The sequence below is a fragment of the Cherax quadricarinatus genome, chromosome 53 (assembly GCF_038502225.1).
Source record: "Cherax quadricarinatus isolate ZL_2023a chromosome 53, ASM3850222v1, whole genome shotgun sequence".
NCBI classification, from domain to species: domain Eukaryota; kingdom Metazoa; phylum Arthropoda; class Malacostraca; order Decapoda; family Parastacidae; genus Cherax; species Cherax quadricarinatus.
This window is the reverse complement of record NC_091344.1, coordinates 25646100-25715486: the sequence shown is the minus strand read 5'-3', so window position 1 is coordinate 25715486 and position 69387 is coordinate 25646100. Positions and strand designations below refer to the sequence as shown.

Here is a 69387-nt window from a genome sequence, read left to right as displayed (position 1 = left end):
CATCTTTTAAACTATTTTTTTTTACCAATAGGAATATTTTATTACATAATATGGCACAGAAGATTTAAGAGATACATTGTTGATATAAAGGTGGCATATATATATATATATGCCACCTTTATATCAACATTGGGTCCTACACAGATGACAGCAAGGAAATGAGTGAGCTACTCAAGTCCCAATATGACTCAGTTTTTAGCAAGCCGCTAACCAGACTGAGAGTCGAAGATCAAAATGAATTTTTTATGAGAGAGCCACAAAATTTGATTAACACAAGCCTATCCGATGTTATCCTGACGCCAAATGACTTCGAACAGGCGATAAATGACATGCCCATGCACTCTGCCCCAGGGCCAGACTCATGGAACTCTGTGTTCATCAAGAACTGCAAGAAGCCCCTATCACGAGCCTTTTCCATCCTATGGAGAGGGAGCATGGACACGGGGGTCGTCCCACAGTTACTAAAAACAACAGACATAGCCCCACTCCACAAAGGGGGCAGTAAAGCAACAGCAAAGAACTACAGACCAATAGCACTAACATCCCATATCATAAAAATCTTTGAAAGGGTCCTAAGAAGCAAGATCACCACGCATCTAGAAACACATCAGTTACACAACTCAGGGCAACATGGGTTTAGAACAGGTCGCTCCTGTCTGTCTCAACTATTGGACCACTACGACAAGGTCCTAAATGCACTAGAAGACAAAAAGAATGCAGATGTAATATATACAGACTTTGCAAAAGCCTTCGACAAGTGTGACCATGGCGTAATAGCGCACAAAATGCGTGCTAAAGGAATAACAGGAAAAGTCGGTCGATGGATCTATAATTTCCTCACTAACAGAACACAGAGAGTAGTCGTCAACAAAGTAAAGTCCGAGGCAGCTACGGTGAAAAGCTCTGTTCCACAAGGCACAGTACTCGCTCCCATCTTGTTCCTCATCCTTATATCCGACATAGACAAGGATGTCAGCCACAGCACCGTGTCTTCCTTTGCAGATGACACCCGAATCTGCATGACAGTGTCTTCCATTGCAGACACTGCAAAGCTCCAGGCAGACATCAACCAAATCTTTCAGTGGGCTGCAGAAAACAATATGAAGTTCAACGATGAGAAATTTCAATTACTCAGATATGGTAAACATGAGGAAATTAAATCTTCATCAGAGTACAAAACAAATTCTGGCCACAAAATAGAGCGAAACACCAACGTCAAAGACCTGGGAGTGATCATGTCGGAGGATCTCACCTTCAAGGACCATAACATTTTATCAATTGCATCTGCTAGAAAAAAGACAGGATGGATAATGAGAACCTTCAAAACTAGGGAGGCCAAGCCCATGATGACACTCTTCAGGTCACTTGTTCTATCTAGGCTGGAATATTGCTGCACACTAACAGCACCTTTCAAGGCAGGTGAAATTGCCGACCTAGAAAATGTACAGAGAACTTTCACGGCGCGCATAACGGAGATAAAACACCTCAATTATTGGGAGCGCTTGAGGTTCCTAAACCTGTATTCCCTGGAACGCAGGAGGGAGAGATACATGATTATATACACCTGGAAAATCCTAGAGGGACTAGTACCGAACTTGCACACGAAAATCACTCATTACGAAAGCAAAAGACTTGGCAGACGATGCACCATCCCCCCAATGAAAAGCAGGGGTGTCACTAGCACGTTAAGAGACCATACAATAAGTGTCAGGGGCCCGAGACTGTTCAACTGCCTCCCAGCACACATAAGGGGGATTACCAACAGACCCCTGGCAGTCTTCAAGCTGGCACTGGACAAGCACCTAAAGTCAGTTCCGGATCAGCCGGGCTGTGGCTCGTATGTTGGTTTGCGTGCAGCCAGCAGCAACAGCCTGGTTGATCAGGCTCTGATCCACCAGGAGGCCTGGTCTCAGACCGGGCCGCGGGGGCGTTGACCCCCGGAACTCTCTCCAGGTAAACTCCAGGTAATATATATATATATATTGTATATATATATATATTGTATATATATATATATATTGTATATATATATATATATATATATATATATATATATACATGTTGTTACGTGTGTATCACCGATTATAAGGCGAAAATCTCATCCAGCTCCTCAGAGCTGGGGCGTGTGCCCAAAATGCAGCATGCATTACCCCTTTGAACAGCCGCGCTGAGCCGCTGGAACAGAAAACTAGCTGCCCTGGAATCCCTAGTTACCCTGATGAGTCTTTTTCCCAGCTCCTTAAGGAAATTAGATGCACTCTTTCCCCATGAGCCAAGGGTCTCTGAGCCTATGGGAACAAACATATAATGATGGGCAAGTTCTCCATATTTTCTAGACTTTTGGGACTCCCTAAAGCTGGCAGCTGCCCCTCCTTCCTCCCTGGTGTATTGGAGATAGGTATCAGCCAAGGTAGATGCACATGTATAGTCCCACACCACCTGCTTCCCATCTGTCCAGGCTTGAAGGGTGATACCATCTGGACGCTTCTGGCTGCCATCAGATCTGCATAGTTGGGGTGGCTCCCTTACTGCTGGGCATCCAGCTGTTGTGAGGCTCCTCTTGATAATGTTATTAACCTCCTCATGTCTTGCAATCTTTCCCTCGGATTTACGGCACACAAGACCATGGTACCCGAATCGGTCTGCTGCTTCACTGCCACAAATACACCTGTGTTCGGCGAGAATAGGGGCGGCAAGTCGAAGGGCAACACCGATGCGGATGGTCTGTGGGTCGAGGCGTGTGCCAAGGCTGGAGTTGGGAACAGCCAACAGAAAGTCCCCAGCATGAGGGGCTCTCACTGCCAGCAGGCGGGCTCTATCCTTCCCTGACACACTCTGAAGCATCGTTGAGGCTATATTTTCCACTATTGGACCATCCCAGTGCGATTGTTTGTAGTTGTTGGGGGGAGCAGGTCTGGTTTCTGAGCCCGTTAGATTATCCCAGATCATTGCTCCGTCAATGAATTTTTGGTCCTGGGCTCCAATCTTGTCCCTAAGATGTTCAGGGAGAATCGCTGCTACAAGCTCTCTGGATGCAATACACGAGGACAGAAAAGCAGGTAACGCAATCTGTGATGACTTGCGGACACCAATGCCTCCTAGTCTGACTGGAAGTGTAGCTTGGTTCCACTGCCCGTCTTCTAGAGTAAGGTTAAGTACTTTCGTAAAAATCTGCCTCAGAATACTGTCATATTCGTGCAGTATAGGGTCATCATATGAAGGTGCACATCTTAGGAAATATGTCAACCTGGGCAGACTCAAGCACTTTGTGAGAAGGTACAAGGCATCGTGGGTGTCCAGATTGCCTATTCGTTGTTCCATTCTCCTTAACTCTTCCAATTTCTTCCTGAGAATTGTGTCAATGGCATTGCTTCCCAGAGGTGCTCCTAGCAAGACACTATTTGTGGGGGCAATGACTGCTGCTCCTGGTAGTTTTGATCTCACTGCATTTATCACTTGTTGACTGACTGAGATGATTTCACATTTGGATGGATTCAGGATGAGACCCATTTCCTGTCCCCGTGTCATTACCTGTGTAAGGTCATGTAGGAGGGACTCCTTTGTACCTGCTAGTGTGCCATCATCTAGGAACCAGATGTTTAGCTCGCTGGTCAGTCTGACTGTGATTTCCCTAACTGCAATACAGAAGAGAAATGGTGCAAGAGGATCTCCTTGTTGGACACCCTCCGATGATGTGATTTCATGCTCTCCAAAGAGAAGCATTGATTCCTTGCTATACCCGGCTGAAACAAAAGGGAAGAGACCAGGGAAATGTTCTTGTACTGCTGCTAATACCACGTCTCTTTTCAGGAGATTGAACGCATTCTTGAAATCTAATTTTACCACTGCATTGTCCTCAGGCAGGTTGTTGATATATGCCCTTGTTGCATGAACCGCTGCTTCACTTCCTTGAGAGACCCCAAAGCCAAGCTGGTTTGGTTGAAGCATCATGGCTGCCTGTGCACGAATACTTCGGACAGCAGCTTTGGATACGAGGCGGCGTAACGTGTTGCCTACTGCAATTGGCCGAATTCCTCCATCCTTCTTTTTAAGTGCACAAAGTGTTGCACCAAAAAAGAAAGGTCTAATTTCATCAGGAATCAGACCAGCCAAGGAATTGTTGACGAACCTTGTGATCTCTGAAAGCAGTGTCTCTGCAATTTCCCCAATAACTGGATTAACCATTTCCTTTAAATGCTGTGGCCTTATTCCAGTGTAACCCCCAGCAGAGCCAGATGGGAACGACATTATTGCTTTGTAAATGTCTGAGTCTTCCACAATCAATGGTTCCATAGTGGGGACAGAGGTGTTGGAACTGTTGGTGCCACTGGTTTCCCTGGCAGGGTGCTTTCCTCTAAGTGCTTCAGCCGTGTCAGCATCCCTGGGAGCAACTGTATCTTCACTGGTAATAATTCTGATTGCCCCCACTGTGTTGCCCTCTTCAATTTTCTTGCTCACCTGGACTCTGACTTTTTCACTGTCAGTAGAGTGAGTGGGGGTTCTGCCTCTCTCTTTTTTGTGTTGACGGGGAAGGTGAATGAGGTTATCAACTCTAGGAAAATCTCTTAAGGATTTAATTATCATTGAGGCTAGCCTCTTTCCCCTTCTTTCCGGCACAGCTAAGCAGACATTGCCAAAAAGTAGCAAGTTGTGCCATGCCTTGATGGTTGGTGGAGCATTTAAGATAGTGGAACCATCGTTTACTTTTTTCAGGAGGTCTGTAAGTTTCCCAGCTGCGTGTGGACGGGCTGCTTTGGGAATATGTGTGAGTGTCCTCGTACCTGTTGCTTTGATTGCTTCCAAGAGATTGTCTGATGAGATAAAATCTGTTGGAGTGGGTTCAGGTGCCTGAGGTGGCTCTGGGTCATCACTTTCCACAGGAGGACATCCTGAACCAGGGCAACTACCGTGTTTGCGGAGGAAACCATTAGAGTTGAGACAACGAAGCTGTAAGCATGACCGACACTTGCCTCTCCTAGTATTGCCAGCCGTGCCATTTCCCTGGCTGCTTGCTTCCTCCTTTCGTCAATCTCGCTTCCGTAATCTTCCTGACTTGTCCACTTTTCGTGGTGCTCTCCTTCCTGCTCTTGTTAGTCTGTTTTCCAAGAATCACCACCTTCCACGCCGTTACCAACTTGCCCTTTCTTCTCTTAAATCTAACACTAACATTGTCATACTATCTTCTGACAAAGGTAATTCGGTAGTTATCCTTGATCGCGAGGATTACCTCCGTAAAGCTGATGTCTTGCTCTCTGACTCACGCACCTACACTCCTCTCGTTTCCAACCCTCTTGATCGCATCAAGAGAACTTTCAACAAAAAACTAAGGACTCTCTCCGACCTCTGTCCTCCTGACTTTGACCTTGTTCAACGGTTTCGTGTCATCTGTCCCTCTCTTCCCTATTTCTATGGCCTTCCCAATACTCATAAACCTGATATTCCTCTTCGTCCTATCATATCCTCTAGAGGTTCTGTCTCTTATTCTCTTGCTTCTTGGCTGGCCAAAACCCTCACTCCCTTTCTTGGTACTTTTTCTCCTGCCCACCTCCGTCACTCTCAAGACTTCATTGAACGGGTTCGCTCTCTCCCAACCTGTAAGATGCTTAGTCTTGACGTTGAGTCCCTCTTCACCAATGTCCCTCTTGATGATGTCCTTGATTTCCTTAGAGAGAAGGCCCATGAAGGGTTTCTTCATCTCCCTATCCCCACTGATGTCTTTCTTGATCTGATCCGCCTCTGTGTGGACTCTAACTCCTTTTCCTTTCAAGGGAAATATTATTCCCAAACCTTCGGTGTCGCTATGGGCTCTCCTCTCTCTCCTGTCCTTGCTAATCTTTACATGGAATACTTCGAGACTGTTCTTCTTCCTACCCTCGATGTGCAACCTTCACTCTGGCTCCGCTATGTGGATGACATCTTTGCTCTGTGGCCTCATGACTCCAGTCTCTTCCAACCTTTTCTTGAAGCTCTTAACAATCTTGCCCCTTCCATTAAGTTTAAAGCTGAATGGGAATCTAATTCCTTACTTCCTTTCCTTGATGTCCATGTCCACCGCTCAGATACAGGTTTTTCCTTTTCCGTTTACCGTAAACCTATGCACAGTGGCATGTACATTCACTACTTTTCCTATCATGCTTCCCCTGTCAAGAAAAGTGTTCTTATCTCCCTCTTTCTCCGTGCCCTCCGCATCTGTGATCCTCAGTTCCTTCCAGCAGAAATTTCCACTCTTTATAATTCGTTCTCCCGTCTTGGCTACCCTTCCCATTTCATAGACTCTGCCCTCTCACGTGCTAAACGCAATTTCTTCTCTCCCAAACTCTCTACTCATGGGAACTCTTCTATCCTCTGCCTTCCCTACATTTCCGGTCTTTCTAATCTCAACAATTCTCTCCGTCCCTTAGACATCAAGCTTACCTTCCGCCAGACTAACACTCTTCGCACTAATCTCGTTCATACCTCTCCTCCCTCTACAGATGTTCCTGGTGTCTACTCTATTTCTTGCTCCTCCTGTCCTCTTCAATACTTTGGAGAAACTGGTCGATCTCTTTCTGACAGACTTAGGGAGCACAAAAATAGTGTTAGGCTTGCCGACACTAACAATGCTCTTTTCTGTCACGTCAGAGATCATAGCCATCCTATTGACTGGTCTTCTGCTAAAACTGTCTTCCCTACTTCCAACTCGAACAGTCGCCGTTTAGTTGAATCCTCTCTTATACACAACTTTCCTTGTATGAACCTTAGCCCTGGCTTCGTCTCTGTAGATGCCTTCCTCTCCCACTACATTGTAAAATGCTCCAAACTTCAGAACACCCGTGACTTAACCTGAATCCTCATTTTTTCTTCTTCTTCTTTTTCTTCTTCCTCTTCCCCTTTCCTCTCTCCTTTTCTCCTCTGGGTTGTCTTTCTCTCTCCTGTCTCGTGTTTCTGTTCCTTCTTTATTTTATTTCACCACTTCCCCTTTCATGCACCTCGGTGCGCTTGCTCTCCCTCTGTGGGTTTCTAGCTCTCTTGCAGTGCTCCCCTTCCTTTGTATTTGACTGGCTCGTCTTCCTTATTTCCCACTTCTACCACTACCACTACTACTACCTCTTCTTCTTCTACTACATCTACTGATGAAATTAGACACATGTGCGGCGTCTGGTTGTCTTTGTTGTGGACGTTTCGCCATCCAGTGGCTGGCTGGATGGCGAAACGTCTACGGTGGGGATGCCCGGGTGTTGTAAGAACATAAGAACATAAGAACGAAGGAACACTGCAGAAGGCCTACTGGCCCATGCGAGGCAGGTCCAAGTCTCCTACCGGCTTAAGCCAATGCACCCAACCTAGTCAGGTCAGGTCACATTGACTTAAGGGAGGAACACGGCAACCGACCTGGTAGCACAAGCTATCAGGTCTAACTCACACCCACCCACATCCACTCATGTATTTATCCAACCTATTTTTAAAGCTACACAACGTTCTGGCCTCTATAACGGTACTTGGGAGTTTGTTCCACTCATCCACAACTCTATTACCAAACCAGTACTTTCCTATATCCTTCCTGAATCTGAATTTTTCCAACTTAAAACCATTGCTGCGAGTCCTGTCTAGGCTAGATATTTTCAGCACACTATTTACATCCCCTTTATTTATTCCTGTCTTCCATTTATACACCTCAATCATATCCCCCCTAATTCTACGTCTTTCTAGAGAGTGCAGATTCAGGGCCCTTAGTCTATCCTCATAGGGAAGGTTTCTGATACATGGGATCAACTTTGTCATCCTCCTTTGTACATTTTCCAGAGAATTTATATCCATTCTGTAATAAGGTGACCAAAACTGTGCAGCATAATCTAAATGAGGCCTAACCAAGGATGTATAGAGTTGAAGAACAACCTGAGGACTCCTATTATTTATGCTTCTTGATATGAAGCCAAGGATTCTATTAGCTTTATTGCGAACACTTATGCACTGTTGTCTTGGTTTCAGATTACTGCTAACCAGAACTCCTAAATCTTTTTCGCAATCCGTAATATTAAGATCTACATTATTTAGTTTATATGTGGCATGGTTATTGTCCTGTCCAACATTTAGAACTTTGCATTTGTCTATATTAAACTGCATCTGCCACTTCTCCGACCACTGCATCAGTCTATTCAAATCTTCCTGGAGTGCTCGAATGTCCTCGTCAGAATGAATTCGACGGCCTATTTTGGTGTCATCGGCAAACTTGCCGATGTCGCTCTTTATGCCCTCATCTATGTCGTTTATGTAGATTGTGAACAGCAGGGGGCCCAACACTGACCCCTGTGGAACACCGCTCGTGACACTTCCCCACTCTGATTTCTCCCCATTTATGCAAACTCTCTGCTGCCTATTTGTCAACCATGCCTCTATCCAGGAAAAAATTTCTCCTCCTATTCCATGTGCTTTAATTTTCCTCAATAGTCTCTGATGTGGGACCCTGTCAAAAGCCTTACTGAAGTCCATATACACAATATCATATTCATTACCATGATCTACCTCCTCAAATACCTTAGTGAAAAAAGTTAATAAATTCGTAAGGCAGGAACGCCCCTTTGTAAAACCATGCTGAGATTCGTTGATTAATTTATGCTTTTCAAGGTGGCTACGAACTGCCTCGGCAATTATTGATTCCATAAATTTTCCCACTATGGAGGTTAGGCTTATTGGTCTATAGTTCGAAGCTAAGGACCTGTCACCTGTTTTGAAAATAGGTATCACATTTGCCATTTTCCACTTATCTGGCACCATGCCAGTTTGTAGTGATATGTTGAAAAGATTAGCCAAAGGTGTGCTAAGCTCCTCTTTACATTCCTTTAGAACCCTTGCATACAGTTCATCAGGGCCTGGGGATTTGTTAGGTTTTAATTTATCTATTTGCCTAAGGACCATGTCACTTGTGACCCTAATAGTACACAGTTTATTATCGTCCTGTTCTACATAATTTATCATTACTGGAATATCGCTGGTATCCTCCTGTGTAAAAACTGAGAGGAAGTATGTGTTAAAAATTCTACACATTTCCTTATCACTGTCAGTGAGCTGACCCGAGGAACTTTTGAGTGGGCCTATCTTGTCCCTGATCTTACTTCTGTATACCTGAAAGAATCCTTTTGGGTTAGTCTTCGATTCTCTTGCAACTTTAACCTCATAATCTCTTTTTGCTTTTCTAATTCCCTTTTTTATTTCTCTCTTTAACTGAATATATCGATTTCTCAATTGCCCCTCTCCTCTTTTGATTTGCCTATATATGCCTCTCTTTTGACCAATCAGATATTTTAATCTATTGTTCATCCATTTAGGATCATTTTTGTTTGATCTGATTTCCCTATTTGGAACATAATTTGACTGAGCAGCTAGAACTATGCCCTGGAAAGCATCATATCGGCAACCATCACCACCTACCTGACCCTTAGTCAGGTCATTCCAGTTCAGCCCACCTAAGTAATTTTTCAGTCCTATGAAATCAGCCAAGCGAAAGTCAGGGACGGAGACTTGATTGCCATTATTAGGGGAATTCCATGATATATTAAAACTGAGTGATTTGTGATCACTTTCCCCAAGCTCATCATTAACCTCAAGATTATTAATTAGTGTTTCCCTACTGGCAAGAACCAAGTCAAGGAGGTTATTTCCCCTAGTTGGCTCTGTCACAAACTGTTTTAAAAAACAATCCTGGATCGTATCAAGAAAGTCACCTGACTCTAAATTTCCTGTCAAATTGCTCCAGTCAGTCTGTCTATAGTTGAAATCTCCCATTAGCACAACATTTTCGTATGTAGATGCCTTACGAATTTCGTCCCATAGAAGTTTACTGCACTCCCTATCAAGATTTGGGGCCCTGTAAATCACACCCAAAATTAGTTTTTCTCGGCCCTCGAGAAGCTGTAACCAAACAGATTCAGTGGCTGACGCTTCTAATTTAATATCTTGTCTAACACAACAATTTAAATTGTCTCTGACATACATCGCTACTCCACCACCTTTCCTGTTGACCCTGTCAGTGTGGAATAATTTATAGCCTTGTATGTGACATTCAGAGGGCATCTCTCTATCTTTCAGATTGAGCCAGGTCTCTGTTATAGCAATAATATCTATGTCTCCTGCACTTGCAATTAATCTTAGCTCATCTATCTTATTTCTTACACTCCTGCTATTAGTATAGTAAACCTTAAGGGAGCTAGTCCCTTGCTGCCCTCTGCTGTCCCCCTTTATTTGCTGACCTGATCTATTGTCTTTATTTATAACTTCATGCTGAATGCCTTTTATACATTTACTGTTTCCAACCCAAGTGTTGCAACCTGCTTGTTTCCCACACACACCCATACCTCTATCTTCCATCAGTTTAAAATCATAGGCATTTCACCAATGGCCTTCTCAATCGAGTCTGCAAGTGCTACCACCCCAGCCCCAGAGAGATGTACCCCATCCCTTGCATACATATCATGTTTGCCATAAAAGTTGTTCCAGTTGTCAATGAATGGGATTGCAAGTTCCTTGCAGTATCTGTCTAGCCAGCAATTTACACCAATTGCCCTAGACAACCATTCATTTCCTACTCCCCTTCTAGGCAAGATGCTACATATGATTGGGATCCCTCCCTTAGACTTAATGAAATCTATAGCTGACCTGTACTTATCTAGCAGCTCTTCTCTCCTACCCTTCCCAATATCATTTCCACCAGCACTGAGACAGATAATGGGCTTGCTTCCATTACCTGACATGATATTATCCAGCCTGTTGACAATGTCCCCAACACCAGCTCCAGGGAAGCACACTCTATCTCTCATCTTCTTATTCCTATTACAAAAAGCACGGTCAATGTATCTTACCTGAGAGTCACCAACCACAAGAATGCGCTTACCTCCATTAGCAGGGGCAGTAGTACCCTTACCTTCACTGGCCACTGAAGTACATTCATCCTGAAGAACAGAGAAGCGATTTCCTACCTTCAGATCTTCACTCTTAACTTTCCTTACTCTGATGCGCCTTCCATTACTGTGAACTACTCGCCACTTGTAGCAGGTGCTGGGCTGCACCTCACTGCTGGTAGCCGTTGCTGCCTCCCCAACTACAGCCTCCTCACAGCGAGAGACAGACTGCACCTCGCTGCTAGAAGCCTCATTCCCCACAACTCCAGCCACCTCACACTCTCTCCCAGACCCATTGAGGTGGACCTTCAGCCTCCTAATCTCCTCCTGGAGAAGCAAGACCTCCTCCTTCAACTCTCCAACCTCAATTTTTAAAACACTGCAGAAGCAAGCCATGCTTTGTAACCGTCCACACTAATCCCCAAGGCAGCTCAGGGTCTGTGACCTCACGTGACGACTGACCACTGAGTACTGTGCATGTGTCATTTCATCCTGTCGGTATTATATACAATTCTTGTACTACTACTACTACTACTTCTACCACTACTACTACCTCCACCTCTTCCTGCCTATATATAGCCGTTCTGCTCCTCCTCTGTTAGTGTGACTTTGTCAATGGTCCAAGTCGGACCGAAACGTCGTCGTAAGCTTCTGTCTTTTATGTGCGGGTTATTTGTGTATTGACCGTGGTGGCCTGGTGGAGTTTGAGGGGCCGGGAGGGGAAGGGGAAAACTTCCCTTGGGAATTAGGTGGGGGAGGCGCAGGTTGGGTGGGGTTTTCCCGGGGAGTACAATACACATGGACTTGCACACTATATATTGTTCACACTGTCTTACAATACACATAACTTTATTTGTTTCCCATGTACACTATGAACAATGTGGGTATGGGCACTGCTGAACCAATGTGTTCACTCACCATCTAGTTACACATCCCACCTCTTCCACCCACCCCCGTGACGTGGGGGTGGATGCACTGACTGGTCACTCCCTCGTTAACATTAATTTCACATTGTTTTTCCATAACATAAGCCTTTAAAAAGTCCATGCATCGACACAATTATTTCCACGTTAACTGGAAGCATGGTGCATGGTGCTGGATATAGATGTTTTTATAAGAGCTTTTCGAGGTTTGTATGTACGATAATCTTGGCCTCTGTAATCTGTAAATACCTTTGTAACTTGTCATGATTGTGACCAGACTTACCTGGAGTTCATTACCTTTGTAAATTGTGAGTTCATTACCTTTGTAAATTGTGAGTTCATTACCTTTGTAAATTGTGAGTTCATTACCTTTGTAAATTGTGAGTTCATTGCCTCTGTAACTTGCTCAGCTATCAAAACTTTGGAGTCCAGTCCCTGGACCAATTATGTACCTCTGTAATCTTTTGACTACCGCCCACAGGATGGGTATGGGGTGCATAATAAACATATTAAACTAACTAAAACTAACTACTCATAAACAGTGTAGGCCTTGTACTCCCCCACACCTCCACTGGCCGTCTTCCTCACTACCACCACCACTCACCAACATTCACAAACTGCACAACATTTCCACAATTTACCTTGAAACGGTGCTTTGAAATGTCTTCTCGCTTCACTGGAATCTTCCCAGAGTATTCACAATAAGTCCTGTTGAGTCTTAACCTGGTCAGCCTCGTTGATCCGGACTTATAATTGAAAATCCCGCAGCTGAGAAGAGGTTACATTTGAGAAAAGACCTGCCCAGCATGGGCCAGTAAGCTTGCTCAGTGCTCTTCCATGCTTCGTAGGATAACAATGAAGAAGACACTTGTGTAACATTTGGAAGTTTTTATTGAAGAAATGTTTCGCCAGCCAGTGGCTTCTTCAGTCTAATACAGAGAACTGTGAAAAATGAGGAGAATGAAGTAATCATTTTCGTCATCTTTCACCAGTCTTTTCTGTAATGGACTGAAAAAAGCCACTGGCTGGCGAAACGTTTCTTCATCAAAGATACCCGAAGGTCTCATTCTTCAATTTGTCGGTTTTCTAAACCATTGATATGACAATGATAAAGTTTCCTGGCAAGAGGTTCGGCTATACTGTAGAAGTTGTTGTTAATATTGTTGTATATGCAAGTGAGTGATGATTCCAACATCCTGCCTCTCTATACTTGAGTGGTTGTGCAAATTTCCATGTAAAAGACGTGTTCTTCAACTCGTCCAATCTCCTGGTGTGTTGGTCTTCCATAGTAAGTTTGAAGGTCTCTGGACTTTTCACTCACGCATGTTTGGTTGCAGTCTTTGCAAGGCATTATGTGAATCTGGTGCAATGGTAGATACTTGGAATGCGGTATTGGAAAGAATGTTGCACACGTGTTTGACAATGGAGGTAGCAGAAAGGAGTAGTAAGTTTATTTAGGTACAGCTGCACATAAGTACAAGTTATACATAGTAACATATGTGTAGATTACCTATAATAACCCAAAAAAGTCAAAGTGACTAATTTCCATGGCATCTTCTCTGGGCGGTATCATGTCTGGGCGAGTTGAAGTTATTAATGTGCACTACGTCTGCAGTTCCTGATGAGTATAGCTAACAGAGTTATGCTCTGATCCAACTTGTAGTACTGATCCGACTTGTACTGACCTGACATATATGACAAAGCTCAGTATCGGGTGATTCTTTTCCCTGACTAGTAAACCAACGATAATTTCCTTCACTGTGCTTCTTGATAGTTGGGTGCTCGTGGCTTGGTTAGTAGCGCCCTCAGCTCACACACTGAGAGCCTGGGGATCGATCCCAGCACGGCTGAAACTTACGCATGTTACCTTACACCTGCTGCCCCTGCTCACCTTACAGTAAGTAGGTAACCTGGATGTTAGTCGATTGTTGTTTACCTGGAGAGAGTTCCGGGGGTCAACGCCCCCGCGGCCCGGTCTGTGACCAGGCCTCCTGGTGAATCAGAGCCTGATCAAATAGGCTGTTACTGCTGGCTGCACGCAATCCAGCGTACGAGCCACAGCCCGGCTGGTCAGGTACCGACTTTAGGTACTTGTCCAGTGCCTGCTTGAAGACAGTCAGGGGTCTATTGGTAATCCCCCTTATGTATGCTGGGAGATAGTTGAACAGTTTCGGGCCCCTGACACTTATTGTATTGTCTTTTAACGTTCTAGTGACACCCCTGCTTTTCATTGGGGGGATGTTGCATCGTCTGCCGAGTCTTTTGCTTTCGTTGTGAGTGATTTTCGTGTGCAAGTTCGGTACTAGTCCCTCTAGGATTTTCCAGGTGTATATAATCATGTATCTCTCCCGTCTGCGTTCCAGGGAGTACAGGTTCAGGAACTTCAAGCGCTCCCAGTAATTGAGGTGTTTTATCTCCGTTATGCACATTTTCTAGGTCAGCAATTTCACCTGCCTTGAAAGGTGCTGTTAGTGTGCAGCAATATTCCAGCCTAGATAGAACAAGCGACCTGAAGAGTGTCATCATGGGCTTGGCATCCCTAGTTTTGAAGGTTCTCATTATCCATCCTGTCATTTTTTTAGCAGATGCGATTAATACAATGTTATGGTCCTTGAAGGTGAGATCCTCCGACATGATCACTCCCAAGACTTTGACGTTGGTTTTTCGCTCTATTTTGTGGAAGGAATTTGTTTTGTACTCTGATGAAGTTTTAATTTCCTCATGTTTAGCATATCGTAGTAATTGAAATTTCTCATCGTTGAACTTCATATTGTTTTCTGCAGCCCACTGAAAGATTTGGTTGATGTCCGCCTGGAGCCTTGCAGTGTCTGCAATGGAAGACACTGTCATGCAGATTCGGGTAAGATAAGATAAGATAAGATTTCGTTCGGATTTTTAACCCCGGAGGGTTAGCCACCCAGGATAACCCAAGAAAGTCAGTGCGTCATCGAGGACTGTCATCTGCAAAGGAAGACACGGTGTTGTGGCTGACATCCTTGTCTATGTCAGATATGAGGATGAGGAACAAGATGGGATCGAGTACTGTGCCTTGTGGAACAGAGCTTTTTACCGTAGCCGCCTCAGATTTTACTCTGTTGACTACTACTCTTTCTGTTCTGTTTGTGAGGAAATTATAGATCCATCTACCAACTGGTGGCCTGGTGGCTAAAGCTCCCTCTTCACACACGGAGGGCCCGGGTTCGATTCCCGGCGGGTGGAAACATTTCGACACGTTTCCTTACACCTGTTGTCCTGTTCACCTAGCAGCAAATAGGTACCTGGGTGTTAGTCGACTGGTGTGGGTCGCATCCTGGGGGACAAGATTAAGGACCCCAATGGAAATAAGTTAGACAGTCCTCGATGACGCACTGACTTTCTTGGGTTATCCTGGGTGGCTAACCCTCCGGGGTTAAAAATCCGAACGAAATCTTATCTTATCTTCCTTTAGCACGCATTTTGTGCGCTATTACGCCATGGTCACGCTTGTCGAAGCTTTTTGCAAAGTCTGTATATATTACATCTGCATTCTTTTTGTCTTCTAGTGCATCTAGGACCTTGTCGTAGTGATCCAATAGTTGAGACAGACAGGAGCGACCTGCTCTAAACCCATGTTGCCCTGGGTTGTGTAATTGATGGGTATCTAGATGGGTGGCGATCTTGCTTCTTAGGGCCCTTTCAAAGATTTTTATGATATGGGATGTTAGTGCTATCGGTCTGTAGTTCTTTGCTATTGCTTTATGCCCACTTTGTGGGAGTAAATTGTGAGTTCATTACCTCTGTAACTTGCTCAGCTATCAAAACTTTGGAGTCCAGTCCCTGGACCAATTATGTACCTCTGTAATCTTTTGACTACCGCCCACAGGATGGGTATGGGGTGCATAATAAACATATTAAACTAACTAACTAACTTTGTGGAGTGGGGCTATGTCTGTTATTTTTAGTAACTGTGGGACGACCCCCGTGTCCATGCTCCCTCCATAGAATGGTAAAAGCACGTGATAGGGGCTTCTTGCAGTTCTTGAAGAACACGGAGTTCCATGAGTCTGGCCCTGGGGCAGAGTGCATGGGCATGTCATTTATCGCCTGTTCGAAGTCGTTTGGCGTCAGGATAACGTCAGATAGGCTTGTGTTTACCAAATTCTGTGGCTCTCTCATAAAAAATTCATTTAGATCTTCGACTCTCAGTCTGGTTAGAGGCTTACTAAAAACTGAGTCATATTGGGACTTGAGTAGCTCACTCATTTCCTTGCTGTCATCTGTGTAGGACCCATCTTATTTAAGTAGGGGCCCAATACTGACTTTGATTTGGCATAAGAAAAGAAATAGTTTGGGTTTCTTTCTATTTCATTTATGGCTTTTAGTTCTTCCCGCGATTCCTGACTCCTATAAGATTCCTTTAACTTAAGTTCGATGTTTGCTATTTCTCTGACCAGTGACTCCCTACGCATTTCAGATATATTGGCCTCTTTTAGCCGCTGTTATTCTTTTCCGTCGCCTGTAAAGGGAGCGCCTGTCTCTTTCTATTTTACATCTACTCATCCCTTTTCTTAAAGGAATAAGCCTTGAGCATACATCGAATGCCACCGAATTAACCTGTTCTAGGCATAAGTTTGGGTCCATGTTGCTTAGTTTATCTTCCCAGCTTATATCGTTTAGGACTTGGTTTACTTGGTCCCAGTTTATGTTCATGATATTGAAGTTGAATTTGGTGAAGGCTCTCTCGTGACTAATCTCATTTTGTCGGTCTGTAGGTTGCATCCTGGCAGAAATTCTCTGCATAAGCAGGAGCTTTCTATATAGTATGCCAGTGATGTCAGTTACGTTTTGATATACTTGTATGTTATGTTAATCTCCAGGGTTGATATACTTGTAGAAGTAAAGATTTAAAAAATGTGATTTGAGAGAATCACGAAAGCGCTGCATTTGATTATATTTCATTATTGTTGAATTGAATATTTAGACATCACTTAATTATGCTTATCAATATGATAAATGTCATAAACTACCCAGATTTATGATATTTTACAGTGTTACATTAATAACTAATTTGTACCAAATATGCCCACACAGCAAGGAAATGAGTGAGCTACTCAAGTCCCAGTATGACTCAGTTTTTAGCAAGCCGCTAACCAGACTGAGAGTCGAAGATCAAAATGAATTTTTTATGAGAGAGCCACAGAATTTGGTTAACACAAGCCTATCTGATGTTATCCTGACGCCAAATGACTTCGAACAGGCGATAAATGACATGCCCATGCACTCTGCCCCAGGGCCAGACTCATGGAACTCCGTGTTCATCAAGAACTGCAAGAAGCCCCTATCACGAGCTTTTACCATCCTATGGAGAGGGAGCATGGACACGGTGGTCGTCCCACAGTTACTAAAAACAACAGACATAGCCCCACTCCACAAAGGGGGCAGTAAAGCAATAGCAAAGAACTACAGACCGATAGCACTAACATCCCATATCATAAAAATCTTTGAAAGGGTCCTAAGAAGCAAGATCACCACCCATCTAGGAACCCATCAATTACACAACCCAGGGCAACATGGGTTTAGAACAGGTCGCTCCTGTCTGTCTCAACTATTGGATCACTACGACAAGGTCCTAGATGCACTAGAAGACAAAAAGAATGCAGATGTAATATATACAGACTTTGCAAAAGCCTTTGACAAGTGTGACCATGGCGTAATAGCGCACAAAATGCGTGCTAAAGGAATAACAGGAAAAGTCGGTCGATGGATCTATAATTTCCTCACTAACAGAACAGAAAGAGTAGTAGTCAACAGAGTAAAATCTGAGGCGGCTACGGTAAAAAGCTCTGTTCCACAAGGCACAGTACTCGCTCCCATCTTGTTCCTCATCCTCATATCTGACATAGACAAGGATGTCAGCCACAGCACCGTGTCTTCCTTTGCAGATGACACCCGAATCTGCATGACAGTGTCTTCCATTGCAGACACTGCAAGGCTCCAGGCGGACATCAACCAAATCTTTCAGTGGGCTGCAGAAAACAATATGAAGTTCAACGATGATAAATTTCAATTACTCAGATATGGTAAACACGAGGAAATTAAATCTTCATCAGAGTACAAAACAAATTCTGGCCACAAAATAGAGCGAAACACCAACGTCAAAGTCTTGGGAGTGATAATGTCGGAGGATCTCACCTTCAAGGACCATAACATTGTATCAATCGCATCTGCTAGAAAAATGACAGGATGGGTAATGAGAACCTTCAAAACTAGGGATGTCACCCCCATGATGACACTCTTCAGGTCACTTGTTTTATCTAGACTGGAATATTGCTGCACACTAACAGCACCTTTCAAGACAGGTGAAATTGCTGACCTAGAAAATGTACAGAGAACCTTCACGGCGCGCATAACGGAGATAAAATACCTAAATTACTGGGAGTGCTTGAGGTTCCTGAACCTGTATTCCCTGGAACGCAGGCGGGAGAGATACATGATTATATACACCTGGAAAATCCTAGAGGGACTAATACCGAACTTGCACACGAAAATCACTCACTACGAAAGCAAAAGACTTGGCAGACGATGCAACATCCCCCCAATGAAAAGCAGGGGTGTCACTAGCACGTTAAGAGACCATACAATAAGTGTCAGGGGCCCGAGACTGTTCAACTGCCTCCCAGTATACATAAGGGGGATTACCAACAGACCCCTGGCAGTCTTCAAGCTGGCACTGGACAAGCACCTAAAGTCGGTTCCTGACCAGCCGGGCTGTGGCTCGTACCTTGGTTTGCGTGCAGCCAGCAGTAACAGCCTGGTTGATCAGGCTCTGATCCACCAGGAGGCCTGGTCACAGACCGGGCCGCGGGGGCGTTGACCCCGGAACTCTCTCCAGGTAAACGCAGCATTGTTTACCTGTTATATACTCTATCATGTAGGAAGGGTTTCCTCTAATGCTTCACCACACAGAAGGGGTTTTCCTTTAATGCTCCATCCATCACACAGAGTTTTCCTATCATAATGCATCACACAAGTTTTCCCATGATGCTGTGTCAGGATGATTTTACAGTTATGCTCCATCGAACAGCAGGGATTTCTTGTCATACAGCATCACAAAGTATGATTTTTTCCTGTCAAACTCTATTAAACAGCAATGGTTTTCCTGTTATATTGCATTACACAAAAAACGTAGACATCCTCTCATGCTCCATTATGCAGGTAGAGTGGGATTTCTGAGAAATATGCATATCTATCCTATTGATATTTTATTATATTTTTAAGGCTATGAAATATTTCAGTCTGAACTAGGAGACTCCAGTATAACGAGAAGAATAAAACTATAACATCACTTTAAATTCAGTTGCCATTGCAGTTATAGTTTCCTTCCATCAATATTGAAGTTACTTTCACATGGGGATTACCATTTTGGATAACCTATCACACAAATGGTAACGATGAAGGCATATTAATGATTAGGTAAATACAGGTTGGAGGTGTGAACATAAAATGTGAGATAGGGAAAGTTGCTTAGATGAATGGGGCTTAAAGCATGTCGACTACACTTCGGTCATTAATTAAGGCTGCTCGTAATCTTTTCGAGTTCCTATTTTTATAGATTTGTTTTAGGTATAAATAAAAAGACCATTCTCAAATATAAGTTGATTGCACAATTGCTATCATAATGTATTATCACAAAACCTAACCACCTCAGGCGGTGCAACATCCCCCAGTTAAAAGAAGGGCGCTATGAGTACGCTAAGTGTCATGGACTCAAGACTGTTTAACCGCCTCCCAGCATACATAAAGGGGATTAACAATAGACCCCTGGCTGTCTTCAAGAGGGAGCTGGACAGGCACCTAAAGTCAGTACCTGACCAGCCGGGCTGTAGTTCGTACGTCAGTTTGCATGCCGTCAGCAGTAACAGCCTGGTTGCTCAGGCCGATCCACCACGAAACCTGGTAATGGACCGGGCCGCGGGGGCGTAGATCCCCGAACACCCTCCAGGTAAGCCCTACAGAAAATGGCAAACCACTTTATTGTTAATATCTGAAGTCTTGCGACTGTATCCACATTTTGCACTGGTTACACGAGTGACCTGGTAAATGATCAATGATTTTAATGGTAATAAGATACTCGAATTTTCTTGATGATAATTATTATTATAATATTTCAGTTTTCTTGAGTTGATATCCACATATTGTTTGTACATTAGCTATGTGAAAAAAAAAATATTAAAATATGAAAATACTAATATTTTTAAAGATTTAACTATGCCCAGTGTGTCTGAAAAGACCCACTGTGACCTGTAATCATGTTATTTTGCACTACCGCTCGCAGGATTAGCTGTACATACACAATAAAATAGCAGCTCCGGCGGTACAAATTAAGTATGGATAATAACTTATGACTGACTCAATAGGCATCAGCCACAAGCTGATTGGATTAATTTTAATGACACTATCGTTGCCAGTAGGCCTGTGATTTCAAACTTTCTTCACGATTCTTGGTTCTTGTTCGATGAAGCGACGTTAGGCATTACTATATATCAGTGTACTGGTGGAAGTTTTGTGATTAATTAGTTCGTTTCCTTGTGGCAAAGGTGTCCGTATATGGTACTGGAGTGCAGTGCAGTGAACTACTCAACCCAATACTCCGGTTACAATCACCATCATAACAACAGGGAGCTTCCTCACAGCTTGGACTGAAAGAGAAAAAAAATGAGTTGCTGAAACTGCCAGCTTTATAATTGTTATCGCTTTTTATTTGCCGTTAATATTTTTTTCGTAAGCAACTATAGAGTAGAATAAAAATAAGTAAGCTGTAAAGTTACTGTTGGTTATTTGTCAGATATCAACTTCTACGGGTGAATGTCATAGGACCTGTTTAGTGGTGCCGGCCCAATAGCTGGAAAGCAACAGAACAGGATGGTCTATAAGTGTTTCATGAAGTGATAAATCAGTGTATGGATCATTCAACAAAAGGAGTGATGGAGGCACGACCCTCCATCTACCACTCTTCAAATGTGTTGCTTACCTTAACGTGTATGGCGACAACACCATCACTGTCAGAGGTGAGGATAGTGACGTTGGCCACACCGTTGTTGAGTACTGTGAGGGACTTGCCTGTACACACCCCTCTCACCTTACTGCCTGAGATAATATCACAGTATGTCCCAGCACCCAGACACGTCTGTAGGAGCACATAATTCAGACTCGTTATGGACCAAAGAAGCAATGAGGTAAGTGTCTCGTGATTTACGGACGGAGTAACGAACCTCCACCACTTCTTGCTCTGAGTGATTCAATAGGTTTAGCACTTCACCTTTAAAAAACATGACTCTCACTGGCCTTAACATGAAACACGCACTAAGAGGGTGGAAGCTCGATACTCCGTCTGCTAATAACAGCCAGTCTCTGACTGACCAGTCAGGCCAGTGATACAAGTAGTATTTATTTCTTAAGAGCCAACAATTACACCAAAGCTTCTCGAATTCACGGTTTAACGATTTCTTGTCAATATAGCAACAATAAATAATAATAATAATCGTCAATATTTTAAGATGACTAATCTCTCTAGGGAACTGGGTGATTGACCTCTTTCAGTTTATCTTTTTAATCTATTCTCCATATTTCTAAGAAAAAATCCAAAGTTTTCAACCTTCTACATGACATATAGCCATCGGCAGCATTTGTGAATATTTAAAAGGTTATAAACAGATGCAAAATTACCTATCCCAACCTATAATTTATTTAATATGGAAGACTACGAGACTTGACAAAAATTTTGGCTACCAGACGTACTGTATTTGCTATTCAGTGCTATTCAGTTTCAGTCACATTTCCCTACACAACTAGGCTTATCCAAACTGCAGAATGTACCTAATGGTTATGTGTACCAGTGAATATGAATGAAACTGTGAACGTGATACTTGGAAATAATCATTCTGAAAAAAAATGCATCCAGCAGTTGATTATGAAAATAAGAAAACATGAGCTAGAGGTTTAATTAAATATAGGTGTTCTAGTTCTAGTTGTAATGACCAGAGCTTTGGTAAGATGGGTAAGGAAGAAGGATGGGTAAGGATGGAAATATTGGAAAAGGGTTGGAGGGGGGGGGAGAGGTAGGATATAAAAGGTAAGTGGCCCAACCACTTTGGTGTAATTTAAAAAGTGTATGTGAATTGATAAGATATTCTTTAATGGGTATAATACTAACCCATCAGAGTCACATAGATATAATAGGTATATAAGTACATGACTGAATTGGTAGTAGTTATACAAGTTGCATTTTTTTTCGCGATTGCACAACGGATATTTATACGACAAGAAAGGCAACAATTTTCTGGCCAGTTTATGAGCTCGTGACAATAGCTTCTTAATGGTGGTGTCAACAATAGTCAATAGCATAATTTTACATTAGAAAGTTATTTAAGATGTCTCCCTAATTGGGGGCGATGATTTTCTCAGTATACATAGAAGGGTTCTGGTGGTATCCAATCTTCTTCGTCAGGTAAGTTGCTCAAAATCATGGGTCGAGGGTAATCATCTTTATGAATAAAACGACGAACCCTCTGTGGGAGAGTCATTCTTTGAGTCCTGTGAGGCGGAGTATTGATGGTGTAATCGGTGGTATTTATCACTTGTATAGGATGTTCTCTATCTGGCATGTATAGTTCTTGCATTGTATAAAGTTGTTTCTTTTTTAGGGTGTCAAGGCGTACATTTATGGCAGTGATATCTTGTTGTGTGTGTAAATCTGCCATTTTAACTCTGTCTCTCCTCCTGGTATCGGTAATAAAGCGAAGAGCTCTATTCTGGACCCTTTGTAACCGTAGCATGTTGGTCTTTGTTGTTTGTGGGCACAAAGATAGTGTTTCCCAACAGCTGGGTTAAAGTCTTGCCATTTTCTTTCACATATTATTGGTCTATCTCATCCTTCACGCTCACCTCCCAAGGGTTTTCTCCTGTACATAAAGCTGAGCTAACTATGGTGGTGTCGGCAGACATTCACAAGATAACAGAGTCAAAAGATATGATTTATTTTCACTGGTGGTCCTTGAACGTTTTGTGATACAGTCACTTCTTCCTTAATTCTGTTTCTTGACCAGTGATCCTCCTGCTGTCGCTGCTGGTGCATTAAGAACTCAGCAGCCAAAATCAGAATGGTCATTCAAATTCAAAAACATTTTTTATTGCTTTATATGCTGTACAAAGATAATGTAGTTTACATGTAACAAAACACTGTTAGGCACAAAGGAAAACCACTAGTATGTAAATGCATTTCAGGCAACCTAATCTTTATGCTTAAAAACTACTTAAGAATTAGATAGACTATTAATAAAAATTGTATAGAGCTAACTAAATTATGTGAATCATAGGCTCATCTTAGGCACAATAATTATTTTCCTTACTTTGTTGGTTGAAGCCAGTTCTCGAACAGATCCAAAAATATTTTTAATATAACACTTGTATCACGTTATTAATATCTTTATTATGCACCACATACGCATTCTGTGGGCAGTAGTTAAAAGATTACAGAGGCACATAATAAGTTCAGGGACTGGGCCGCAAAGTTTTGATAGCTGAACAAGTTATAGTGGTAATGAACCACTTGTTTATATCTGGTTGCAATCATGAATTATATATTTATATTTATGTATTCTTAACATTTGTGTGACCAGATGTTAACAAATGTGAAGAATACTTAAATATACATGATAATCTCCTTGACGAGAATTTACTATTCTCTATTCTTTGTTGGCAGCGCATTCAGATCACATACTAAGTGTTCGTGGTTCGATCCCCGGCAAGGGTAGAAATGTTGGGCATGTTTCCTTACACCTGCTGCCCCTGTTCATGTAGCAGTAAGCTGGTACCTGGGTGGTAGCGGGTCGCATCCTGGGAAATAGTAGTATACCTTAGACAGAGCCGGGCTTTCAAATGAGCTGAGGTAGGATAACAGCTCTTAGCTTGTAAAATTGATTTGTGTAAAAAAAAAAAAGCTCACAAATTGTAAATTAATATATTACGTATTACATCAGTAATATATGTAAATAGCCTTCATTTTACTTTAATATATTATCGTGTATTATATTTAAATACGTGTTAATAATGAAAAAATACGTAATTACTGACCTGCCCGAAATGCTCTGCATAATTAGGGGCTTTCTATAAAATATGTCAATATGCCCATTCCGAACCAACTGTAAACCATGGCTTGTAAAAATAATTTATTATTTTTAAATTTATCATGAACCTGTGTGCCAACAAAACATTTTCCTTTTATTTAGCTTTGTCCATGATCTTTTACATATAGCCTGTATTACGTATTCTTCGTATAATAGATTGGTTTTTAAAGCATATATACAACGAACAAGTATTCTCCGTGTACACAGGGTATGTATATAACGAGATGTGTGTGTGTATCTGTATGTACGCTGAGAGAGTAGTACGATATTAATTGATGGAGAACAGGTGACATGCAGCCTTCAAGACCTTCGTGTGGTCGATAGGCTTTAAACCTATTAAACTAACAACTCTCAGAAGAATCTAAAAATTTATAAACCCATTAAATACTATTATTTTAACTGATTTTTTAATTGTTATTTTAATTTAATCAAAAAATAATATTCCTGATAAATTATTTTCTTGCACATAAGACTTTATACAGAGAGGATGAGTGACGTATATTGCATGAATTATTGTCCCTTAAATATGACTGTAATGGAGATTTGAATATTTTTTTATTTATTTGCATTAACTTATTTTTAAACAGAAGCATGCTGTTTTCCCACCAATGGTTTGAGTATACAAATATTGATCACAAACCAATGCATTTTTTTTATTATCAAAATTATATACATTACAATATAATGTGTGCAGTATAATGCTCAACTTAGTTCTCGGCGAGTGTGGTTGTTTGATAGTATTATATGACAAAATATACTTATATATGTTTTCTGATATTGTTCAAGCAATCTCGGAAATTTGTGTCAACTTCGTATACTAAGGTTTTAATTTAATATTTTCTCTTTAATAAATTAAGCAAAATAATTCTTTTATTTCAGCAAATATTTTCCGCCCTTTTAGCACAAACCAGTAAAAAAATAGGAATGCTAATAAGTTAGATGTTGGTGTACTAGGATACACTGACCTGCAGGGTTTCCTTGAGGTCCCAACTGTCGTTGTTTATAGCGATAAAACCTTTATTTCCTCTGCAGAAGGCAATCTGATTGCTCCCATTGTCCCACCAGTCATTCATGTCAGTGCCTGGGTGGAGATGAGGAGGCAATAATGTTAGTGACGGGGAGACAAAATATAATATGTCAGCGTCTTGGGGATAAAGGTTTCGAGTGTATTAGTGCCTGAGAAGAGGATATAAGGAATAAGGGCACCAGGTGTAAGGGGATTTGCCTATGATGAAAACACATAACTGAGTAGGAAACACAGCAAAACAGTAGGAATAAGGAAGGTTATGTAATAATAAAACAAGTGAAATGTCACGTACCGTGAGCAACATTACGAAAATGGACCATGTTGTAGATCTGTCTCCAGCGGTGCTCACAGATCCAGTCGTTGCCGCAGCTGTCATCAGCGTTGATGCTGGGAGAGATGATGTTAGAGTTGTCGTTGTGTGGTGGACCTACCCAGTCGTTTTTATCCTTGCCATTGACCAAGTTTTGTTCCCAGTAGTACGAAGACATGACTCGGGTGAAGCCGTAAGGGTACGCCAGCATGAAGGCGTTTGCCATCTGCATACGCAACCGGGACGTTAAGCCTTACAGCCAGTGAGGAGTAGCTACTTGTTACGAACCATGAAGATAGTGATTTATCTGAAGATAATTACCCCCTGAGATATCCAGCACTCACCTTATACCACCTGGAGTCACGGAAGGTGAGGATCATGTTACCCCCCGCTCCATGACCTCGTTGGTTGTCGTGGTTATCAACAAAGACGAGAGCTTCATGACGATCCACCATGCCCCAGCCTTCACCGAAGTTTCTCAACCATCGCAGCTGATTCTGTCCACGAAAAGCCTCTCCCAAGAACTTACCATACTTGAATTCTGTCACACGACCAATACTAGTGTATTCTTTCTTTGTTATGGCCTCTCCACCTGATGCAGCGAACGCAAAATTATTGAAGAAGCGTTAGAGTAGGTTTTCCACTGAACACTGGCGTTTGATAATAAATTATGAGTTATTCACCATTTGCAGACAAATAGCAGCTATCCCAAAGTCTAGCGCAAGCTATGGAAAACCACCTCCCAAGATGCCACTCACAACAGCTGACTAACACCTAGATACCTATTTACTGATAGGTAAACAGGAACAGCAGGTCTCGAGTAACTACCAATAAATATCGCCGAATTCTCTCGACAATAAGCTAGAATTTTGTATAGTGATAGCTATTCGTGGAAACAATACAGATATGACTTCTACGCCTAAATGGTTCATACATAATAGTGAAGGCTTACCTAGATCGATGACCTCTTGGAAGATAAAGGGGCGGGCTGTCTTAGGGAAGTAAGTCGTGGTGAGATTCTTTAGCCGACCAAATATAATCTGGGGTGGAAGGAAGCCATATATTTAGCATTTCAATATATTTTTACTTTTAAATATTTAGGAACTTTAATTTCTTCTTCTTATTATTATTTTGATTCAGGGATATATATATATATATATATATATATATATATATATATATATATATATATATATATATATATATATATATATATATATATATATATATATAATTATATATAATGATAATATTTTAAGTGCTTATATGATTTCTCACATTAAGGACCAACAAAAATAATAAAACAACAAAGACTTAAAAAAAAAGCAGAGATGTGACTTCACATATGCCCTTGTAACGCTGAGCGCGGAAGATACATTTCAGTGTTCTCAGGCTTTTTATCAGGTCAGATGTCAGGTAAAATTTAAGGAGTGACATGTGAGATAATGGGGAATTTTGCCAATATAACTTTTAATCCAGACAAATTTATGTACACTATTATACCTGGACCTGGAGAGAGTTCCGGGGGTCAACGCCCCCGCGGCCCGGTCTGTGACCAGGCCTCCTGGTGGATCAGAGCCTGATCAACCAGGCTGTTGCTGCTGGTTGCACGCAAACCAACGTACGAGCCACAGCCCGGCTGATCAGGAACTGACTTTAGGTGCTTGTCCAGTGCCAGCTTGAAGACTGCCAGGGGTCTGTTGGTAATCCCCCTTATGATGAATATAATTGGATGAATATAGATGAATATAATTTGCGCAATCCTGGACTTATACTGAAATTGTAATCGGTACTTTTTTTTATAAAGCTTTATTTTGATAGATTTCATTCTGCCACTGCTTTGTTAGAGTATTCTTCAGACTTCTGAAAATCAAAAGGCCGCGAAAACTGAACAAGAAAATCAATGGTTCAATGAAATATATTAGAATTAAACTTTTATAAAAAAAAGCACCGTTTACAATTTGAATATGAGTCCAGGGTTGTACAAATTGGATTCATTTATAATAAATAAAATTTGTGAGGATTAAAAGTTTTGCTGGCAAAATTCCCTGACATGTGACGTGACAATAAACTTAAGAACACTGGAAATGTATCTCTCACTCTCAAGTAAGGTCATAGGTGAGGTCACATCTGTTTTAAGCCTTCTGTTGATTTATTGCTTTTGCAGTTCGTTGATAATGTGAGAAATCACGAGTCTCCACCATTCTTTGCGTTCAAAAAGCCCACATATATTTAGTGTTTCATGAATTACAATACAGTCTGACCTTCAAGTCAACTGGCCACATGTGTTTGGCAGCATCAATCCTGAACCCGGCCACGCCCCACTGGATGAGTGTATTCATGTAACCTAGTATGTTCTCGCGCACATGCTCACTGCTCTGGTTTAGGTCATTAAGCGCTACTAACTTGCAGTTGCGAACCTGATGAGGGAACATTAAGTTTACTTGATTATAATAAAGTTGGTAGAATTACCGACAATATGTAATGGTAATGGCTTGATAAAGCTCCTGGAGAGCGAAATGTTGCCACAATAAATGTCACATTAGTTGCACTTGTGTCCTTTTACTTTACATACTTACTTGATTATAATAATTATTTCCAGTATTTTAACTATAATAATTACTACTGCAGGAATTATTGTATAATTCGTATATTAGCTAATATCTTTAGCACACCTTTTTTTAACTAGGCAAGATTTGATACATTAGCAATGTGTTGCTACCCTTTTTTGTGTGATGTTTACATAGTGGAAACAAAAAGCTAACTTTATAAATTTCTGACATGTAACTTCAGAATAGGCTCACATACTTAGGCAAGCCTGAGTTGAGACATCAGTAGGGCAAGGAGGGTATATTCAAGCATTCTTCCATCGCTAAAGGCACTTCACAGTTTTATTGGGAGTTAGTTACGTGTTATTGGGAGTTATTTACTTGTCACTTCAAGTACGTGACAGTGTTATAGGAAGTTACTGATAATTGAGGTTCTTTAAGGAATTACGATGTGAATTTGTTTATTCATATTCACGCGCTGAGTGTCCGTGGTTCGATTCCCGGTTGCCTTGCGTTGTCAAGCAGGTACCTGAGTGTTAGTCGACAGGGTGGCTAACCCTCCGGGATTAAAAATCCGAACAAAATCTTATCTCAGGGACAGCTCGACTTCGAATTAAAAAAAATATATATTTGTTTTTACTGAACTATAATTCACAATAACCCACACTTAAGAGGAAACCGTAGACTTTTCGGTCCATTCTAAACAATTATCAAGTCTTAACTGTTGTGACTTTAAAATTATCCGGGACGAACCGACGGCATCGTTTTCATTCTTGTTACGTGGTTTAGGTATGAATTGTTTTAACCACGGTATTGTGAGTTTTACTTCCTCCTTACCTGATTGCCATCGCTGTAGGTTTCAATATTACCAGAAGCAGTGGGACAGATATCGTTGTTAAAATCCTTGGCTGAGTAGGGCACGGCTGGATAGGAGAGAGCCTGGGCATCGAAGGGGGAGCCACCGGTGGCTGGTGTGCCCCTGGGCCACCCACCAGTCATGTGGTTGATAACAGCATCCACATAGATCCTGCCAGTCACACCACCTTAGTTAGTGTTAGGTGTAGAGCCTGTCGCAGTTTCACCTGTATACTAGCATCAAGAATATTTCAATATCTAGAATAGTCCAGTGGGCAACGGTAAACAATATGATGTTCAATGAGGACAAATTCCAACTACTCCGTTATGGAAAACTGGAGGAGATAATAACTGGAACAGAGTATACTACAGACTCTGGCCATACAATAGAGCGGAAAAATAATGTAAGGGACCTGGGAGTAGTAATGTCTGAGGATCTCACTTTCAAGGATCACAACAGTGCCACGATCGCACTTGCAAAGAAAATGATAGGATGGATAATGAGAACGCTCAAAACGAGAGATGCCAAGCCAATGATGATCCTTTTCAAATCACTTGTTCTCTCTAGGCTGGAATACTGCTGTACATTAACATCTCCATTCAAAGCAGGTGAAATCGCAGATCTAGAGAGTGTACAGAGATCCTTTACTGCACGTATAAGTTCTGTCAAGCACCTTAACTACTGGGAACGCTCGGAAGCACTTGACTTGTACTCGTTGGAACGCAGGAGGGAGAGATATATCATAATCTACACTTGGAAAATCCTGGAAGGAATGGTCCCAAATCTGCACACAGAAATCACTCCCTACGAAAGTAAAAGACTGGGCAGGCGATGCAAAATGCCCCCAATAAAAAGTAGGGGCGCCATTGGTACACTAAGGAAAAACACCATAAGTGTCCGGGGCCCAAGACTGTTCAACAGCCTCCCATCAAGCATTAGGGGAATTGCCAATAAACCCCTGGCTGCCTTCAAGAGAGAGCTGGACAGATACCTAAAGTCAGTGCCGGATCAGCCGGGCTGTGGCTCGTACGTTGGACTGCGTGCGGCCAGCAGTAACATGTCGGTTCTCTGAACCATTCATCTACAGTAACAGCCTAGTTGATCAGGCCCTGATCCATCGGGAGGCCTGGTCATGGACCGGGCCGCGGGGGCGTTTATCCCCGGAATAACCTCCAGGTAAGGGTATATACACTGATGAAAAATACCATATTTAAAAATTCGACGGAACGGGAGAAATTGAGCGCCTTCACGAGTTACATTTTTTTCCCTTGGTGGCTTTGTCATAGTTGAAGTCGTGCGTTTTAGTGATTTCTTCCCAAAAACACTGATATCGCAGAGTCACTTATTTGCTCAGAACTGCTAAATGCCTCAAATGTAGTTGAAGTTTTAGCAGTAAAGATCGAGAACCAAAATCTGGTCATTGTAGTAGTTTACAAGCCTCCAGATACAACGTCCCAACAATTCCAGGAACAGCTACTGAAAATTGACCAGTCTGGAAACTCTTCCAGCTCCTGCCCCCAACATCTTGCTCCTGGGGGATTTCAATTTAGGGCACCTAAAATGGAGGAATATAGCAAATAATGTTGTTGCAGTGATAACACCAGAAGGCAGCTCAGATGAGAACTCACACACACACACACGAGCTTTTAAATCTCTTCACAAAATTCACCTTAAACCAGCAAATAATAGAGCCTGCTAGATTGGAGAATACACTGGACCTCATCTTCACTAACAATGATGATCTGATACGAAATGTCACCATATCAAAAACAATATACTCAGATCACAACATAAACGATGTTCAGACATGTATGCGCGGAGCCCCAGACCGACAAAATGTGATTAGTCACGAGGGAGCATTCACCGAATTCATCTTCAGTAACATGAAAATAAAGTGGGACCAAGTAAACCAAGTCCTAAATAATATAAGCTGGGAAGATAGCCTAAGCAACACAGACCCCAACTTATGCCTAGAACAGATTAACTCTGTGACACTCGCTGTATGCTCAAGGCATATTCCTTTAAGAAAACGGAGGAGTAGATGTAAAATAGAAAGAGACAGGCGGAGCGCTCCCTTTACAGGCGAAGGAAAAGAATAACAGAGCGGCTAAAAGAGGCCAATATATCTGCAATGCGTAGGGAGACACTGGTCAGAGAAATAGCAAACATCGAACTAAAGCTAAAGGAATCTTATAGGAGTCAGGAATCGCGGGAAGAACTAAAAGCCATAAATGAAATCGAAAGAAACCCAAATCAAATGCCAAATCAAAATCGAGAACAACATCCAGTATTAGGCCCCTATTTAAACAAGATGGGTCCTACACAGATGACAGCAAGGAAATGAGTGAGCTACTCAAGTCCCAATATGACTCAGTTTTTAGCAAGCCGCTAACCAGTCTGAGAGTCGAAGATCTAAATGAATTTTTTACGAGAGCCACAGAATTTGGAAAACACAAGCCTATCTGACGTTATCCTGACGCCAAACGACTTCGAACAGGCGATAAATGATATGCCCATGCACTCTGCCCCAGGGCCAGACTCGTGGAACTCCGTGTTCATCAAGAACTGCAAGAAGCTCCTATCACATGCTTTTAACATCCTGTGGAGAGGGAGCATGGACACTGGGGTCGTCCCACAGTTACTAAAAACAACAGACATAGCCCCACTCCACAAAGGGGGCAGTAAAGCAATAGCAAAGAACTACAGACCGATAGCGCTAACATCCCATATCATAAAAATCTTTGAAAGGGCCCTAAGAAGCAAGATCGCCACCCATCTAGATACCCATCAGTTACACAACCCAGGGCAGCACGGGTTTAGAGCAGGTCGCTCCTGTCTGTCCCAACTACTGGATCACTACGACAAGGTCCTGGATGCACTAGAATGCAGATGTAATATACACAGACTTTACAAAAGCCTTCGACAAGTGTGACCATGGTGTAATAGCGCACAAAATACGTGCTAAAGGAATAACAGGAAAAGTTGGTAGATGGATCTATAATTTCCTGACAAATAGAGCACAAAGAGTAGTAGTCAACAAAGTAGTCTGAGGCGGCTACGGTGAAAAGCTGTTCCGCAAGGCAGCACAATACTTGCTCCAATCTTGTTCCTCATCCTCATATCAGACATAGACAGGGATATAAGCCACAGTGCCGTGTCTTCCTTTACAGATGACACCCGAATCTGCATGACAGTGCCTTCCATTGAAGACACTGCAAGGCTCCAGGCGGACATCAACCAAATCTTTCAATGGGCTGCAGAAAACAATATGAAGTTCAACGATGAGAAATTTCAATTACTCCGATATGGTAAACGTGAGGAAATTAAAACTTCATCAGAGTATAAAACAAATTCCAACCACACAGTAGAGCGAAAAACTAACGTCAAAGACCTAGGAGTGATCATGTCGGAGGGTCTCACCTTCAAGGACCACAACATTGTATCAGTCGCATCTGCTAGAAAAATGACAGGATGGATAATGAGAACCTTCAAAACTAGGGATGCCAAGCCCATGATGACACTTTAGGTCGCTTGTTCTATCTAGGCTGGAATATTGCTGCACACTAACAGCACCTTTCAAGGCAGGTGAATTTGCTGACCTAGAAATGTACAGAGAACCTTCACGGCGCGCATAACAGAGATAAAACACCTCAATTACTGGGAACGCTTGAAGTTATATCTATATATATATATATATATATATATATATATATATATATATATATATATATATATATATATATATATATATATATATATATATATATATACACACTGATCTCTGGCTGAAGGAGACTCGAACCTTGGAACAAGGTACGCAGTGCTTTACCAATCTACCCACACTGGACCAATACCTTGGAGTCCAGCTTGCGCTAGACTTTGATCCAAGGCAGCCAGCTTTCAGGGAGAAGGCTTACAGCTTTTCATCTCGTCCCCTGCATGCATCAGCCTTACTAGAGATATTAACAATGCAAGGAATTCGCAAGAGCAGGCGAAATATACACAAACACTGATCTCTGGCTGAAGGAGACTCGAACCTACGAACCTTGGAACAAGGTACGCAGTGCTTTACCAATCTACCCACACTGGAGATGAAAAGCTGTAAGCCTTCTCCCTGAAAACTGGCTGCCTTGGATCAAAGTCTAGCGCAAGCTGGACTCCAAGGTATTGGTCCAGTGTGGGTAGATTGGTAAAGCACTGCGTACCTTGTTCCAAGGTTCGTAACTGTAAAATATGACATGACTAATACTTCTTTGTAGCAATGTAACAATGCCCAACGGGGTCTGGCAAAGACTCATCGACCTGTGTAATCCTGGTGTCTTGCGCCGCCGCTCACATGATGAGCATGGGGTACTCATACAGCACAACGAAGACAGATGATCTTTGAAATCAGTGGAGGTAGGATAACAGGTGAAAACGAAGACACATCTTACCTGACTCCGACGTTGTTACAGCGGGTAACCATGTTCCTGAAGGTAGCCTCGTCGCCAGAACGGGAAGCGATCTTGTAAGAGACAGGTTGGTAGCGTTCCCACCAGGGACGGTGCTTCTCCTCCAAGTGTGCAACCACGTGCTCGTTAGGCGGAGACACCTGCAAGATACTAACACATGAAGAATGAGACACTTGTGTAACATGAATATTTATTATTACACAAGTGTCTCATTCTTCAACATGTCAGTTTTCTGAACCATTTACATCACATAAAGATAATATTATGTTAAGTAGGTATGTACCTGGACGCCACCATAGCCTCGTGGAGCCAGGAATCTCTCACACTCGTCAGCGATGTCCTCCCACTTCCACTCGAAGAGATGAACTATCACCTAGAAAAAATGTATTATGCAAATGTTTTAAGGAAAGGAAAATATAGTAGTTCATAATTCCATTTAAAATTATATGTATATATATATATATATATATATATATATATATATATATATATATATATATTCTTCTTTCAACACACCGGCCGGATCCCACCAAGGCGGGGTAGCCCAAAAGGAACAACGAAAGTTTCTCCTTTTACATTTAGTAATATATACAGGAGAAGGGGTTACAAGCCCCTTGCTTCCGGCATTTTAGTCGCCTCTTACGACACGCATGGCTTACGGAGGAAGAATTCTGTTCCATTTATATATATATATATATATATATATATATATATATATATATATATATATATATATATATATATATATGCAATAAGATCACAGTAAACAGGTGATTTCAAAATATGCAAAACAACCACTCTGAAAGAATAGAGAAATTCCAAGCGCTTTCGTGACTACTCACATTATCAAGGAACTATGTTCCTTGATAATGTGAGTAGTCACGAAAGCGCTTGGAACTTCTCTATTCTTTCAGAGTGGTGGTTTTGCATATATATATATATATCTATATATATATATATATATATATATATATATATATATATATATATATATATATATATATATATATATATATATATACGCCTGGAGAGGGTTTCAGGGGTCAACCCCCCGCGGCCCGGTCTGTGACCAGACCTCGTGGTGGATCAGGGCCCGATGAACCTGGCTGTTACTGTTGGCCGCACGCAACCCGACGTACGAACCTCAGCCCGGCTGGTGAGGTACTGACTTTAGGTGCCTGTCCAGCGCCTTCTTGAAGACAGCCATGGGTCTATTGGTAATCCTCCTTATGTATACTGGGAGGCAGTTGAACAGTCTTGGACCACTGACACATTGTGTTGTCTCTTATCGTGCTAGTGGCACCCCTGCTTTTTGAAGGGATGTTGCATCGTCTGCTGAGTCTTTTGCTTTCATAGGGAGTGTTATATATAATCACCGCAGTTTGTGTTCGTGTGTTTTTTTTTTTTAGCAGTTTGTTAAAAAACAGGATTGGGTTCTTCAAAGGGCAAGAGCTTACGTGAGTTCAATGAATATATATTTTTTTCTTTCAAAGGTGGCGCATCGATCCAAGGACCTGAAGCTACGCTTGCCTTTCTTGGATCAAACCTGATTACCTATTCTTCAGGCGGTGTATGATTCCTAAGGGGTTAGCGTTCTCCTTTGAAAATTAAAGTTCGTCTGGTGGGAAACTAGGTTACGTGCATAACCCTCGTCTAATAGACAGCTTTTAAAACCCATTAAACCAACCAAACATAAACATAACATTTGTGAAATTATTTGGTTTTGAGGTACCTGCCTGTTGTCCCAGACATTAGTATGCCACTGAGCTTGTGTGATAGATAACACCAGCCACAACACTGGAACAATCATCCTTGCTGCTTGATTATTCTGTAATGAGACATTAATTTAGTATACAAGCCTATAATATTAATAGTAATAATAAATATATAATAATATTCACAGATGAGGGAACACAATTTCATCCCATAGGCTTTCTGGTTATTTTATATTTTGTAAATGCAGTGATTGGAAATAATCTAAATCTGTGTAAAGTAAAAGGACACAAGTGCAACTAATGTGACATTTTTGTTGTGGCAAAATGTCACATTAGTTGCACTTGTGTCCTTTTACTTTACATATTGTCGGTAATTCTACCAACATTATTACAATCTAAATCTTACACTTAAGGCATCTTCACTGAATACGGTCCTGAGACCTTGGTCTGTAAATGATAAAAGAATGGCCATGGTCGCAGGACCGAAACGTATCCAGTAAAGATGACCTAAGTTTATGTACTTGGTTCATTCATCCATATTGCTGGTATCAATATACCCTCTACCTCCAGTATTAAAATAATAATAATAATAACATATCGTGCCCATAGTAGTAACCAGTAATAAATAACAAAAAGGCACAATACCGTGACTGGAACGATACACAAATAACCCGCACATAATAGACAGAAGCTTACGACGACGTTTCGGTCCGACTTGGACCATTGACAAAGTCAATGTTAGTGTGACTTTGTCAATGGTCCAAGTCGGACCGAAACGTCGTCGTAAGCTTCTGTCTTTTATGTGCGGGTTATTTGTGTATAGTAACCAGTAATTATAATGAATATAGTTCACATTAAGGTAGTTGCAACATTTTATTCCTAAACCACAAATCTGAAACGAAAACTTTACGACGTTTTTGGAAGTTTCAAATTGTTGGTTAGTTGTGAATTAATAACTATATTCTGTTGAATAATGTTTACCTGGTCTGTCCTGTCTGTGTTGATGGGAAAGTTCGGAGATGACAAGTTATTATGGTAATGTGTCTATGAGAAGTGTCTATGTCCACATGAAAAACAACCAGACGCTGTGAAGCTTCCCAGCTACACTGATCCCACCCCTCAAGGAAGGTTCCTAGATGCTGATGAGGGGCTCTTGATCTAGGGAATTGGATCTGTGCTCCAGTTCCCCGAATTAAGCCTGAATACCTTCCACATCCCCCCACAGGCGCTGTATAATCCTACGGGTTTAGCGCTTCCCCTTGATTATTATAATAATAATAATAATAATAATACACTGATTCCAGCTAAACTGGTTGCACAAGTTACGAGTAGCGTGAACTTGGAGTTGTGTAGCTTCTCCAGCAGATGGACGGACGCTGCTCAAGTTGACAAGTGTGAGAGGCCACACAACACAGGATGTTACTCACATGATACTCTATCCTGGGTACAACCAGGATAGTGTTGGAAAGGTAAATATTGAGACACAGTTACTTTGTTAGATTTAAAGCCTAGTGAAAAAAAGACGGTATTTGGGTAATTAAGGTGGATTTCACCTGTTCAGTTGCGTCAAAAATGTCTTAATCACTACAATAAATATTAAGACATAGTGTTACATAATGAGAGATATTTACATTTCATTAATTTTCATTACGTTAGTGTATTTTGGGTTTGAATTTTCAGGTAATTCTTTACAAACTTACCCCTTCATAATATATTTGGAGTTTTAGTGAAGCTTGACGATATTCCCACGAAAATCAGGAAAAAAAATCTCTCTCCCTCTTTCTCTCTCTCTCTCTCTCTCTCTCTCTCTCTCTCTCTCTCTCTCTCTCTCTATCTATCTATCTATCTATCTATCTATCTATCTATCTATCTATCTATCTATCTATATATATATATATATATATATATATATATATATATATATATATATATATAAGCTCTCTTCACATGAATATAACTGGGCTATTTATATATACATTACACAAGAACTTCCAAGGATGTAACTGATATGTTAATCAGATAAGATGCATGATATTATTGTTGATATGTTTGTCTCTTATATAAATGCTGATTTATAACACTAATGTAACTTAATTAACATACTCAGCAGTTCAACATAAGAAAGAGTTTAACCACCAAGATGCGAATATATAAAACTTTGTTACCTTCTACAAGGTTAAACTTTATATTCTGCTAAATCCGGCCAAAATAAGAATACGTAATCGCGTGTTTGAGTGACCTTGGAAAGGTAAGACAGTTTCCTTGACTTTGATAACTTGGAGGGAGAGAGAGGAAAAAAACACAGTTGGTAAATATATATCATCGTGAATGACAAAACACCTGAAAATTTCACAACGATATCCGATTATAGCACAAAAACACTGCATGACAAGCACAGTATTTCAGTAAGTCAATAAATCCTGTACAACTTATTGATGTAATTAAACTTTAGGATTTCCATACTTTACAGTAGAGTGCACAATACACTGACCTAAATGACAAGGTTCAGACAAAGCAGCTGCCTTATGAAAAACATAAGATTCTTCCGTAACTTGTTTGTCCAATACTCTACAGGAAAGACTGTGCTATAACTTAAATTGCCAGGCATACCATCTAAAGGGGACAAAAAGATACAAAACATCCAGGCCATGGGAAAACCTGGGTAGCCACAGCCACTCAAGAGGGAGACTGGCAGGAAATGGCAGAAATCGTACACCAAATCCAGTCATTCCTGGAGTGGAACCACAGTCGATGGCCTCCACTCCAAACCAACAGATACAGATACTAATGCCGGAAAAAAAATCCCCCCCCAGTACCAACAATACCACCAGTCCGATAACATTCTTCTTTGCAAATATACAGGGTCTAAAGCCAGCAATAAACAACAAAATACCTTTCATCCGTGGACTGCTTGCAGAGGCAAAGATTCTTCCGTAACTTGTTTGTCCAATACTCTACAGAGGGACACTCCTTAACTCACACTTTGCGTTATAAAAAAATGACTGTAAACTTTTCCACTAATTATGAAAATGGTATACAATATAGGCAAGCAGACGAGTAAGACAAGTGCAACAGATGGGTATCTCTCTCCTACTTAGATCTTCATACAACAGTATATATGAGTGAGCAGGACACCACCTCGGAAGAGGTTGAGCTGACCACCAACTCCAGCAAGTATTTTGCAACCAGCCCAAGTAACCTGCCTCCTGCGTTAAAAAACAAAAATAGTGAAAACTATACCCACTACGAATTCACTGCCACACATGTATGTAATTTATATACATGTGTGCTGCTAACGGATGGTGTGATATACCCCATCGAATGATTATTATGAATAACACAACACACCCATAAGCTTTTCAATAACACAACACACCCACACTTTTTTCTATAACACAACACACTTTTATCAGTAACACAACACACCTCTATCAATATGCACCAACGTGGTTGGGCCACTTACCTTTATTACCCCCCCTCACCCCAACCCACCCTTTTCCCACATTCCATCTTAACCTATTCTTCTTCCTCCCCCAACTTACCGAACCTCTGGTGGAAGCATCGCATCGCAGTTATTTTGAAGTTACTTGCAGACAGCTGGGTTACGTCGTCGGCTCGTCAGACTACAAGGCTGTCCTCATCTCACTTAATATCTCGATAGACTGATAGAAAGAATCAGTTATCATGACCTGGCTGTGGAAAAACTGACCAGCCTTGTGCTTATAATTTGCCATCATGAAACTGAACCACCTTACTTCGGAGTGATGGTGGAAACCATTATACGTGAAATGCAGCAGAAAAAGCTAAACACATAACATGAAGAAGTAACGAAGAACATTGTTCCTCACCCCACAAGAATCTTCACAGACAACCTTTTCGTTGTATGGAATAAGAACTCACATGCTGGGTCGTTTATTAGGCGAAAGCTGCTAAAAAAAAACACTGACACCAGATATAGTGGTCACTTCTATACATCACAAAATCTAGTGGAAGGAAATGTTGCAACCAGAAATACAGTAAACGCTGATGTACCTGGCAGCACAATTTCGCTTCCAATATGCAAGTCCTAGATCCAGCTGGTGAATCTAGACAGCAAACTGCAGAAACTGTCAGTGTTGTCGCAGATCACAATTAAAACAAGAAGTCCATCTCATTAAACCATTGATGTGGGAAAGAGCTGACGTCTTTCACAGTTTAAATGTAGATGAATGGTTCAGAGAACCGACATGTTGTTGAATAAGACACAAGTGCAACTCTTGGGTATCTTTATTGAGGAAACGTTTCGCCACATAGTGGCTTAATCAGTCCATACTCAGGAGAAACTTGAAGAACAGGAGGAGAATGAGGTAATCAGTCCCTCAACCTTGAATCGAATAGAATACGGCATATGAGCGGAGAAGCAGCTTATAAACCGTAGACAGGTGAGGGGCAGCAGTCGTAGGTGGTGTCACATTTGTCCAATGTGGAAGTAGGTCGTGCCCAAGGGTTAGGCAAGTGAAGAATTCCCAAGTATTAAGATCCCAAGAAGTTGCAGTGTCTGACAGGATTGTAGATGAATGGTTCAGAGAACCGACATGTTGTTGAATTAGACACAAGTGCAACTCTTGGGTATCTTTATTGAGGAAACGTTTCGCCACACGTTTTGCCTAACCCTTGGGCACGACCTACTTCCACATTGGACAAATGTGACACCACCTACGACTGCTGCCCCTCACCTGTCTACGGTTTATAAGCTGCTTCTCCGCTCATATGCCGTATTCTATTCAAGATTGATGGACTGACCACATCGATTCAATGTTGAGGGACTGATTACCTCATTCTCCTCCTGTTCTTCAAGTTTCTCCTGAGTATGGACTGATGAAGCCACTGTGTGGCGAAACGTTTCCTCAATAAAGATACCCAAGAGTTGCACTTGTGTCTAATTCAACAACAGTTTAAATGATTATTTTTTTCTACAAGACAAATGTAATTCAGATCACAAAATCAATAGCCGGGATATTGTCAGTCACTATAACCAGCTGCCACTGCTCTTAGTTACTGGGATTATTTTGGAAATTTCATTTTTACTGTCATTGTTACTGTGTGACTATCTTGATGAACCTCTCCACTATGTTGCCCAGTCACTAGGTGAACCTCTCCACTATGTTGCCCAGTCACTAGGTGAACCTCTCCACTATGTTGCCCAGTCACTAGGTGACTGGACATTGTTGATGCCTTGACAGGAATGTGGTACCTCCACCTTTGGTTCCATACTATATCGCCTTTGGAATCTTCTTTTTGAGTTGAGCTCCCGGCACTCTTAATGCAGCTCTTAATAGTCTGCATAATACTACTAATAATAATAGTAATAAAATTAATAATAATAATAATAAAGTATCAAGAATGTTCTTCTATTTCTTGATAAGAGTTACTATCAAAGAATACGTCTTTTTTAAATATACCAAAAATAATTGTATATTGAGGAATCATTTTTGTTAACAGCCAGCATCATTAGGTTTATTACGAGAAATAATCCTAGAAATAATCACATTATTAAACAAACAACTCAAAGATAACTACTTATGTGTTTTCCCGACTTGATCTCCCATCATATATTTCTGTTTATCTTTCAGTTTAATAGAATTTTCGACCAAAAAATACGATTTATAAAAACAATGGAGGAGGAGGAGGAGGAGGAGGAAGTGTTTGTATAACGTATATTCCTGGCACTTGTCATCACTTGACAGGGAACTTCTGCAGCTGCTGTAGCGACAGCCGAGAATTCCCTGTCATCACTTGACAGGGAACTGCCGCAGCTGCTGTAGCAACTTTTGAGTACTGTGTACCCTCCACCTAGCCATCTGTACACTTCCACCTATCCAATACTGCCCCTCCCTACCCCACTCGACCAGCTATAAATATGTTCCCAACATATTACTTCTCACTTCCCATCTAACATGGAGTCAGGTGAGTTCTTTGCCAGCAATACCTGTTCTAAATAATAAGTTTCATAAAGAAAAAAAATATCTTACCTGGAACAATTCACCACAAGAGCTAAAAGCCTTATGGAGATATTTCGTTCAGTCCTGGACCACTGTCGTGTCACACTGAGCCAATGTCTCCTGTGTCTACTCCATTTCCTGTTTCTGTTGTCGTCCAATGCTCTCCTGAAACTGGCCGCTCCCTTACTGGCAGACTTAAAGAGCACAAAAGGAGTATTTGCCTTGCCACTACTAACAAAGGTCTTTTCTGTCATGTTAAAGATTAGAGTCATACTATTAACTAGCCCTCTGATAAAACTGTATAGTACCTTTCCTTTAGCCTTCACAGACGCCGTCTTATTATATCATCCCTAATACACAACTTCCATAACATGAATCTTAATTTTGGCTTTGTTTCTGTAGATGCTTGCTTTTCTCAGTACTTTGTCAACTGCTCCAATTATCAGAAAACTTGTGAATTGGCTTGAACTTTGCCTCCTCCTCTCCTTTCCTCCTGATCTATCTTTTAAATTTCTTTGCCTGTACTGTCTTCTGGCTTCTTTCTTGTTTCCTTGTCTTGCCAGCTTTGTCCTGTAGGCCATCTGCAATTCTTCTCTGCCCCCTTAGGGACATACGTAAGGGTGTTGATATACTTTAATCTCCACCGTCTTAACATTTAATTCTCTCATTGCCCTGTCACTAGTACTGATTGGTGTGCAACACGCAGAAACAAGCGGGTATATACAGAGAAAATCGCTGAGAAAGAATCTTGTCCGTCCTAGTAGCAGTATAGAGTCCTGCTGACTGCGATCTTTCTTTCTTTCTTTCTCTCTCTCTCTCTCTCTCTCTCTCTCTCTCTCTCTCTCTCTCTCTCTCTCTCTCTCTCTCTCTCTCTCTCTCTCTCTCTCTCTATATATATATATATATATATATATATATATTATATACATATATACCAGGGTATATACACTAAGGTTGTCATTGTAGGTGTTAAGGTGTTCTTGATAATACATATGCAGGACTCACGTGCAGTAGGCAAACTTCAAACTTAATACAGTAACTAACAAGAACAAAAATTACTATACACATGCTGAGCATTTCACAACAAGCTGTGGAAAAAGGCACTTATATACAGTTCAGGACATTTATTATAGAAAACTTTTCGCCATGAATGACTGAAGAAACCACTCGTGGCGAGACGTCTCCTCTAATAAATGTTCGGAACTGTACATAAGTACGTATCTTTTTCCATCACCATACTATTTATCAGCTCACAACACACTCGCACACTCTAAACAGAAACTAGATGACGTTTCGGTCCGTCCTGGAGTTGATAATAGTTCAGGATGCACTGAAACCTCATCTAATATTCCTCTCCACTCTGCTAGCTTTAAGGGTAACTAATTGTATACTTGAAATGATCCACAGCGATGCAGAGGATGTTGGGGTTAATGTTTACGTTGGTGTTAATGGTGGCCAGTGCAAGCGCACAGCTGGACCCCCATGTGACCAATGGTCAGGTCAGTCTACCCTCTCTTTACTTCATATTACTTCTAACTTAGTCCATATTACTTCTAGCTTAGTTCATATTACTTCTGAGTTCATATTGCTTTTTCTAACTTAGGGTAAAAAAAGATATGTTGTATGGAAACTTATATTCAGTGTCCACTTTATTAGATACACCCTTCTAGTACTGATTATGGCCACTTTATTAAGTACACTCTTCTAGTACTGGCTATGGCCACTTTATTAGGTACACCCTTCTAGTACTAGATAGAGCCACTTTATTAGATACACCCTTCTAGTACTAGATAAGGCCACCCTTTACCCCCAGAACAGCTTGAATTCTTCGTTGTATGGATTCAACAATATGCTGGAAACATTCCATGTTGGCATGATAGCATCACACAGTTACTGCAGATATGTCGGCTGCACATTCATGCTGTGAATCTCCCGTTCCACTGTATCCTAAAGGTTTACACCACATTCTGACACCATCATCTGATTCGTCAGACTTGGCGGCGTTTTTCCAGTCTCCAGCTATCCAGTTTTGGTGAATCTGTGCCCACTTTAGCTTCGGTTTCCTGTTCTTAGCTGACAGGAGAGGAACCGGCGTGGTTTTCTGGTGGGATATATAACCCATTCACTTGAAGGTTCGACATATTGTGCGTAGATTCTAGCCACAGAAGCCTGCTCCTGAGAACAAAAGGATGACAACATTAATACACCATTTAATTACTCTTTCGTATGACGATAACTTGAGAGCCTTGAACCTGTACTCTCTTGAAAAACGTAAAATGTTTATGAATATTTGCACACATGTCAGTTTCCTTAAATGTATTAATTTCGTACCTTATTGGTGCCAATCCTATATTTCTTATGTGTGATATTACTGCAGGTCATCGTTCACCTGTTCGAGTGGCGATGGGCAGACATCGCAGCTGAGTGTGAAAACTTCTTGGGTCCAAAAGGCTACGGTGGTGTACAGGTAATTTAGTATTCGCACAAGTGTGTTGAAAGTGCTTGATACCTTGGGTCTGTGGTGGTGAACACCACAGGTGCTAAAGTAGAATAAGTTCACAATTTTGCCATTATATTCCAAAGCTCATTTATTTGATTACCACTTTATTGTTCACCACAACCTATATTAGTCCCTTTTATATTATAATTTTATACTATAATTCTAACTTTAAAAAATTACCTTTATAGTACTACCTACTATCATATTCCCAAGCTCCATTATTTGATCATCACTTTATTTGTATTAGTCCCTTTTATATTGTCTCCTTTATTTTAGCTTAAAAAAAAACAAAACAAAACTACCTTAGCTCATTATTTTACATTTGTTAAATAATTCAGGTGCTATTTTTTAGCTTAAGACTATTTACTTTGTTTTATACTTAATTCTAACTATAGATTCACTACAAATCTTATGATTACAAGCATTGATCCTGATACCAACCTCTTATTTAATGACTTAAATGAATCAAACAGTTACTGTAATTACACTGCAGAACAATCAAAGGCACTTCTCAGTGCCAACAACAACATAACTATCTTTAACTACAATATCAGATCTTTACGCAAGCATTATGATGACCTCCTAGCATTACTAAATTCCTTACATGCCAATATGTCCATCATTACACTAACTGAAACCTGGCTAAAGCCTGATACTACAGATGTCTATGCCATTCCTGGTTACACAGCCATACACAACTGTAGGCCAGACCAACAAGGGGGTGGCACAGCCATATACTACTCAGACCAACTAGAATGTATCACTAATACTTGCACAAGGGATGAACATGGGGAATATATAATAGCTAAATTCAAATCCAAATACCTACAAGAACCTCTCACATTGATAAACATCTACAGAGTTCCACGGTCAAACATTAGCCAATTTAGTCAAAACCTAGGAAGTATGATAACTGATGCACGCATGAACAAAGATCACTTACTACTCTCAGGTGACTTCAATATAAATCTCCTGCAAGACCAGGACCCACACGTTACTGAATTCACAAACACAATGAGTAACTGTATGTTACTACCAACAGTAACAAAACCTACAAGAGTTACAGAGACTAGTGTTTCCCTACTTGACCACATCTGGACCAACACCATATCCCCTTTAAAATCAGGCATAATTACAGATAATACCACAGACCACTACCCTACTTTCCTCATAACAACTCTTGGTAAACTACCCCAAGACACTACTAAAGTCACCTTCAGACTTCACAATGAGGCAGCCATTAATAACTTCACAACAGCAATAGCAAACATTGATTGGCACACTGAGCTAGAAATCTATACAGATATTGACGAATGTATTAATAATTTTCTAAAAAAGACCCAATACCTCTATAACAAGCACTGCCCTAAAAAAACTAAACAGATGACAGCTAAGAGACTGAACAGTCCCTGGCTAACACCCAGCATTCTCAAATCCATAAATACAAAACACCAATATGAAAAACAGTACAGAATGGGTCACATAACCAGAGACCAAACAAAACGTTACTCGTCAATCCTAACCAGCCTGGTAAGAAGGGCAAAAAAATTGTATTATGAGAACAGATTATCCAACTTACGAGGTGATATAAAAAAGACCTGGAAAACCCTATCAGAAATTCTGGGAACAAAAAAGATATCACGAAATAGCGAAATAAAATTAGCAAAATCAGATGAACCCCAACTCCCACCAACAGAAACAGCAAACAGACTCAATGATTTCTTCTCCATTATAGGACAAAACCTTGCCAATAAAATCCCAAGCTCAGATACCCCACCAAATGACTACCTCACCGGCAACTACCCGAACACACTGTTCCTAGCTCCGACTAACCCATACGAAGTCTCCCTTACTATCAACGCACTAAAAAACAAGGCAGGAGATTTAAATACCTTACCACCCTTTATATACAAAAAACTGTCACAAGTGCTATCACCAATCATTGCAACACTCTTTAACAAATCCATAGAATCCTCCACCTTCCCTACAGTACTCAAAATAGCAAGGGTCACCCCGATCCACAAAGGAGGAGACCAAACAGAGTTGAATAACTATAGGCCAATATCCAACTTACACCCTCTCTCAAAAATCTTCGAAAAATTAATTCATAAACGAATCTACTCCTACCTTATCTCCCAAAACATACTCAACCCCTGCCAATTTGGATTCAGGCCTAATAAAAATACTAATGATGCTATTATACACATGCTAGAACATATATACACTGCAATAGAGAAAAAAGAAGTCCCACTGGGGATCTTCATTGACTTACGTAAAGCTTTTGATACAGTTGACCATGACTTGCTCCACGTAAAATTGTCACACTATGGTATAAGAGGGCACTCCCTCAACTACCTCAAGTCATACCTCAGCAACTGAAGCCAATTGGTGTACGCAAATAGGGCAAACTCTTCTGCGCAACCAATTACAGTTGGTGTCCCACAGGGAAGTGTCCTTGGCCCTCTTCTCTTTCTCCTATACATAAATGACCTTCCAAATGCTTCGCAATTACTCAAACCCACACTATTTGCAGATGACACTACATACGTCTTCTCTCACCCGAGCCCAGTCACGCTAGCCAATACTGTAAATACCGAATTACAGAAAATATCTACCTGGATGAGGACTAACAAACTTACACTAAACATTGACAAAACCTACTTCAATCAGTTTGGTAACAGAGCTACAGATGTCCCTCTTAACATAATGATAAACGGATCACCTATCACAAAGCTAACAGAGGGAAAATTCTTAGGAATCCACCTTGATAATAGACTCAAATTTCATACACATATACAACAAATTTCTAAGAAAATTTCCAAGACTGTAGGCATACTATCGAAGATACGGTACTATGTTCCACAGTCAGCCCTCCTGGCCCTATATCACTCTCTTATTTACCCCTATCTCACCTATGGAATTTGTGCATGGGGCTCAACAACAATTAACCATCTCAGATCACTAATTACCCAACAAAAGGCTGCAGTTAGAATGATAACAAATTCTCACTACAGGCAGCACACTCCACCAATATTCAAAACACTAAACCTACTCACCATACAAAACATCCATACTTATTACTGCACCTATTACATACATAGAACACTTAACTCTGATATTAACTCTCCCCTCAAACATCTCCTTGCCAACCTCAATAGAACACATGACCATAACACAAGGCACAGATCACTCTTTGATGTTCCTCGTGTCCATCTCACGCTATGCAAAAACTCAATGCACATAAAAGGCCCTAAAATCTGGAATTCATTACCTGTAAATATAAAAGAAACACTACCTGTTTATAAATTCAAGTCTCTTCTCAAAGATCACTTACTCACTCAAAACCAAATAAATACTGAATAACTGAACCTTATAAATTGTATATCTTAAATGTTTCTCAATTATATCACATAAATGTTAAACCTAAAACCCAATCTAACTTTATTATTTTTTAAATACACTACCTAACAGAATACTCCATACGACTGAATGTACAACAATGCATGCAACCATATGACCTGTCTTTGTAATACTCACTTGTGCTTTATAGTAATCTGTTTACATTAATGTTTTATCACTGATTTCATCATTGCTTAGTTAATTTTAAGCCAGCCCGAAATGCTATGCATAGTATAAGTGGCTTTGGCATGCTGCTCTTATCTGTATTTTTTTGTACCTCGTATGTATGCTCAAATTGTAAATAAATAAATAAATAAATAAATAAATAAAAAACAGGTAACTTGGTGTTCAGGAGGCAGTGTGCTAAGTGTTCTTTAACGTTGTTGATGAAAGAGATTTCATGATAGAGCGTTCGGCTCACAACTGAATAAATCTGGATTTGATTCCTGAGTTGGACGAAATGTATGGGTAAGTCTCCTTATTTAATGTCTTTGTTCACTTATCAGTAAATAACATCTGCGTATCAGGTGGGAATGTGTGGAAGGAGCGGCAGCATCTCCCTTGGATAACAAAATTAAGCGATATCAATGAAAAAAAGAACAGTTTTAGAAAAAATTCTTGGATAATCCACTGGTTATTTCATTAACATGTGTTAGTTACGTATGCTCCCATTAGTGCTTATATGGAAATTAGAGAACTAAAAATCTAGATAAATTTCTTTTCTCTCCTCCCAGAAAAGTGCCACCAGTACGTGATTGATAAACAGGTACGTGGGGTGTTTAGTCGACTGTTATGGTTCGCATCCTCAGAAGGACTCCAAAGTAAGTTAGCAAAACTGCTTGTGTTTCTTGAGTTATCTTTAGTTATTAGTCCGAACTTTGTGTTCTTCCCCGGCCAGGTGTCTCCGCCCAGCGAGAATGTTATCGTCTACCAAGACGAGAAAAGTCGGCCATGGTGGGAACGCTACCAGCCAGTCTCTTACAATATCATCACTAGATCAGGTGATGAGGCCGCCTTCAAGGACATGGTGAACCGTTGTAACAACGTGGGAGTCAGGTAAGATCTACTCACCTCAACCTTCCACATAACAAATGCAACAATGAACACCGAACAATGGTACAAATTAATTCACAAGGAAAAATAAAGAGATGATAACCCGAGTAATATACTAAATGTTTCAGCTTCATAATCTGCTGAAGAACTCTGCGAAACAAATATTAATTATTTTATTGTCAGAGGACACTATTTGCAGATTAATTAGTGTTCTCTTATAATAGTCGGAAATCCTGCCTTCCTAAATCGATATCATATATATATTTTTCTTCCTTGAAGTGTTGCACATGTGTCTCATTCATCAACTTATCAATATTATGTGTCATCAATAATGTGAAATGTGTTTGTTGTGCAGGATCTACGTGGATTGTGTGTTCAACCAGATGACTGGATGGTGGCCAGACGGGACACCCACCACTGGAGGATCAACGTTTAACTATGGCGCTCAGTCCTATCCTGGCGTCCCTTATTCTACCTTCGACTTCAACGACGCCAACTGTAACAGTGCCTCTGGCGGCATTGAAACCTACAATGATGCAAACCAGGTAGGTAGAGCGTGTTATACCGCCAGGAATACATACATACAGTATAAATGTTCGGGGAAGGAACAGCTGCATTATTAAACTGGAATAAATACGAGTGTAAAATAGAATATTTAAATCACACATTACTCCTTGGGAAAAATCTTAATACGAATTTTAAAAATCAATAAAAATTAAGAAAATTGTGAAAAACATATACTGTATTGAAAAAAAAAATGACAAAACTTGAATGTAAAATTATTAAAAGCATAAATTTAACAACAATTATGTAAGCTTAATACAAGAAAGTGATCTACTGAAAAACTTGTCGTCGTGACCAAAACCACCATTCTCTTGATACTAAAGTGATCATGCCACTTAAACTTTAAAAAAATCATAACTTTAATATTTTTATTATTATTATTATCACACTGGCCGATTCCCACCAATACTACTAAAATAATTAAAAAAATATATGACGTAATCGTCAAGTTTTTTTTTTTTGGTCATATGATCAAAAACTCCAGTCAGTGGGTCAAAACAGGACTAAGATCCGTGTTTGGAAACCCTTGTCCTGTTTCTTGACAGATTAACAACCTCCATCATCTATGTAAATTTTAAAAAACTAACAATTTAAGAAGTAACATCAATTTTATATAAATATAACATACCAGGTGCGGAACTGCAAGTTGGAGGGAATGAATGATCTTAACCAAGGGACTGACTACGTGCGTGGAGAGATCAGGGATTACCTTAATAAACTCATCAGCTTCGGTGTAGGCGGCTTCCGAGTTGACGCCAGCAAACATATGTGGCCAGGAGACCTCAAGGTAATACTTTATATTTGCACTGTGTCTATATGAACAAACACATTGAGAGATACACATCTTTCAACATATAGGCACCAAGAGTTAAACATGGCTCCCTAAATTTACTTAAAGACGAACACCTCTAAGTGTATATACACCTCTAGATGAATATACGAATAAATACGAAGCTCTTCTTAAATATATATATATATATATATATATATATATATATATATATATATATATATATATATATATATATATATACTTCTCGGTATATATGCCCCTTTCGGTACATACACTGTGATACTCATTATTCATGTCTTACATTACTTTGTGAGCTTATGTTCTCAGGCGATCTTCGATAGCCTTGACGACCTCAGCCAAGAGCACTTCGGGTCAGGAGCACGAGCCTTCGTCTATCAAGAAGTTATCGATCTCGGTAAGACCACAAATGTGGTTTCTTCTTAAGTAAATCCTTGATGGTTGACGAGGAAAGAGTGGTCACACTCATTCTGTGACTCAGGAGAGCCTTGACATTTTTGGATACCTCGCCAACAGAGAGAATGATGTGCCATTATATGACCATTACTGTGCAGCCCTGTTAATGCCGTAGTATGTCAGTCTCTTGCAGTCAGAAGTGACGTGTTTTTTAAACTAACGGTGTTTCAACACCTGCATAATGTCATTGCATTTACATTCCTCTTCGAGGAATTGGGCTTTGTAAATCATATGCATTCTAAAGGGAAGAGTCCGATGACGACTCCGTTATTAAACTGTGTCACATGGCGAGTAAAAGTACAGCAGGTCGTGTTTTGACATAGGTAGACAGGTGTTGCGGCCTTCTAGTTGGTTGTGAGTCTTGGGACTGTAATCCATCTTGTTGAAGATAACACTCTATCTTCCCTTCGCCTCCCCCCTTTCTTTACCAATAAAACTTAGAGAGAATTTGTTTATTTATTTTGTATTAGGCCTGAAAAAAGTAGCTCGATAAGACACTGATTAAACAAATTTCGTATAAACAATGTGCAAAATATTTTTAATATCCTAGAGTCACACCTTCCTGTAAGGATGACTAACTATAAGCACTACTGCGGCAGGAGGAGAAGCCGTCTCTAGCTTGGAGTACATCGACAATGGTCGCGTCACAGAGTTTAAATACGGAAAGTTCCTGGGCGAGGCTTTCCGTGGGCAGAACCAACTCAAGTGGCTGGTCAACTTCGGCGAGGGCTGGGGTATGATAGATCGAGCTTACTCCCTTATCTTCATCGACAATCACGACAACCAGCGAGGCCATGGAGCTGGTGGAGACATGATCCTCACCTTCCGTGTCTCGAAGTGGTACAAGGTACTCAATATATCTCATTTGTGCCCCGTGTACGACAAGCTTAATGGGATTGCCACCGATCTAGCAAAATAGTCACAGATCTAGTTTAATAGTAACAGGTCTATCTGGATAATCTGAAATTTAGTTGGATAGTACTGATCTAGTGGAATAGTCACGGATTTAGTTGGATAGTCACAGATATAGTTGGATAGCCACAGATACAGTTGGATTGTCACAGATCTATTTATATAATCACAGATGCAGTGGAATAGTCACAGATCCAGTGTAATAGTTATAGATCTAATGAAATAGCCACGGGTAATACGAAGATGATCTCTACTTGGCTGTATATCCATGACCCAGTTAAATGTCTGTCACAAGCTAGCTTTAACCATCTTAGAATAATTCTTCCCACGAATGAGGATTTGATATTAGTTCATCTAGATAACCCTTTCGCAACATATATCCCTAGGGGAATTAGGGAATTAGATAACGTCAAATTGATTATAACTAATAAACAATGGACTGAGACAAATTTAAATGTACACATTAATATCCTTTCTGTTTACTGCAGATGGCTACTGCCTTCATGTTGGCGCATCCCTATGGCTTCACCCGAGTTATGTCTTCCTATTACTGGGACCAAAACTTTGTCAATGGCCAAGACTTGAACGACTGGGTTGGTCCACCCCACGACGACAGTTACAACATCGTTGGTCCCACCTTCAACGCTGACGACAGCTGTGGCAACGGCTGGGTTTGTGAGCACCGCTGGAGACAGATCTACGACATGGTCGAGTTTCGTAATGTTGCTCACGGTATGTGGTTGTTCACTTGTTATATTGAGTTATGTACACACTGTGTTATTGTCTGTGTTCTGCCTTCTCTTACTCACCAGGAACTAGCATTACCCTCTCTTCCTCCCAGGTACTGACATGAATGACTGGTGGGACAATGATAGCAATCAGATTTCTTTCTGTAGAGGCAACAAAGGCTTCATCGCCATCAACAACGACAGTTGGGACCTCAAAGAAACTCTACAGGTTAGATAATTGCGAACTCTATATTAATGATCATATCAAATTATTTACTGCAAGTCAGCAGTTGTAACGTTGATTGTAAAGTTATGGTACATCTCACTGACGGATAACTCTGTAAGAAGACGTAAGATTAACAAAGGATGAGTAAAGCTTGGGTAGGAAAATTTTTAATGGGATAACTGAATACAATGCAATAAGGATAATGGTATATGTTTAAAGTTGTAAAGTTTAGTTTTCCAAATGTATGATTATATTACATATAATGTCTTTCCCCTTTTTATACATGAAGTACATGTACTGAATCCTTCCACTGGTCACTGCTACAATGTTTACTGTGTTTGACCTCCCCAGACCTGCCTGACTGCTGGCACCTACTGTGACGTTATCTCCGGCGCCAAGAATGGTGGTTCCTGTACTGGCAAAACCGTAACTGTCAACGGTGATGGCACTGCTTATATCGAGATCACAACCTCTGAGGACGATGGTGTGCTGGCCATCCACGTTGATGTAAGTAATGTGAATGTGAATCATTGACAGTGGCTCCTAGGTCATTGGTAGTGTGTTCGGCTCAAAACCAAAGGACTAGGGTTCGAATGTGGCACGGGTGGAGACCTGGAGTTTACCTGGAGAGGGTTTCGGGGGTCAACGCCCCCGCGGCCCGGTCTGAGACCAGGCCTCATGGTGGATCAGAGCCTGATCAACCAGGCTGTTACTGCTAGCCGCACGCAAGCTGACGTACGAAGCACAGCCCGGTTGGTCAGGTGTCAGCAACTTAGGTGCCTGTCCAGTGTTTTCTTGAAAACAGCCAGGGGTCTATTGGTAATCCCCCCTATGTATGCTGGGAGGTAATTCAACAGTCTTGGGCCCCGGACACTTATTGTGTTGTCTCAGTGTACTCGTGGCGCCCCTGCTTTTCATCGGGGAATTGTTGCATCTCCTGCAGAGTCTTTTGCTTTCATTTGGAGTGACAGTGGACATATTTCCTCACAGCTGTTATACCTTTTCACCCAGCAGTAAATAAGTGTCCAAGTATTAGCTGAGCTGATGTAAGATGTCAAATCTTAATCTGAAATTCATTTGTGTATTGGTTGGTTGGGTTAAGGATGCACCTAATGTTTTCACTATCAAACAAGAATATTTTGCTCTCTCAAATAGGGATTAAGATAAACTTTCAGCATATATACGCTAAGATAAATATACCTTTCGGTATATAAATCTTATGTCGATGTTGTCTTGGCCCCCACATTAGGCAAACTAAACTGTTTCTTATACTCCTTACACTCAAATGTGTCCGTGTATCTAAGGTTGACACCTCAATTGTAACTTATTCTCTGTCATCCATACATGCTCAAACTAAATAACATTTGGAAGTGTTGTAATGGTCCATGCATTATGTTATATTACGACTGTCAATACGATATAGAATGTTTAATTGCCCATACATTATATAGAGTTGTAATGCTCTATATCTTTTTCTCCACAGTCAAAGTTGTAATTAGTGAATGTAGGTAAGGAGAACGTCGTCTGGTAGATGTTGACTGAAAAACAAGAACATTGCTGCTTCAATTGAGTCTGTGAGAAACAAGAACACTGCTGGTTCAAGGGTGACTGAGAAATAACAATATTGTTGTTTCAAGGGTGACTGTCATAAACAAGAACACTACTTCAAAGGTGACTGTAAGAAACAAGATGCAGCAGTGGGCACTCTCGGAAGACACACCACGATGGCTGCCAGAGACAATGTCAGTGACCAAGATAGGTCACATAAATGCCACAGTTTTACTTCACAAGAAATAATGTTCGTTAACACCTATGAGTCGCTTAATAAAAATTAGAAATAACACAAAATGTTTGTTTTCCAAGAGGGTATATTAGTGTTGCAGGGATTGTTGAACTATTTGTAGTTTCTTACTTGGAAAAACCCAGGCTTATGTAAAGTTCTTCAGGAACACATTGTGGAGAAAGATTGAAATATCTATTATTATTATTATTATTATTATTATTATTATTATTATTATTATTATTTATCCCCAAAAGAGAGCCTTTAAGTGACTGCCTGATTATTTCTTTTTTTTTTCCTTTCCCCAACGTTTCGATTTATTTTCATAACACAAGAACATCTCATCCTATCAACTTCAAGTTTACAATGCTTGTGTACGGCAACGAGGACCAGATTCTTGGAATATTCGACATGTGCAGCTGCCCTATGACCAAAGTTGTAGAACCCATTCTCAACATCCTGGAATGACTTGTCTAACTTCCAGACCCTTCAGTGTTTGAGCTTCCAGCGTTCAGTAAACTGCCTCAGAGTTGGACGACGGAGGAGAGTGAAACTCAGATATTAAAATGGTGTAAAAAAAAATAATTCTCGTCAAATCACGTTAAATAAATTTCAGTTTACCTCTCCAGAATGACTTCACTATTTAATGGCTGATTTGTTTTTAGGGGCAGGAAAATACCTATTAAGTTTTGTCTTTGTGCAAGCAAGTGTCAACTATTATAGCACCTCAAAGATACGACAACTAGACGACTACCTCAACCCCTCGAATATACTACAGATGTAAAATATACTTGAAGCAGTAAGAAGACTGAAGACATTAATATTTATTTCGTCTCTGTGGGTATTGTCTTGTGGTTCAGTATAGTAGTATTTACAGCAGGGATTTAGTGATCTTTTTTTCACATTTCGTATATTGTGAGGAAGAAGCCACAAGTCAGGAGAACACACAGCTAACCCCTGGCTTCTTGCTCTTTTATGGCTCCGTTAACACTTGCGTTACTCTCTAATATGTAACAAAATGAAGATTTTGTATGTTGTTACCTTCGGGTTATTGTTTGCATGTTAACATACAAAACCTTATTTATAATGCAGACCAATACAATGTTAATTATTATTAAATTATCCTTGCAAAATGTTACAAATGAGTGTTACAGAAATGTAGTTATGATCATGATCGTTAGTTATTCAACTGTAACCTTTAATGACACATTTCTAAATTATTTTTATTAATATAATATACTTAGGATTGAATGGTCAATAAGTTGCCACATCTTCCATCATGTGAAGTCACATATGAGGTCACTTGTAGCCTCAATATATTTCTGTAATACTGAAAATGAAAAAATTATCATGAGCTTAAGAAGTTGTTTTATTGATAACAAATGTAACAATATATACCCTGAGAGGTGTATGTATGTATCAGTGTAAATACACTGAGAGGTGTATGTATGTATCAGTGTAAATACACTGAGGTGTATGTATTAGTGTGTATACACTGAGGTGTATGTATCAGTGTATATACACTGAGGTGTATGTATCAGTGTATATACACTGAGAGGTGTATGTATGTATGTACATACATATACTGAGAGGTGTATGTATGTATGTATGTCTCTCAGAGGGTTTCTTTAGTCTCTGTTTTGGTTTAAAGTTTTAACTGGCGGTGTACAGGTGTTTTATCCTCTTTAAAAGCTTGAGATGTCATGTTGAATGCTGCAGTTCCTTATATCAAAGAATATTTTGTTAAGGATGAAAATTCCAGAGTGATACTTTTAAAATTTATAAACAATATGATAAGATTTGTATTGATTGGTCAGATAAAGAGCCGGGAGTGATTACTTTCAACAAGTTATCTCAACAAAACTCAGTGATAGCCACACACATATTTCTAAATTTAAAATGTCTAACTTGCTATTTCAACATAGATTTTGAAATTGGAAGACAATCAAAATAACATCTTACATGTTATTAGAGATAAAATAAAAGGGAGATTACCTGAGTATTATACGTGGCAGAGCCAAGCAAAGATTTACTGTATGGTCCAAGACTTACTAAAAAGGAACTGATACAAAATATAATATAAAAATGACTGCTCCACTGTCTGTTACTGTGATCAACATGAACTTTGAAACATGATCAAGTGTAGCACTGAGCATGTCTTATTCGTTAGTCTTAATTAAACCTGTAAAACTACCTGCTGAGCTGGTAGCAACGACTTGTTAATTTTTGTAGGGTTAAGAGATCTACCTCAGTGACACTGGAGTGTATATATATATATATATATATATATATATATATATATATATATATATATATATATATATATATATATATATATATATACTCCAGTGTCACTGAGGTAGATCTCTTAACCTCATTAGGAACATGCCATTACTAAATAAATTCTACATAACGTAAGGGGAACTGTCTTACACAATGACACTTTCCTTAGACTATAACATCTGGCCAAGCTGGAGTATCATACAACTTTGCATAACTTTTTCCCCCCTGAATGCGGCCCATAACAGTCGATTATTATCTCAGAAGTACCTATATACCAATATTAACTGTTAGGTGTGTTGTAAAGGAATCACATTCAACTTAATCCGAAGATTGGTTGAACATGTTCATAGTTTATGGGTCGGGCCTGTACTCACCTAATTGTGGTTGCAGGGGTCGAGACTCAGCTCCTGGCTCCTGTGTTACTTATGAAACGTAAACAGTCACCATAGATGCTTAATATGTGATGCTTTTTAGAAACAGGAATCCTCAGCTGCAGTGGGAAACCCTATGCATCTCTACATCGGGAACCATTATCTAAACACGCAATTGCCCCATACACAAAATGTTTGGGGGAAGGGGAGAGGGAGTTATCTGTAGTGGAGGTTTTAGGGGGCAGGAGAGGGCATGTTATCTAAGGTGAAGGCTGGAGTGAGTGTTATCTGAGATGGGCGTGAGAGGAAAGTGTATTAGACGCGAGACTGAGGCCAGGCACTCTCTCTTAGTGTTGTTCTGTGGTGGCCAACACTGGTAGGTGACCCCACTCTCTGACCAGCACTGGTAGTGACCCCTAAATTCTGACCAACACTAGTAGGTGACCCCCAAGTTCTGACCAACACTGGTATTTGACCCCACACCCTGACCAACACTGGTAGATGACCCCACGCTCTGACCAACACTAAGTGACCCCACTCTCTGACCAAAATTTATTGATCCCACGTCTGACCAATACTAAGTGACCCCACATCTGTCCAACACTGGTAGGTGACCCCACTCTGACCAATACTGGTAGGTGACTCGTCCTAAAACAGGAGGTAGATTGTTCCACTGAGGCAAGTGTAACAGATAATAGATTGTTTCACTGAGATAAGTATAACAGGTGATAGATTGTTCCACTGTTGCAAGTGTAACAGATGATAGATTGTTCCATTATAGTGGAATGCATGGACGGGCGCTTGATGCAAGAAGTTAGAGCAGCTCTCCCCGTCCTGGCATCCAACTTGATCACCTCCCGTTCCCCATGCGATGTATGACCCCTATGGGCTTTGGGCTTCCCCATGTGTATAATAATAATAAAGGATATTTGATGATAGTCATGTCTTGCCAGCAGGTAGGGACACCTGAAGGCTGCAACAATCAACCATCAACTAGCAGCCAGCAGCCAGCAGCCAGCAGCCATGAGGGACAACACTGGTAAATCCACAGAAGAACTGTTGGGAGAGAGAAAGCCAGCTCACCTCATGCAGCTCCTAGCTGCTATCTCAGGTACTCTCATTACCCAACGATCATTACCTACTTGTAATCACCTACCTGTCATTACCTATTGCTACCTTTCCCTAATTACTGGAGTAGCACAGTAATCTTAGCTTAACATTTCCAGTGTCTAGTTTGTGGTAGTTTTGTAAAGTGTCAATGATTCCAACAGACACGCTGCTTGTTCTGGCACTGTTGGTGTCTCGGTGTCAACAAGGTGACACACCAGGTGTTCTGGCACTGTTGGCGTCACGGTGTCAACAAGGTGACACACCAGGTGTTCTGGCACTGTTGGCGTCACGGTGTCAACATACTGACCTCACGGATAATAACCTCTGACATCTTGACCTAATCTTAAAGTAATGTAGTTTAAGAAATGCAAAACAAGAACATAAGAAAGGAGGAACACTGCAGTAGGCCTACTGGTTCATACTAGGCAAGTCTTTCACAAATCCATCTCACTAACAAAATATTTACCAACCCATTTTCAATGATACCCAAGTAATAAGCTTCGGTAGCATTGAAAATGTTAACATTATATCATGAGCTAGACCCTGAGCTTGGCCACACCTACTTTATTATATATGTATTGCTTTTATATATTATTTAATTGTTTTCTGTGGTAAGTTCTGGACGTCCCCTTAACAGCCCCTTCAAGGGGGCGCCTTGATGCTGGTGAAAATTTCTTGATCCAAAGAACTCGAGCCACGTTGCCGTTCTGGTATCATACCTATACCTGACTACCTCTCATTTCCCAAGTGCTATATAACCTTTACAGGGTTTAGTGTTTGCCTTTGCCTATCATACTTCTTCCTTCAACAGTAACTTTCGGAGCGCTGAGCTATGGTACAGGTCTTGGGTACGCGTCTCCTGCCGGCCCCATGCTCAAGGATAACTCCACGAATGAGACTTTGGTAATAACTGATGACCAAAATAACTGGTTCTCGTCCACGGTGAACGTGGGAGCTCTGGTGGGTGGCCTCTTGGGAGGTGTATGTATCAACATGATGGGCAGAAAGTGGACCATGGTGGTCTCTGTATTTCCTTTCCTCGCTTCCTGGGCATTAATAGGTTAGTCCTTCTTGTTAAATACATGAATTATGTCTTCATAAATTTGATATGTATTTAAAATAATCAGGGGAGGGGTCTGATCTGAGTCCTGGCCGAGGGGACGTTGACCCCTGTAGCTATATATATGATTTTCAGTAGTGAAATGGTGTAAAAGATTGGTGATTAGAATGTTCAAATCAGTGAGAGTAGAAAAGTTTGGTGTAGTGTGGTTGTTACATTTCGCTTATATTATTTTTTATTTTTTTAAGGATTTGCACAAAACTTCGCCATGTTGATAAGTGGACGAGTAGTGATGGGTCTGACAGCTGGAGTGACTTGTATAGCTGTACCTACATATATAGGAGAGATATCATCACCTGACATCAGAGGCACACTTAGTAAGTTCATAATTTCTCGCCTGTACAGTGGTGGCTCGTGTGCCACTCTCCTTATCGTTGTTTCTTTGCACACTGGCGGAAATAATTATGTTATATAGGTTGTGAATCGCCACAGTGGCTTGTGACACTTAAGTTCTCATTATGGTGGTCAGGTACATTCTTCCAGTTGATGGTCGTGGTGGGTATAGAGTATGGATATGTTTTTGGTGCCATCATGAACACCTGGCGAGGCCTGGCTGGCATCTGTGCCATCCCTGCTGTCATCTACCTCGTTCTTCTCCTCTTCGTCAAGGAGTCTCCACCTTACCTTCTCTCTAAGGGCAAAGACAAGGAAGCCAGAGAAGCCTTACAGTTCTTCAGGGGTAAGTTAATATAGCACTCTCAAAGTCTTTACCATATATATTTTTTGCATACAAGTTATAAAATAAATCAATGACTTTCTGTCTGCGTAATATTTGTAAATAAATGTAGTTTTTTTATAAAATATATTAGGAAAATGCTAGTCATTCTTGTCTTGTTTTGTATATATTTTAATTAATAAATATAGGTCTTACACAGGATATAAAAGCCATGGCGTGTATGGCTTGGTGTTTATATATATATATATATATATATATATATATATATATATATATATATATATATATATATATATATATATATATATATATATACAGAGAGCTTACTTTATGTATTAAAATACTCTTGACTGGTTTTAAAAACCATTAACCAACCAGCCAAAAAGTATTTTTGTCGCTTTATTCATAGAATTTACTAAGTAAATGAAATAATTTTTGCATATAGTGATCATCCTTTTCTTCCTACATGATTTGTGTTGGGCACTTGGTGGAGCAGGTCGGGATTACAACGTGGAGGCGGAACTACAAGTGATGCAGCAGCTTCAGGAGGCCAGGGGTGAGAATACCTCCTTCAGGGACCTCATGGCTCCATACATCCTCAAGCCACTCTTCATCTGCCTGTCAGTCATGATGTTCCAGCAACTCTCCGGCATCAACGCTGTCCTCTTCAACCTCAATACTATATTCGAGGTAAGTTCGCTGCGTATGCATTATTATTATTATTATTATTATTATTGTTATTGTTAAACACCGGCCGTCTCCCACTGAGGCAAGGTGACCCGAAAAAGAAGAAACGCTTTTGCCATCACTGTCTTTTATGTTAGCTATACCAGAAACTTGTTGGCATTACACTCAGATGCCCCTCCAGACTGCATTATTTCCACCCATCCTTAGAGTGCAGGCACTATTCTTCCCACCACCAGGACTCAAGTCCAGTTAACTGGTTTCTCTGATTCCCTTTATGAATGCTTACTTGCTCACACTTCAACAGCACGTCAAATTTTAAAAACCACTTGCCTCCACTCATCCTTATCTAACACTCTCACACACTCCTGCTGGATGTTCAAACCCCTCGCAGTATCATCATCATTACCATCATTATTCTTGGGAAACGCAAAGTTCCTAGTGAGCATACAGCACTTAGTGAGTGGAAGATAGTTTGGCTGGATGTAAAAAAGGAAAAGCTTCATCCAGTTCCTTGGTATCAATAAAATGATTTTCCTTAAGAACATAACATAACATAAGAAAGGAGGGACACTGCAGCAGGTCTGTTGGCCCATACTAGGCAGGTCCTTTACAATTCATCCCACTAACAAAACATTTGACCAACCCAATTTTCTATGCTACTCAAGAAATAAGCTCTGATGTGCAAGTCCCATTCAAATCCAACCCCTCCCACTCATGTACTTATCCAACCTAAATTTGAAACTACCCAAAGTCCTAGCCTCAATAACCCAACTAGGTAGACTGTTCCACTCATCAACTACCCTATTTCCAAACCAATACTTTCCTGTGTCCTTTCTAAATCTAAACTTATCTAATTTAAATCCATTACTGCGGGTTCTCTCTTGGAGAGATATCCTCAAGACCTTATTAATATCCCCTTCATTAATACCTACCTTCCACTTATACACTTCGATCAGGTCTACCCTCATTCTTCGTCTAACAAGTGATTGTAACTTAAGAGTCTTCAATCTTTTCATAAGGAAGATTTCTAATGCTATGTATTAATTTAGTCATCCTACGCTGAATGTTTTCTAACGAATTTATGTCCTTTCTGTAATATGGAGACCAGAATTGAGCTGCATAATCTAGGTGAGGCCTTACTAATGATGTATAAAGCTGCAGTATGACCTCTGAACTTCTGTTGCTTACACTTCTTGATATAAATCCCAGTAATCTATTTGCCTTATTACGTACGCTTAGGCACTGCTGTCTTGGTTTAAGGTTGCTGCTCACCATAAACCCCAAGTCCTTTTCGCAATCTGTATGGCTAAGTTCTACATCATTTAACTCATAAGTGCTAGGGTTATGGACACTCCCGAGCTTCAGAACCTTGCATTTATCTACATTGAACTGCATCTGCCACTTTTCTGACCAAGAATGTAGTTTGTTTAAATCCTCCTGAAGTTCCCTAACGTCTACGTTTGAATCAATTATCCTACCTATCTTTGTGTCATCGGCGAATTTGCTCATATCACTAGTAATTCCCTCATCAAGGTCATTGATATATATTATAAACAACAACGGGCCCAAGACTGATTCCTGTGGAACGCCACTTGTTACAGATCCCCACTCGGATTTAACCTCATTTATGGACACTGCTTCCTGTCTGTGAGCCATGACTCGATCCATGAGAGCACTTTTCCCCCAATGCCATGAGCTGCCACTTTCTTTAACAGTCTTTGGTGCGTAACTCTATCAAAAGCCTTACTAAAATCTAAGTAAATAATATCAAAGATAACAGTTTGTAAAAACTTTCCCCACATCATAAATATGATCTATGTGGGTCTCTCTCTTCTTTTTAACAGAAACTAGGCTATTGCAGTAACTTTGAGTTAACCCTTTCGGGCTTAGTGCTTAAATTGTTAATAATGATAATAATAAACAGGATATTTTTGGGTTTCTCCGAGAGAAAGTAATGTTTGTTGACATAGGTTTCAGGTTCTGATATCTCTGACGATGTTAGTGCCATCATTGTAGGAGCAGTTCAAGTGGTTGCTACCATCGTTGCTGGTGGTCTGATGGACAAGGCTGGCAGGAAGCTGCTCCTTATTATATCCGCCGCCGCCATGGTTATCTCACTTGGTAAATTAAAATGGAACAATTGTTCACTAACGTTATGGTAAAAACCATGTGTACAAGAAAACACTTGAAGCTTTATCAGGAGCTTTCAGAGAGCAAAAAAGGTTACGTAGATAATGTCTGTCACACTGTCATTGTCGAATAACAATATTAATAAAACATACTAGTAACACCAGTACACAACGCTAGTAATACCAGCACAGAACACTAGTAACCCCAGTACACAATACTAGTAACACCAGTACACAACACTAGTAACACCAGTACATAACACTAGTAAAACCAGTACACAACACTAGTAACACCAGTACACAATACTAGTAACACCAGTACACAACACTAGTAACACCAGTACATAACACTCGTAACACCAATACACAACACTAGTAACACCAGCACTCAACACTATTAACACCAGTACACAATACTAGTAACACCAGTACACAACAGTAGTAACACCAGTACACAATACTATTAACACCAGTACATAACAGTAGTAACACCAGTATATAACACTAGTAACACCAGTACACAACACTAGTAACACCAGTACACAACACTAGTAACACCAGTACACAACACTAGTAACACCAATACACAACACTAGTAACACCAGTACATAACACTAGTAATACCAGTACACAACACTAGTAACCCCAGTACACAATACTAGTAACACCAGTACACAACACTAGTAACCCCAGTACACAATACTAGTAACACCAGTACACAACACTAGTAACACCAGTACACAACGCTAGTAATACCAGCACAGAACACTAGTAACCCCAGTACACAATACTAGTAACACCAGTACACAACACTAGTAACACCAGTACATAACACTAGTAAAACCAGTACACAACACTAGTAACACCAGTACACAATACTAGTAACACCAGTACACAACACTAGTAACCCCAGTACACAATACTAGTAACACCAGTACACAACACTAGTAACACCAGTACACAACGCTAGTAATACCAGCACAGAACACTAGTAACCCCAGTACACAATACTAGTAACACCAGTACACAACACTAGTAACACCAGTACATAACACTAGTAAAACCAGTACACAACACTAGTAACACCAGTACACAATACTAGTAACACCAGTACACAACACTAGTAACACCAGTACATAACACTCGTAACACCAGTACACAACACTAGTAACACCAGCACTCAACACTATTAACACCAGTACACAATACTAGTAACACCAGTACACAACAGTAGTAACACCAGTACACAATACTAGTAACACCAGTACATAACAGTAGTAACACCAGTATATAACACTAGTAACACCAGTACACAACACTAGTAACACCAGTACACAACACTAGTAACACCAGTACACAACACTAGTAACACCAGTATGTCAGCATAGTTGCTGATCCCTGTATTCCCAGTATTATATAGCATAGCAGTAGCATCATCCATGTGCTTTAGACACGAGACCCCTCGTAGGCCTGTGGCTTTGTGTGACGTCACGGGATGCACACGAGGAGGCCCATTCCTCTGTCCCGGCCTCACTCGGCGGCAGACCATCCAGGCGTAGACAGGCAAGGCAGTGGGCTCCATCCTTCACCTACTCAGACTGACATTAAAGCAACCATCCTACAAGTGTGTCTACTTTCAACCTGTGATATCTCCATTTAAGAACCCTTACGATAAGTACACAACACTAGTAATACCAGTACACAACACTAGTAACCCCAGTACACAATACTAGTAACACCAGTACACAACACTAGTAACCCCAGTACACAATACTAGTAACACCAGTACACAACACTAGTAACACCAGTACACAACACTAGTAATACCAGCACACAACACTAGTAACCCCAGTACACAATACTAGTAATACCAGCACACAACACTAGTAACACCAGTACACAACACTAGTAACACCAGCAACTTTTCCCTAGCTCTAACAAGTGTATTTCTTTACCTCTCTCAAAGTTAGAATGCCTCTGCATGTATACTTTGTATTTAACTATATTCTGATCTATGTCACTGCCTCCTGTCTTTACTACTGTCAACTGACCATCAACTCTCTCCGGCAGTGGCGCTTGACGTGTTTTTCTACGAGAAGGCTCAAGACGAAGCCTGGGCGGTGTCTACCTTGGGCTGGCTGCCTCTCACCTCACTTATTATATTCATCTCAGCCTTCTCTATCGGCTATGGTCCAATACCTTGGGTCATGATGGGTAGGTGGAGCTCGCCACACGTCTCCTGGTACCTTTCCCTTATATATAACTATTCAACTGTTTGAATAAATGGTTTAGAAATCCGACAAGTTGATAAATGAGACACTTGTACAATATTTGGGTATCTTTTTTCTGGAAACGTTTCGCCAGCCAGTGACTTCTTCGGCTTCTTCAGTCCAGTGCAGAGAAAGGTGGAAGATGAGGAGTTTGAGGTAATCAGTCCTTCAGCCTGGAGTTGATGTGTTCACTACATCAGTCTTTAGTAATGGACTGAACATATCGACTACAGGCTGAGGGACTGATTACCTCAAAATCCTCCTCATCTTCCATCTTTCTCTACATTGGACTGGAGAAGCCACTAGCTGGCGAAACGTTTCCAGAATAAAGTTACCCAAATGTTGCACAAGTGTCTCATTTATGAACTCAACTGCTGCAAGTTAAGCTTCACATATTTCACCAGATTTATATTAATGCTAACTTCCAGATACTGAGTGACGGACAAATGTATCATCAAATACATAGGTAAACAGCTTTTACCCGGGACGTAACATGACTTAAAACACTAATTTCATGAGAGTTCGGGTGAGCACACTACTGACTCCCAACTGGTGCCAACATCCAAAATCTGTTTTCACTGTATAATAGCCAAATATTCTGTGAGCGTTATGTTAGAGTGGAAGTTGACGTCATTAACAGCGTTGTTAGTACACTATCTTATCTTAATGGCTGTCAAGAAATGCCTCACTTGTTGTAGATAACGCCTTGTAAACTAGATTAAAACATTAAAAGAGCTATTGCAACTACATTCTTGACTACCAGGATAGTTACAGCTGTTGCTACTGCCCTTTCAACTACCAGGATAGTTTATATTGTTGCAAGAGGATGATCAAGTAGTATGCTCATCATTTAGCATACTCCAACCATGAGTGTTTATGTCAACCCTCCCCCTCTCTCTCTCTCTCTCTCTCTCTCTCTCTCTCTCTCTCTCTCTCTCTCTCTCTCTCTCTCTCTCTCTCTCTCTCTCTCTCTCTCTCTCTCTCTCTCTCTCTCTCTCTCTAATCATTTTTTTCTGATGTGGCGTGTTTTTTCTGTGTGTTCTGACGTATAATGTTCTTCAGGTGAACTGTTCTCACTGAACGTGCGTGAGGCTGCCAGCAGCCTGGCTACCATGGTCAACTGGACACTATCATTCATCATCACTCTGGTGTTCGAACCTCTGCAGGTGAGTAATGATCTTGCACTTACGATCCGGGATCGATCCCCGACACGGGTGAAATGTTGGGCATGTTTCTTTACACTTTCTGCCCCTGTTTACCTGGCATTATTAGTCACCTTACACCTGCTGCCCCTGTTCAGCTACAGTAAATGGGTACCTGAATTTTAGCCAACTGTTGCAGGTTGCATCCTGGGGAATAAGATTAACCTAAGTTACCAGAAACGTTCTGCATAACCAGGGGTTTTCTATAGCATGCCAATGATGTCAGTTATGGTCTGTAATAGTTGTATCATGTACTTGAAGAAATAAATATTATTATTATTATTATTATTAGTAGTAGTAGTAGTAGTAGTAGTAGTAGTAGTAGTAATAGTAGTAGTAGTACTAGTAGTAGTAGTAGTAGTACTAGTAGTAGTAGTAGTACAACCCAAGGAATTCGTCTTTTGTATATAGTTCTACAATCTTCACATGTCCTTGAATTGTATTGATAAAGCCACTGGATGGCGAAATGTCTACAAATAGAGATACCCAGATGTTGCACATGTGTGTAAATCTTCAAATATAAACTATTAGTAGTGAGAAATGAAGCTCACACCTCGCCTCTGCTCGTTTCTTCCAACAGACTGCGATTGGAGAATTCGGTACATACTGGCTCTTCGCAGGCTTCTGCACAATCAATTTAATATTCTGCGTGTTGGTGGTGCCGGAGACAAAAGGCAAGACTCAGCAGGAGATCACTGCATACTTCGGTGGGCCTGTGACCACCAACATGTCAACTACAAAGGAAGTCTCAACAGTATACAGTGTTACTATTCAAAATGAGTCGCAGAGAGGAGATACCAAAGTTCCTCCAGTACCATGAGTTGAAGTTAACAAAATTTTTAAAATCAGACTGCTTAATATGCTGGATTATAAGTTGCTATTAAGTATTTTGAACATTCCGAAATTTCACCTCATTACCTCTTCTCCTAACAAGGCATTAAGTAGTGTAAATGGTGATGATTGGTGTTTAATAAATGTTTATGAGCTTCGTCTCAGTGCTGGGAATGTGACACCGATTACCATGTCACTCTTACTTAAGTAGTATGATATAACTTGTATCTGAGTATACTAAACCCAGCACCACACTACACCAGACCCAGCACCACACTATATCAAACAAAGTACCACACTACACCAGACCCCGTACCACACTACACCAGACCCAGCACCACACTATATCAAACCCAGTACCACACTACACCAGATCCCGTACCACACCACACCAGACCCAGCACCACACTATACCAAACTCAGCACCACACTATACCAAACCCAGTGCCACACTACACCAGACCCCGTACCACACTACACCAGACCCAGCACCACACTATACCAAACCCAGTACCACACTACACCAGACCCCGTACCACACTACACCAGACCCAGCACCACACTACACCAGACCCAGCACCACACAATACCAAACACAGTACCACACTACACCAGACCAAGCACCACACTACACCAAACCCAGTACCACACTACACCAGACCCCGTACCACACTACACCAGATCAAGCACCACACTACACCAGACCCCGTACCACACTACACCAGACCAAGCACCACACTACAAAAGACCCCGTACCACACTACACCAGACCAAGCACCACACACAACACCAGACCCCGTACCACACTACACCAGACCAAGCACCACACTACACCAGACCCCGTATCACACTACACCAGACCACGCACCACACTACACCAGACCCCGTACCACACTACACCAGACCAAGCACCACACTACACTAGACCAAGCACCACACTACACCAGACCAAGCACCACACTACATCAGACCAAGCACCACACTACACCAGACCCCGCACCACACTACACCAGACCCCGTACCACACTACACTAGACCAAGCACCACACTACACCAGGCCCCGTACCACACTACACCAGACCAAGCACCACACTACACCAGACCCCGTACCACACTTCACCAGACCCAGTACCACACTATACCTGACCCAGTACCACACTATACCAGACCCAGTACCACACTACACCAGACCATGCACCACACTACATCAGACCAAGTACCACACTATACCAGACCCAGTACCACACTGTACCAGACCCAGTACCACACTACACTAGACCAAGCACCACACTACAACAGACCCAGTACCACACTACACCAAACCCAGTACCACACTATACCAGACCCAGTACCACACTACACCAGACCCAGTACCACACTACACCAGACCCAGTACCACACTACACCAGACCCAGTACCACACTACACCAAACCCAGTACCACACTACACCAGACCCAGTACCACACTACACCAGACCAAGTACCACACTATACCATACCCAATGCCACACTAAACCAGACCCAGTACCACACTAAATCAGACTCAGTACCACATCATACCAGACCCAATACCACACTAAACCAGACCCAGTACCACACTAAACCAGACCCAGTACCACATTACACCACATTACACTATACCTCACTGAGCCACACTACACTCCACTACACTACACTCCACTACACTCCACTACACTACACTACACTACACTCCACTACACTCCACTACACTACACTACACTCCACTACACTACACTCCACTACACTACACTACACTACACTCCACTACACTCCACTACACTACACTACACTACACTACACTCCACTACACTACACTACACTCCACTACCCTACACTCCACTACACTACACTACACTACACTCCACTACACTACACTACACTACACTACACTCCACTCCACTCCACTACACTACACTACAATACACTCCACTACACTCCACTACACTCCACTACACTACACTACACTCCACTACACTACACTACACTACACTACACTACACTCCACTACACTACACTACACTACACTACATTCCACTACACTACACTCCACTACACTACACTCCACTACACTACACTACACTACACTCCACTACACTCCACTACACTACACTACACTCCACTACACTACACTACACTCCACTACACTACACTACACTCCACTACACTACACTACACTACACTACACTCCACTACACTACACTACACTCCACTACACTACACTACACTCCACTACACTACACTCCACTACACTACACTACACTACACTACACTCCACTACACTCCACTACACTCCACTACACTCCACTACACTCCACTACACTCCACTACACTACACTACACTACAGTAAAGGTCGAGAACCAAAACCTAGTCATTGTGGTAGTCTACAAGCCTCCGGATGCAACATCCCAGCAATTCCAGGAACAGCTGTTAAAAATTGACCACTGTCTGGAAAATCTTCCAGCTCCTGCACCCAACATCTTGCTCCTGGGGGATTTCAACTTAAGGCACCTAAAATGGAGGAATATAGCAAATAATATTGTTGCAGTAATAACACCAGGAGGCAGCTCTGATGAAAACTCACACTCACACGAGCTTTTAAATCTCTGCACAAAATTCAATTTAAACCAGCAAATAATAGAGCCTACTAGACTGGAGAATACACTAGACCTCATCTTCACTAACAATGATGATCTGATAAGAAATGTCACCATATCAAAAACAATATACTCAGATCACAACATAATTGAGGTTCAGACATGTATGCGTGGAGCCCCAGACCGACAAAATGAGACTAGTCACGAGGGAGCATTCACCAAATTCAACTTCAATAACAAAAACATAAAGTGGGACCAAGTAAACCAAGTCCTAACCGATATAAGCTGGGAAGATATACTAAGCAACACAGACCCAAACTTATGCCTAGAACAGATTAACTCGGTGGCACTCGATGTATGCACAAGGCTTATTCCTCTAAGAAAAAGGAGGAGTAGATGTAAAATAGAAAGAGACAGGCGCTCCCTTTACAGGCGACGGAAAAGAATAACAGAGCGGCTAAAAGAGGTCAATATATCAGAAATGCGCAGGGAGACACTGGTCAGAGAAATAGCAAGCATCGAACTTAAGCTAAAAGAATCCTTTAGGAGTCAGGAATCGCGGGAAGAACTAAAAGCCATAAATGAAATCGAAAGAAACCCAAAGTATTTCTTCTCCTATGCCAAATCAAAATCGAGAACAACGTCCAGTATTGGGCCCCTACTTAAACAAGATGGGTCCTACACAGATGACAGCAAGGAAATGAGTGAGCTACTCAAGTCCCAATATGACTCAGTTTTTAGCAAGCCGCTAACCAGACTGAGAGTCGAAGATCAAAATGAATTTTTTATGAGAGAGCCACAAAATTTGATTAA

The 69387-nt window shown here is 41.0% G+C and overlaps 3 protein-coding genes across 9 annotated transcripts; 2 read left to right on the top strand and 1 right to left on the bottom strand.

Moving 5' to 3' along the window:
• Nucleotides 1-19109: 19109 nt before the first annotated feature.
• Nucleotides 19110-41018, bottom strand: LOC128692313 (pancreatic alpha-amylase 2a5). Of its 5 annotated transcripts, none has more exons than XM_053781401.2 (12): nt 38412-38547; nt 34887-34982; nt 33438-33527; nt 33137-33294; nt 28685-28874; nt 27563-27718; nt 26251-26338; nt 25643-25890; nt 25281-25524; nt 24927-25042; nt 20808-20963; nt 19113-20475 (listed from the first exon to the last, which is right to left on the bottom strand). In XM_053781401.2, exons 2-12 carry the CDS (start codon nt 34962-34964, stop codon nt 20464-20466), a joined length of 1536 nt encoding a protein of 511 aa, XP_053637376.2. In that variant the 5' UTR covers nt 34965-34982; nt 38412-38547; the 3' UTR covers nt 19113-20463. The 5 variants fall into 5 exon arrangements, with proteins under 5 accessions (XP_053637377.2, XP_053637376.2, XP_069952596.1 ...); XM_070096495.1 differs by lacking the exon at nt 38412-38547 and adding an exon at nt 36570-36606; XM_070096494.1 differs by lacking the exon at nt 38412-38547 and adding an exon at nt 35851-36021.
• Nucleotides 40612-53347, top strand: LOC128692312 (alpha-amylase 2). 2 transcript variants are annotated; one of them, XM_053781399.2, is made up of 12 exons: nt 40612-40815; nt 42258-42349; nt 43228-43317; nt 47648-47805; nt 48158-48347; nt 48998-49153; nt 49487-49574; nt 50233-50480; nt 51034-51277; nt 51387-51502; nt 51851-52006; nt 52983-53347. In XM_053781399.2, the coding sequence occupies exons 1-12, from the start codon at nt 40806-40808 to the stop codon at nt 52992-52994; spliced, it is 1560 nt and encodes a 519-aa protein (XP_053637374.1). In that variant the 5' UTR covers nt 40612-40805; the 3' UTR covers nt 52995-53347. The 2 variants fall into 2 exon arrangements, with proteins under 2 accessions (XP_053637374.1, XP_053637373.1); XM_053781398.2 differs by lacking the exon at nt 40612-40815 and adding an exon at nt 40949-41090.
• A 2842-nt stretch (nt 53348-56189) lies between these two features.
• On the top strand, nt 56190-68259 carry LOC128692310 (facilitated trehalose transporter Tret1). 2 transcript variants are annotated; one of them, XM_053781395.2, is made up of 10 exons: nt 56190-56313; nt 56894-57044; nt 57855-58103; nt 58352-58480; nt 58633-58842; nt 59336-59529; nt 61497-61647; nt 63726-63869; nt 64988-65091; nt 65708-68259. In XM_053781395.2, the coding sequence occupies exons 2-10, from the start codon at nt 56957-56959 to the stop codon at nt 65945-65947; spliced, it is 1509 nt and encodes a 502-aa protein (XP_053637370.1). In that variant the 5' UTR covers nt 56190-56313; nt 56894-56956; the 3' UTR covers nt 65948-68259. The 2 variants fall into 2 exon arrangements, with proteins under 2 accessions (XP_053637370.1, XP_053637371.1); XM_053781396.2 differs by having other exon boundaries at nt 56196-56309; nt 56887-57044.
• Nucleotides 68260-69387: the final 1128 nt, after the last annotated feature.

Bases quoted from the DNA above. Each gene is read 5' to 3' on its own strand.
- LOC128692313 (XM_053781400.2), bottom strand. From the start codon at position 34,964: ATGATTGTTCCAGTGTTGTGGCTGGTGTTATCTATCACACAAGCTCAG. The intron at 33,528-34,886 runs GTACCTCAAAAC...CATTTTTTCTAG, and splicing joins ATGTCTGGGACAACAGGCAG to GTGATAGTTCATCTCTTCGA. The intron at 26,339-27,562 runs GTCAGACTGTAT...CTTCCACCCCAG, and splicing joins TGTGGCCAGTTGACTTGAAG to ATTATATTTGGTCGGCTAAA.
- LOC128692312 (XM_053781398.2), top strand. From the start codon at position 40,964: ATGTCTCCTGTGTCTACTCCATTTCCTGTTTCTGTTGTCGTCCAATGC. The intron at 48,348-48,997 runs GTAGGTAGAGCG...ATAACATACCAG, and splicing joins CCTACAATGATGCAAACCAG to GTGCGGAACTGCAAGTTGGA. The intron at 51,278-51,386 runs GTATGTGGTTGT...TCTTCCTCCCAG, and splicing joins GTTTCGTAATGTTGCTCACG to GTACTGACATGAATGACTGG.
- LOC128692310 (XM_053781395.2), top strand. From the start codon at position 56,957: ATGAGGGACAACACTGGTAAATCCACAGAAGAACTGTTGGGAGAGAGA. The intron at 58,481-58,632 runs GTAAGTTCATAA...TATGGTGGTCAG, and splicing joins TGACATCAGAGGCACACTTA to GTACATTCTTCCAGTTGATG. The intron at 58,843-59,335 runs GTAAGTTAATAT...TTGGTGGAGCAG, and splicing joins AGCCTTACAGTTCTTCAGGG to GTCGGGATTACAACGTGGAG.